Here is a 72089-nt window from a genome sequence, read left to right on the forward strand (position 1 = left end):
GTCGGAAGGTCAACAGATTGAGCCACCCAGGCGCTCTGCCACTTAGGTTTTAAAATACTCCATTTTCTCCTGCAAAACTTCTCATTCACATATTAATTGCATGTCCCCATCAGCTGAGAGGCTTGGAAAGAATGAGGAAATTGGGCTGACCGTCTAGTGTCAGGACTGAGACATTAGGCTCTGGAGTCCAAAAGGCTTGGTGCCACATATATGATTTTATGCCAGGTACTTAGAAAAGTACCTAGACAGAGGAAGTGCTCAATACTTTTAACTGTGTGATTAAATATTCTCTTTAGCATCATTTTAATAAAGTTAAAATTAATAGTGCTGCCATATTTGTATTCGGAAAAAATAAGATGAAATGTTGAGCGGTGTGTATGTGTTAGTGCATGCACACGTAAGAGAAGTCCTCTCTCCAAACAAATCTTCTAATCTTGTTAAATTTTACTGGATTTTGGGGCGCCTGGGTGGCTTAGTCGGTTAAGCGTCCGACTTTCGCTTAGGTCATGATCTCGCGGTTCATGGGTTCGAGCCCCGCGTCGGGCTCTGTGCTGACTGCCGGCTCAGAGCCTGGAGCCTATTTCAGAGTCTGTGTCTCCCTCTCTCTCTGACCCTCCCCTGTTCATGCTGTCTCTCTCTCTCTCTCTCCTAGAAATAAATAAAAATATTTTTTAAAAAAATTATAAAAAAATTTTTACTGGATTTTTTACTACACATTGAAATCACCTGGGTAGATTCAAATATCCTGATGCCAAGGCCACATTGCAGGCCAATTCAATCAAAGTCTCTGAGTGTACGGTCTGAAGCCGCAGAGTCTTTTAAAATTCCCACATGATCCCAATGTGTAGCCGAGATTCAAAACTGATCTAAAGTGGCCTTTCTCCTGGGAAGTTAGGGAGGATGTTGACATTACAGTATGGCTCCTAGCCGAGATACAAAAGAGAACCCAATGTCACTATCTTCCCACAAATCCCCCAAAAAACAGATTTTATTTTACTTCTGGATTGTCTATCATTGAATCCCACCATCAGTCTCATTCTACATTTCTTCTTCTTCTTCCGCACTCCTTATTTCTCACACCCACTGAGGCTTCAAATTCCATCAGCTGGTATCCATCTTGGTATCTTGTAACCACCCCTCCTTCTCTATTACTTCAGCCTCATCTAAAGTTCAGATCATTATCTTCTCCATCTCAGATGGACACAATTATCTCACAGATGGTCTCTATATCCCTGATATGTTCCTATTCAATTTCTCTTAGCTTCAGTTCCCCAGAAGCAGATCCAAAGACAAGGATTCAAGGGCAGTAGTTTGTTTGGGAGGTGAACCCAGAAAACATTGCTAGGGTAGTAGTTTTAGCCCATAGTGGGTAATAATTTATGCCCCCAGGGACGTTTGGCAATATCCGGAGATATTTTTTATTGTTACAATTGGGGGAGGGTGCTACTGGACTGTAGTGGGTAGAGATCAGGAATGTTGCTAAACTTCCTACAATGCACAGGACATTTGCCCCTACAACCACCAAAAAAGTATTAGCCAACCTCAAACGTCAATAGTGCCCATGTTGAGACACCCTACAGTTGAGAAGTGGGGAAGTGAAATAAGGAAGAGAAAGAGACCACATAAAGGTGTATTATCCAACTAGTTAGCACTGTGGGCAACCATAGCTCAGTCCTGCTACTCTAGGAGACAGTACAGACCACATGCCTCAAAGTTATCCCACACAAGAGATGTGATAGCAAGGGTATTTTTACACTAACCCTGTAAGTTGTCAGTGAGTACTGCAGCAGTGGAAGTATGAGTTATCAAATTCTCTCATATTTCTAGTTTGCTGAGCACAGGAGCAGAGAAAGATAGGGTTTCATCAGTCAGAGAAGCCCATCACTCTGTTGGTTACAAGTCTACAGTGGTAAATTCCAAGGGATATGAATGGGACAGCATCTGCTTAACATCCTTCACATAAATGCCAGAAGAGTCATTCTAGAGCTTAATCACAGCATTCTTTCATTGATTTTACATTGTCCTGAAGATAAAAGCCAAGTTCTATAAGGTGGTATACCAGGCACTCCATGATTGAGCACTATCCATTCCACTGGTCTTGAATCCTCTGTATCAAAGAGAATTGGACATTACAGCTCTAGGTTTCATATACACACTTACCTCTAGAACAGTGATTATCAACTTGGACGCACACTGGAATTACCTAGGGTGCTTGAAAGAAATACTCTTCCTGGAGACTTCCGGGGAATAAGGTAGAGTAGGAAGATCCTAAGTTCACCTTATACCATGGATACAATATTTAGAATAAATGGATATTTGGGATAAGTAACCCCCCAAATGGCCCAAAGATTGGCAGAACAGACTCTCCACAGCTGAAAGTAGAGAAGAAGCTACATCGAAGAGGGTAGGAAGAAGGGAGACATGATTGGGACTAGCTTACTGTCCGAGGGAGGAACACTGTGGGCACAAAAAGGGGAAAGAAAACAGACCTTCGCACAAAGCACCACAAGGCACAGGGAATCCCCATGGGGACAATGAATCCCCATAACATTTGGCTTTGAAAAACCAGAGTGGCTGAATTTCACAAGGTCTTACAATCAGTGGTGCTTAACACCTGGAACTTTGTAAATCAGTGACCGTGGCTATGGGAGAGCCAGGAGGGTGAGAGGAAACTGAGTCCCCACCCTTTGAAAGTAGTTTGAAAAACACCTGGGGTATATGGGCAGGAGATTTCTTTACTGACTTCAGAGCACGTGCTGGAGGGGCAGAGATCTTTAAGGGACTTCTCCAGGAACAAAAGAACTGGTAGGTGACAATGCCCTCTCCACCAGCCTAGATATTTGCACATCTGCTGGAGCCAACACAGCACGACACTCTCCACCTCGCTTGCTAACAGCGTGGCCCACCCCCTGCATGCTTCTGTGGATGCATCTTCTTCTTCTTTTTTTTTTTTTAATTTTTAGTTTATTTTTGAGAGAGAGAGAGAAAGAGAGAGAGAGAACATGAGTGGGGGAAGAGCAGAGAAAGAGGGAGACATAGAATCTGAAGCAGGCTCCAGGCTCTGTCTGAGCTGTCAGCACAGAGCCCGATGCGGGGCTCGAACCCATGAACTGTGAGATCATGACCTGAACCGAAGGCAGACACTTAACCGACTGAGCCACCCAGGTGTCCCTGTGGATGCATCTTCTGCAGCCTGGGCCCCAGTTCTCCTCCTACAGCAGATCATTGAAAACCTTGCCAACACCACACGCCCCAACCCCATGGCCTTCTGCAACTCTACCTCCTCCAAGCCCAGAGGAGCTGCAGATCCGCTCCTGCAGCAAACTTATGCAGGCTTGCTAGCACCAGGCGCTCTGCCCCCATGCCCTCCTGTGGATTCACCCCCTCCGGCCTGGTGGCAGGGGTTTTCTAAAGCAGCTTCAGGCCCCCTCTACAACGGACCTGTGCAAACCTTGCTAACACCAAGTGCCCCGCCCCTACATTCTCCTGCAGTCCTGTCCCCTGCAATACGACCTTGGCCAGAATCCACTGAAAGCAGTGCCACAAGCTTGGCAGTGTGCAAGCAGCCCTGATGTGGGAGCGCCACTCCAAAGTGACTTCTGCCCTGAAGAGACTGGAAGAGAACCACAGACACCGGTCTGACCAGGCCCCCAGAGGTAGACTGGGAGCCGACATCTGGTCTGACTGTAGGTCCCGCCCAACAACTAAAGCTTCTTACGGGACGATACAGGGAAGGCACGTTGCAGTTCTATTCTACGGCATCTCTGGAAAACACCTGGGTTGACTCAACTCAAGCCCAAAGTGGCCCCAGATTGGCCCACTAACAACACAGGGGCCAAACCCTGTCCACACAGGCAGAGAGCCATTGCAAATGACTGGACTAAAGGCAAAAATGGTTCAGTCACAACAGTGCAATCCCTGTGTAAATACCAGCCACATTTTTCACAGCACTAGAACAAATAATATTAGATTTGTACAGAACCACAAAAGACCCCAAATAGTCAAAGTAATCTTGAAAAAGAAGAACAAACGTGAAAGTATCACAATCCCAGATTGCAAGATACCCTACAAAGGTGGAGTAATCAAAACAATAAGGTACTGGCACAAGAAGAGACATATAGATCAATAATACAGAAGAGAGAGCCCAGAAATAAAGCCATGATTATATGGTCAATTAACCTATGACGAAAGAATATACAATGGGGAAAAAAGACGGTCTCTTCAACAAATGGTATTGGGAAAAGTGAACAGCTACATGCAAAACCAATGAAACTGGATCACTTCCTTACACCATACACAAAATAAACTCAAAATGAATTAAGTGCCTGAATGTAAGGTCTGAAGCCACAAAAACCCTAGAAGGGAGCACAGGCAGTAATTTCTCTGACATTGCCCGTAGCAACATTCTTCTAGACATGTCTCCTGAGACAAGGGAAAGAAAAGTAAAAATAAACTATTGGGACTACAGCAAAATAAAACTTCTGCACAGCAAAGGAAGCAATCAACAAAACTGAAAGACAGTCTACTGATAAGAGAAGATATCTGCAAATGACATATCCAATAAAGAGTTAATACCTGGGGCACCTGGGTGGTTCAGTCGGTTAAGCATCCGACTTCAGCTCAGGTCACAATCTCGCAGTCAGTGAGTTCCAGCCTCACATCAGGCTCTGTGCTGACAGCTCAGAGCCTGGACCCTGCTTCAGATTCTGTGTCTCCCTCTCTCTGCTCCTCCCCCCACACCCCACTCACGCTCTGTCTCTGTCTCTCAAAAATGAATAAATGTTTAAAAATTTTTTTAATAGTTAATACCTAAAATAGAGAACTTACACATCTCAACACCAAAAACCACAAACAATCCAATTAAAAGTGGGCAGAAGACACGAACAGACATTTCTCCCAAGAAGACATACAGATGGCCAACAGATACATGAAAAGATGCTCACCATCACTCATCATCAGAGAAATATGTAGGAATCAAAACCACAATGAAATATCTCCTCCAACCCATCAGAATGTCTAAAATCAACAACGCAAGAAACAACAAATGTTGGAGAGGATGTGGAGGAAAAGGAAGCCTTATGAACTGTTGGTGGGAATGCAAATTGCAGCCACTGTGAAAAAGTGTGGAGGTTCTTCAAAAAATTAAAAATAGAATTACCATACAACCCATAGCTCTACTATTGGGTATTTACCCAAAGAAAATGAAAACACTAATTTGAAAAGATATATGTGTCTTTATGTTACGGTAGCATTATTTACAATACCCAAATTACGGAAGCAACCCAAATGTCCATCCACAGATGGATAAAAAAGAAGTGATATAGATAGGTAGGTAGGTAGGTGGGTAGATATACAGATTTAGAGAGAGAGAGAGAGAGGGAGAGAGAGAGAATGTAATATTACTCAGCCATAGAAGAGAATGAATTCTTGCCATTTGTAATAACAGGGATGGATCTAGAGAGTATTATGCTACGTGAACTAAGTCAGTCAGAGAAAGACAAATACCATATGATTTCACTCATATGTGGAATTTAAGAAACAAAATGAATGAATAAAGAAAAGAAAGACTAACCAAAGGCCAGACCCTGAAGTATAGAGAACAAACTGATGGGTACCAAGGGGAGGAGGTGGGGAATGGGTAAAACAGGTGAAGGAGATTAAGAGAGCACTTACCATGATGAGCACTGAGTAATATATAGAATTGTTGAATCACTGTATTGTACAGCTGAAACTGATATAACACTCTGTTATCTACATTGGAATTAAAATAAAAAAATAGGGGCACCTGGGTGACTGAGTCGGTTAAGCGTCCGACTTCAGCTCAGGTCATGATCTCGCGGTTCGTGGGTTCAAGCCCCACATCCAGCTCTGTGCTCACAGCCAGCTCAGAGCCTGGAGCCTGTTTCAGATTCTGTGTCTCCCTCTCTCTCTGACCCTCCCCTGCTCATGCTCTCTCTCGCTCGCTCGCTCTCTCTCGCTCTCTCAGAAATAAGTAAAACATTAAAAAATTTTTAAATAAAAAAGAAATTAAAAAATAAGATTAAAAAATAAACTAAAGTGGGCAAGGAGGTTCGTGCCCTATATGACTAGCCTGTTAACAAAATAAACTACTTTTCTTGGTCACACCCCAGATTTTGATTTAATTGACCTGAGACATGATCTGGACATTGGCATTCCTTATAGCTCCTCTAGGTAGCCAAGATTGAGAAGTAACGTGCTAGAATTTTGTTTCTTGGGGACAGGACAGTCTTATTCATCTGGGTATTCTCCCTATGACATTCCCCAGAGTGATCCCATAATAGTTACTCAACTGGTATTTGTTGAATTAATGCAATAAAATGAGTGAGAGAAGCAAAGCTTGAGTGAAGATGGTAAAGCTTAGAACCACACCAGTTGAGCAGGTACTGGGATTCTTAGTACTTTACATGTTTTAGTATTTGGGGTCATTTGCAGCAGCCGTGCATAGGTAGATGTTTTTCTGCTTTGTTTTTTTCTGAGGAAGATGTTGATATTCAGAAATGCTAGACTGACTCATTCAAGATCAAGGGAGAGGAGCCATGACTCAAATTTTAACGGAGTCTAAAGACAACGTCCTTTTCAATACATGATTGTGTCTCAAACAGATAATGGCAAGTAGGGATTCCATAAGAGTATGATTCCTGTCCTCTTACAAGGACCTGAAAGGGGTGCCCAGGAGACTCCTAGAAGCAGAAGAGAAGCCGCAGTAGGCCCTCACAGCCCTGGTGCCCTAGGGCAGTCCTAATGATACTCTATATATTCAGTGGTGGAGATTATACACCAAACATTAGTGCCATGGCGGGCAATGGAAAATCAGAAACCACCATCTCCAACAGGAGCTAATTCAGCGGTGCTGAGATGTGACCCTAGGACCTTCTTTAATGAAATCCAAGTCTTTGTGCGCAAGCTGTTTTATGGTTGGAGCCATGGCAAATGCTGGGATGGCCCAGTAAGCAAGAGGGAGGGCAAATAACTCTATGGCTTTAATCCTATGAATCAGAGGTAATACAAATATAAGCATCACTAACCAGAAACAAGTTTGCAATGACTGATAGGTAGGCTGTAGAGAGTGAGGTTTCCTTGTCTGAACATCAACTGTTTATAAAAAACAAAACATGACAGAGACTGTTAGGCCTCTAGCTCTTCTCATTCTAGAAAAGATGGGGGCAAAAGGCTACCAGTCCATATACATGCAATTAAACCACAGAAGGTTGCCATCCATCGTGGCATCAACTTCTCCCCCACCACATCCACCAAAGAATTTATATAGTGGGTATGGCTTGAGTAGAATGGTGCACGTCATTGGGTTAGAAACTTCTAGCTACTGTTCCATACACTTCACGACAGGGCAAACAGTAACAACAAGCTGCCTTTGGTTTCATAGACTTAAATATTGTGATGTACAAATGGAGACACTTTGTACAATATAAACACAACCTGACTATTAACGGTAATACCAGAAAACACTGCTATACTTTTTAAATACAGAGATTTCTCCCCATCATGCTGTGAGGTTTTCTTCCTACAAAGTCTGGGAAACAAAAAGTCGACAAGTCTGACAGGGACTCAGAAATTCAATACTCCATCTCTCACTTGCTGTGTCTCCTGACATGCTGACAACCTTTCGATGATGTGTGAAGTATCAAATCTGAAATGCACAGTGGATTTCACAAATGCAATGATGCTCTCAATTTGGCCCATTTTCAGTAGACTATATCTATGCCTGAGAGCAGCAAGAGCAAGTTGATTTGTATGGGTAATTCAATAATGTTGGGCTTCAGAACGAAGACAAATTTAAAGCTCTGTGTTACGACACTGCCATTATCTCAATGAAATGAGAAGTGGCATGTTGAAAGAAAGTTAACATAGGGCCGAGAAAATGGTAACTTTCAGGTCAAAGCATAATCATGTCTTCCATTGCAGCATTAATTCGTCCATCAGAAAATCCTCACGTCTAAGGTTAATTGCCCTGTGCTTGCTGGCCCCTATGCATCCTCAAATCCAAAGCCTTTCAGTCACAGTAATCAATAAATGTTGGCCTCCCTAATAAGGTTTTCAGTGGAGACCGAACTCTACTCATGTCTCCAGTTATGTCTATTTATGGTGCCAAAATCAAAAGACAAAAATGGTGTAAACAAGCTGTTGAGTCCCTCCGAGCACAAATGGAACACAGAGGACATTTATCATAGCAGAGATGAATAAATCACTCTCCCAACTGTCTCAGAAAGGCAAGCCAAAAATTGTTTGACTTTCCAGCACTAAAATATCTGTCAGTAACATTTTTTAAATTTTCCCAATCTGTATTTTTAATTCTTTCACTGAGAGAAAATATATATTTGAGGTAATAATAGCAATCAGCCATAAAGTTTAAAGGAATAATGATGCCAGAAAATCCTCGGCGTTAGAATCCTTAGTAGGATTTTGAGCCAAAGTTTTGAAAATTAAATTTCATAAGGAGAAAGTAAGTACGAATATTAAAGCCGTTTTGTTCATTTGTGATACTGTTTAAGTAAACTTCTATTTCTGGCCCAGTGGATTCTAGAGAAAGGAATACAGAAGACTCAAGATTGAGCATTTGAGAACACTCATGACCTATAAGAAAGGAAGCTTTGGATGTCTGGCCACAGCTTCACCCAGGCCACATGCTAAATCTGGGAGCGTCACAATATACCTGTGATCTTTCTCCAGATATGTGCTTGGTAGGAAGAGAAAGGGCTTCCCTTGCAAGGTTTCATTTCTGGACTTATTTATTTAGTGCTTTTTACTGAGGTCTAACACCCACACAGTAAGCTGTGTAAAGTACCCAAAAATGTACTGTGCGAAGGAGTTTCACCAGCGTGTACACCAAGTGACCACCATCCAGATCAAAAACACTTCCAACACCCAAGAGGCTCCTTCAGGCCCTTCCTCTGCCAACAGCCCCCTCACTCTCCACACTCCACAGCAGGAAACACCATTGTGACTTCCATCGCCATTGCTTACTTTGGCCTCTTCCTGAACATCATGTACAGCGCACACCCTCTTTGTCTGGCTTCTTTCATTCACCACAGTGTGTGGGAGGGTTCTCCATACTGCTACATATATCAGCAATTCTTTCTTTTTCCTTGCTGTGGAGTATTCCATTGCACGACTGCGCCACAATTTATTTTTCACTCTACTCTTGATGGACACGTGTGTTGTTTCCCAGTTGGTGCTATTATGAATGAAGCTGCTATGAACTTCCTTGGCCATGTTTTTTGAATGGGCCTAAGCACTCATTTCTCTTAGGTGTATATCTAGGAGTATAGAATTGCTGGGTCATAAGATGGACAATTGTTTAGGGTTCGTGGACACCAAAGGGCTCCTTGTTGAGAAGTTCAGAGCCCTCTTCAGCAGCAAGTTAAATCTCTTTATAAACCTCCGAGTCCTTTGCCTTCATAATGCTGTTGCCAACAGTAGAGACAGATTTGGAGAAAGCTACTGAACAGAAGCCAGGCAAGAGTGTCACGCATGTTTTTATTTTCCACCAATGGTCTGCGTCTATAGGTTTATTCCCAAGGAGAGAAATTAGAATCTTCAGCATTGGAGATTTTATCTTCCCCAAATCGCCATCTCATTATGCAGGATACCAAGTTTGTAAACAAGCTTCAGCTACTTGCCATTTCACCAAGACATTTAATTAGTTGCTTCTGTCCTCACTGCCCTATTCCCTCTAGAGATACACAGATAATAAAATAAATGGATTGAGCATTCTTTAATATTCACTTGGCAAAATATGCCATTTTAGCCTGCAATTAAGAGAGCGGTTATATGTGAGACTGGTTAGTTTATACATGTTTACAAATTTCCCCAAATCAATTGTGTTGTTGCACTATGGAGTATGGATTTCTCAGGAAACTTCCACTGGTCTCATGTTTACCTTTTGAGGTCTCTGTAATTAATTCTATGCGGGATTGTGGAAGGAAGGGAGGGAGGGAGGGAGGATCCATCTTTCATGTAGCAATTTTATTTATTTATTTTTCATGTAGCAATTTTATACTCACATTCCCTTCCAGGTTGCCTTCGCCCCCTCCTCACCGCATCAGTGTAATGACCTACACTATGACAAAAGTTGAAAGGACCGAGTTTGTCATCATAAATTTTTTCCTCAGAAATCGCAGTGCCTTTTGACAAGCTGAGAGCAGAAACTGCCGCCCCATGAATTCTAAAAATATCTCTAGATGGATATTGGCTATCTCAAAATATGGAAGCAAAAGATCAATAGATTAGACAAACACCCAACTGACTTTAATTCTACATGTTCACTCAGGGAGAAGTAAAGCATTTCTGGGGAGTGGAGGTATAGATTTTTGCTGGCTCACGGTCTTCAAGAGGTGCAGAAATTTAGGAAGTTGATAGAGTTGCAAATCATAGAAAAGAGATGTCCTAGAAGGTGTGTCAATTTCATAAGCCAAACAACAAGAAATATTATAAGCCAGGTTATTAGAGTTGGAGTTCCATAAGGTAGGATTACAGGAAAAATCCTGTCAAATCACAGAGTTGAGAGAAACTTCAGACATCACCAAAAATGAGGAAATTGTTGGTCAAAAGGTGAAGTCATTTGCCTCAGAAAACAGAGTAGAAAGTTAATAGAATTATCAATAAGGTCAATAAGAATAAGTTCCTGGCCATTATATATTACGCATAATACATTATGTGTTAAATATTTCTGCAAATAAGTGCTGTGTGTATGTGTGCATTTTGCTATATAGGTATATGATTATTCCTAATTTACAAAGTAGGAAGCGGTTAACAATAGTTACTCCTGAGGACAGGGGATAGGAGAGGGAAGTAATTTTTTAGTAAAGTAATTTTTTACTTTATAAATCTATTTAGTTTTTGAATTGGCTTTTCCAATTGGTTGCTCGAGGATAACAATAATGCATTATTTCTAATTTAAAAACTTAATGAGTCTGAAAGAAAGATGTAAAATCCAGATGCCACAAAGGTCATTAAATTTGATTAGTAAAAAAAAAAAAAATTTCTGCATGGGGAAAATTCCCAACAAAAGAATTTTAAAATACATGCGCATCATTTACCTTTTGGCATTACTTTCAAAGGGTTCATTCTAATTCAAAAGAAAAAGCAGAACAGATCATAGAAAAATAGAAAAAGAATATAAACAGGCAGTTTCCAGAAAATAAAGTATAAAAAGCCAATAAACATGTGAAAACATGCTGAAATTCCTCTGTAATTTAAAAATGCAAGTCAAGAGATAATACTTTTTCATGCATTAAGTCCACACAAATTTCATAGGTTTGTTAATACCCAGTATTTGTGAGAGTGTAGGGGAAACACATCTTCACACGTTGTTAGTGGGAGTGTGAAGAGTTTTGGGGGAGCAACTAGGTAGTATCTATCTAATACAGAATTATGCAGGCTCTTTAACCTAGCAATTTTCTCTCAGAATTTGTCCTAGGCACCTACTTCATCATGCATAGGTAGAAGGATGTTTATGATACCATTTCTTTGAGTGACAAAGATCTTGAAGCACTTCAAAGTCCATCAGTAGGGTGCTGATTAAAGAAAGTATAAAGCAACAACCCTGTGGAACTTTATGGAGCTTTAAAAGAATGAGGTAGATTTGGGTGCTTATGTGAAAGGTGCAGAAAATATATTATGAAGTGAAAAAGTAAGGTACAGAACAGCTTATGTAATGAATTCCTCTGGTATCATGGAAGAAAAGTGTGTGTCTATATCTCCCAATATTGCTATAAAGATATACGCACAGACATATAAACTATATATTCTAAATACAGATAGATGATAGAAAGATAGAAAAAAAACCTGTTTGTGCAGGGCTGGGATTAGGTGGAGGGAAGTGCGGCACTTCAAAAGGACACCAAAAAGCATAGTCATCAAAATATATAATATTTTCACCTAATATTTTAAAAATCAGAATGCAAAAACTTCATGATGAAAAAATATCAAAAGTTTAAATAAAGACAGGCTGCAGTTTATTTGTTTTACAACCTATGGTATCAGGCCGGGCTGTTTTCACAGCCCTGGAAGACAGAGAAAAGTGTCTCTCTCCAGGACAGGAGGTAGGTTTGTTTGCTGTCCAATATAATTAAGATAATATCTCTCTCCGGGGCAAAATTTAGGCAGGTTTGTTTGCAGCCTATTATAGAATATGTTAGTTTCCTAAGATTGGGGCTCCTCGGGCGTGACGTGAACCCACTCTGTACGCAGCATTCTCCTGGGCCACTCCATGTTGCCTTTGTGGGACCCGGTGGGCAAGGGAAACCAGCACAAACATCAAGTTCATGCTTCTTGTTGTACTATAAGTAATAAAGGGTTTGTCTCTGACCCAGGGATTTCATGTCTCCTCACTGCATCCATGAAATCCATGCCAACTTGTATGGCTGCTAGTAGGGCAAAAATCACAGAACCTTCACAGTTCTTGACAAGAAGGTATCTTTTCTCCAATTTTGGGAAAAGGGAATAGTTTATGTAAAGACTTGGGGTTCCAAGAGAAGTAAGGCTTGGGTAGACTTAAAAGGTAGAGTGAACAAAGGGAAACAGCTGGAGATCAAGAGGAGAATGGGACTGAAGCTGGACCTTGAACAGTCTTTTGGGCCACGCAAATGATCTGAACTTTGGTTCAAAGGCTTCATGCAGCCAATCAGCATTTTAAGCCAAAACAGAGGTTTCTAATTTGTCTATTAGAAAGATCACTCTGTGGCAAAGTGACATGTTGACGGGAATCAGGAAGAACCATTAGGAGGCTGGTGAAATAATAAAATAAGATAATAAGATAATAATCAAAATTGTTAACACGTATTGGTTCCCAGGTGCCAGACACTGTGCTAGACTCCTCAGCTAGGATTATGTTCGTTATTCCTGTGAGAAAAGAAATTATTATACATATTTTATACATGCGGGAAATGAAGTATAAAGTAAATTAACTTGTTCAAGTCAATGGCAGAAATGAGATCGAGACTCAAACTGACTGCAGATTCCAAGTTCTTACCCACTATCTGAGAAGCGTTTCGATTAAACGCATTAAATTTCTGTCATTTTAAGTCCTATATTGTGATCTTCTCTCCAACATGAAGTACAGGCTCTTTATGTTACACTGACTATTTACTTCTACTTATATCTATTCTGTAATTCTAGCTATCTTTGGTCATACTACTTCCAAATATATTACTATCACAGTTATTTTATCTCCTCCAAACACATTACTTTGTCATCGAACAGCTTAAATCCCCATAGCTTGATTCTTACCCACATCAACTCAACTCTCTACATCTATTTTTATAACTTTATTGGCCTCCCCAGTGTGGGAAAGCTTTCTAATTGGGTATCAGTGGAAAATTTAACGAGCCTGCTATTTATTCTCGCTTCCAGACCAGTAATGAAGACTTAAAGTTTCCTTTCTTTTTCTGCCATCATGTGTTACAAATGAATGCAATCCTCAGAATGTTAGGAGATTCTATTTTTATTGGGAAGTGGAAGTAGAAAATGCTAATTAGGCATGCCTGGAAAAGATTACCAAACCTCATACATATTGACCGTTTATATGGATTATTCTATTAATAAATGACAGCAAGCACCATTACATAATCTGTAATTCCTAACATAATATAGGTGTAAACAGAGAAATAATTCCCAAATCAGTCCATTTTTTTTGTCAATTTGTTGTGACTCATTATGATTTATTATAATTTTTCATTCAAGGAGAATTTTTCATGATACAGAACAACATACTTTAGTAAGAAATAAACTGGGGAGGGAGAAAATTAGATGGAGATACTCAAATCTTTATGAAGGAAAGTATCAAATAAACTATCTTATAAATACATAACTCCATTTGCTACTTCACAGTTGGGGTCAAAACCTGTTAGTTTGAAGAAACTGGACTATTTCACTGACAGATATTTATTCTTCCTCTGTAACAGATTCATTTAGGTATGACTCGCATACCATAAAATTATACAGTTCAGTGGATTTTAGGCCATTCACAGAGTTGTGTGATCATTGGCCAATTTGAAAACATTTTCATCACTTGAAAGAGAAACTCCATGCCTTTTAATTATCACCTCCCAATTCTCAAATACCCTGCAGCCCTCGGTAACCACCAAACTACCTCTGCCTCTATAAATTTGTCTGTGCGTGGAATTTTATATCCTTGGGATCATATAATCTGTGATCTTTTGTGACCGGCTACCATCACTTAGCACAACTGTAGCATGTACCACTGTTTCATTTCTTTTTTGTGGTCAAATACCATTCCATCGTATGCATGGGCCGTATTTTGTTTATCCATTCATTAGTTGATAGACACCTGGAGAGATTCCACTTCTTGGTTATTATGAACATACCGCTATCAACAATTGCATACAAATTTTTGTGTGGACTTTCATTTTGTGTGCATTTTCATTTCTCTGGGGTGTATATGTATGAGTGAGGAATCACCACGTTATTTTCCATAGTGGCCACACCACTTTACATTCCCACCAGCAGTGTGTAAAGGCTCCAATTTCCCACACGCTTGCCAACACTTACTGCCTTGCTTTTTTTTATTATTATATCCATGCTACTGGGTGTGAAGTGATATATAATTGTGCATTTGGTTTCCACTTCTCTCATGACTACTGATGTTGAGCTTCTTTTCTTGTGCTTATGAGCCATTTGTGTATCTTTTTTTGAAAGAGAGAGAGAGAGAGAGAGAGAGAGAAAACACAAGCAGGAAGGGGCAGAGTGGGAAGGAGAGAGGGAGAGAGAGAGAGAGAGGGAGAAGGAGAGGGAAAGGGAGAGGGAGAGGGAGAGGGAGAGGGAGAGGGAGAGGGAGGGAGAGAGAGAGAGAGAGAGAGAGAGAGAGAGAGAGAATCATAAGCAGGCTCCATGGGCACCACAGAGCCTGAGTCAGGGATCAATCTCACAGTTGAGATCATGACCTGAGTGACCTGAGGTGAAATCAAGAGTCAGACACGGGGCACCTGGGTGGCTCAGTCAGTTAAGCATTGGACTCCTGGGGCGCCTGGGAGGCTTAGTCGGTTAAGGGTCCGACTTTTGCTTAGGTCATGATCTCGCAGTTCGTGGGTTCGAACCCCGCGTCGGGCTCTGTGCTGACTGCCAGCTCGGAGCCTGGAGCCTATTTCAGAGTCTGTGTCTCCTTCTCTCTGACCCTCCCCTGCTCACGCTGTCTCTCTCTCCCTCTCTCTCCTAGAAATAAATAAAAATATTAAAAAAAAAAAAAAAAAGCAATGGACTCCTGATTTCGACTCAGGCCATGATCTCATGGTTTGTGAGTTTGAGCCTCACGTCGGGCTCCTTGCTGAGCGTGAAGCCTGCTTGGGATTTAGGATTCTCTCTCCCCACCCCTCTCCCACTTGCTCTCTCTAAATAAATAAAATGTAATATGTGTGTTTATGTATACATACACATACACACACACACACTTGTGTGTGTGTGTGTATGTGTATATATGTATGTACATATATATACATAAGTCAGATGCTTAACCAACTGAACTAACACCCAGGCGCCTCTAGTGTATCTTCTTTGGAGAAATGTCTATTCAGACTCATAGCCTATTTTTAATGGGGTTATGTCTTTTTATTACTGAGTTGCAAGAGTTCTTTATATATTCTAAATATAAGTCCTTTATCAGACATGTGATCAGATTTGAAAATCTTTTCTCCCATTCTGTGGGTTGACTTTTGACTTTCTTGACACACTTCTTTGAAGTGCAGAAAATTTTTTAACTTTATTGAAGTCTAATTTATCTAGTTTTTCTTTTGTTGCTTGCACTTTTGGTGTCATATCTAAGAATCCACTATCAAATTCAAGACCACAAAGATTTAGTCCCATGTATTTCTCTAAGAGGGTTAAAGTTTTTGCTCTTACATTTACATTTCATGTTAATTTTTGTATATGCTATGAGGTAAGGGTCCAACTTCATTCTTTTATATGTAGCATCCTTGTCAAAAATCAACTTACCAGTATATTTACTTTTAAAAGTAACCTACCTGTACTTACTTTTCTTTTTTATCCATAAAATTTTTTTACCTTCTTTCTTTCTTTTTTTTTAATGTTTTATTTATTTCTAGGAGAGAGAGAGAGAGAGAGACAGTGTGAGCAGGGGAGGGTGAGAGAGAGAGGAAGTCACAGACTGAAACAGGCTCCAGGCTCTGAGCTGGCAGTCAGCACAGAGCCCGACGCGGGGCCCAAACCCACGAACCGCGAGATCATGACCTAAGCGAAAGTCGGACGCTTAACCGACTAAGCCACCCAGGCGCCCCTCTTTTACCTTATTTCTGCTAACATCACTCCCATTTTCTCTTTTCCTTCTTTGCCTGTGACCCTTTAAGGGAGAAATCCACACTCATGATACATAACTCATCCCTAGCCAATCAGGACATTTCATTCCCTCAACCACAACTATTGGTTTAGGGACATGCTTATGATTCAAGCGAAGCCAATAGTTCCAATAAGAGTCAATCCCTGGTCGGTGAGAACTACAGGGAAAAAAATCTTTCCCTTTGGATTTGAATCTGGGATGATGAAAATCTGGAGTTTCTGGCCACCATCTCTTTGCCACAAGGACTATGGGAAGAAAGCCAATACAGAAAACAGTAGAGCCAAGGGATAGAGAGAAAACTAATCCTAATGATGTAACTTGAATGAACCCCTGGGTCCATCTTTTCTTGATGCCAGTTCTCTGGACTTTTCAGTTAGGGGGCTAGTAGGTTTCTTCTTAGGCTTAACCCACCTTGAGTTGGGTTTCCATCCCTTGCAGCAAAGAAGGTTCTAACTGATGCATAAGCCAAGTGGCTTTTTAAACAAAGAAAGGAAAAGAGTTTCTCTCCAACCCCTCCTCTCTAAAAATATGCCAGTAGGAAATTTCAAGGGGTTCCTATTTCCCTCAACGGAGAGAATGCAGGCAGGGACCACATATATTCAGAATAACTGTGGCCCAAGCTTCTTATATGAAATCAGAGCACTGGTCCTTTGAATTCAAAGGATTTGGGATTTGGGTTTTCAATGTCATGTTATATTTGTGCACCTAGCAGAGTATCCAACACATGACAGGCTCTCAATAAAGATAATGGATGGGTGATTAATTGAAAAATTGTTCCATCTGCCTGTAACCTCTTGATACAAAGGTATTGATCTCATCCAATTCTTACCAGGACCGTTACTCACTGTACAGCCTTGAAGAATTTAGTTTTAAGGTCTACTTCTGGTTGTATTAGTCAGTTATTGCTACATAACAACTATACATATACATCTGAGAGTTGGCTAAGTCCAGATGTTCTAGGTTGGCCTCTAACAGGCTGTTCTACTTCAAGCTATGGGCCTAGCCAGGACTCAGGTCTGTTCTGTTCAAATATATTTCATTCTTTCGCCCAGGCTGAAGATGTACCAACTCCCCGGGGGGAAGTTCTTGGTGACAGCAGAGACACAGTGTACACCCCCAACCTTCACATATGCTTAAAAACTTTGTGTCATGCCTAATAACACCTCATTGACCAAAGTAAGTAACATAACTAAGCCCAGCATCAATGGAGTTGCAAAATGCATGCCTTTGGTGGAGGTGGAAAAAAAGAAGAGTATGTTATGAATGATAATTCTATCACAGTGTCGTAGAACTCTTTTCACATCAAGGGTTAAATCTTTTTCGTGGAAAAAAAAAACCCATCTTTGATTGCTCTGAGTCAAATCATTCCATTCATTTATTCGTTCATTCATTTACTAAAAAACAATTTATTGAACGTCTGCTAATGCCGTGTGTGTGTGTGTGTGCACGCACGCGTGTGTGTGTGTAGGAGGGGAATGGGAAGGCTGAAAGTACTTCTCAGAATAAATCTATAACTATTCAGAGGTTGACCTTTTTCCTCAAGGATAGCTCTAACACATCCTGTACCATCATCTCCGGGACGATGATTTAACATCCTGATCACCCTCAAGGAAGAATACAAGGAAAGCGGGGGAAAACATGGATAGGATAACAACATGCTTTGTTTTCCTGTCATTATACATTTGAATTATCCCAGTGTTGACAAAGCACTACCCAAATTCCCAAACCAAGCCCTCATTGTGTTCAGTTGTGCTGCCAATATAATCTAGCATGTCTCCTTTGTGTTCTACAATAAAGAGAGGCTTCCACAAACCCGCCCTCTTTCAAGGGGAAACTGCAAGAGCAGATGTGTGGTCTGGGATGGTTTCCAGAAGTTGATAGTGCTGAGTTGGCAACAGTTCTTGCTTCTACTAGGAGAGGTCCACCTGTGAAGATGCAGTCACCTACACCCCACATTTTAACCAATGTTCATGGCCACTGGAGCACTGAGGTTTGGCCCTTCCACATAGCAACTCACCCAACAGACCTCTTCTTTGCCATAGACTTCAGCCTCCAAACTACATGCCGTTCAGTACAGCCATGCTGAATTTGCCTTACACCTGCTTGTGAGGGCCAATTGTTAAGGTATCGGGACTTGAGAGTCGATTGTTAAACAAAGCCTAGAGTAAAAATTAAATTACTTAAAATTAAATTATTTAAAAAATTTTTTAACATTTATTGATTTTTGAGAGACTGAGAGAGACAGAGCATGAGCAGGGGAGGGGCAGAGAGAGAGGGAGACACAGAATTCGAAGTAGGCTCCAGGTTCCAGGCTCGGAGCTGTCAGCACAGAGACCAACACGGGGTTTGAACCCACGAACCATGAGATCATAACCTGAGACAAAGTCGGACGCTTAACCTACTGAGCCACCCAGGTGCCCCATAAACTTACAATTAAGTTGTTTTAAGAACAAGGTTAATACTCAACACTCATCACTTTCTAATTATTTTACTACCTTATAGAATCATGCTCCTGAGATCGAGTATATCCATTATATCCGTATGTTGTACATACGACATAATGGTGTTACTGTACTTCTCTCCTCCCAATTTTTCAGTCAATGCTGCTATGTCAGTAGCTTCGTACCTGCTACTGTGGGGGTATTTATACCATGGGAATCAACAAATGCTACAAAGCAGACATTTTTAACAATTTTTTTGAGAACTGGCTGGTCAATGTTTACAAGCACATGACTAATGCTCTCCATTATCTCCTTTATATAATAAAGGCATATTTACATTTTCTAAGTATTAACCCCTTTTAACCTTCATAGCAGCCCTATGGGACAGGTAGTACTGTTGGCCTCGCTTTACTGAGGCATGGAGGAGTTCAGTGACGTCCCCAAGGTCACAGAGCTACTAAGTGGGGAGTCTGATTCCAGCCTCCATGCCCTTATTCACCATCTTCGCAGCCTCTCCTTTCCTGAAATCACAGCAAATTCTAGGGAACATTCTACCTTTGCTCATAATTAGAGCCTGAACTGTTTCCATCATCTCCAACCTCCTTAATATGCTCACCCTGGTCCTGGGCCCACTCTGGTAACTAACGGGTCTCAGTCTATAGAGTTCAAAGCCCAACTCCAGGGCTGGCCACGTGGGTCCCTAGGTGCAGAATTCCCTCACCACCTTCCTCTTCCCCTTCACACGCTAGTTGGCCAACACTGCTATTTTCAGCTAATTTCTCTTACTGGCATTGTGATCCTGCCAAAAGTATTTAAAACCTGTTGGAGTCTTAGTTTTTCCATCCATAAATTGGGGCTCATAACGGATGGCTAACATATGCAAAAACGTCGCTCTACATCAAGCAAGTGTGAGTTGAACGTGAATGGGCTCCCACTCACCTTCACACATTCTCCCGTTTAGCTTAGTTTGCAGGGATCCATCCTGTTGACTTCACCCCGTCTAGAAAGCTTCATCAAGTCATCAGGAAAGGGGTGGAGGATCCTGCTTCTAGACAGGATTTCTTAGAGAGTAAGGATTTCTGCAGAGATGCAGGATTGGTGGATGGGGCCTTCAGGATCAATAGCCAGCCTTGTCCTCAACAGAAATTCAATCCATTTTGGCTGCTTCCGTGAGGCTCCTGGGGCTTTGACACTATGTGAACGCCATTCCTGATGTTCACTTAGCTCTGTGAGTTCCCTCCTGGCCGTCGCCATTATCCACATCTCTTCTGCTGCAGGTCAGCCTCTTTGTTCCTCTCAGTGACCAAGGCTGCCTGTGTGTGGGTCTCCTCTCAAGGCTGCCTCTGACTCTGCTCCCTCTCCACCGGCCAAATGCACTACTCCCTTGTGCTCTGCTCAAACTTGTTAGAAAGAAAACATCTAACAGCTGGAATTAGCTATTCAGAGCAAACTTTGTCAAACGGAGCAGGACTCAATTCCTCTACAGCCCAAGTCAGCAAACTTCCTCTATAAAAGCAGACAGTAAATATTTTAGGCGCCACTGGCCATACAGGCTCTGCCTCACCTACTCCATTCTGCTGCAGAAGTGGTAAAGCAGCCACAGAAAATCAGTAAGCGAATGGGTGTGGCTGGGAGACAGTAAAACTGTATTTGCAGACACTGCCATTGCAATTGCATATAATTTCACGCCCCACAAAATACTAGAATTCTTTTGATCTCGAGGGGAGCATTTAAAAACATAAAACTATACTTAGCTTATGGGTTATACAAGAATGGGCTGTGTTCCAGATTTGCTCCATCGGGTCATAGTTTGCTGCCCCGTGCTCCGGAAGAAATCTCCCGTGGAAGAACAGTCTAGGGGTTTAATGTAATCTTCCCAGGGTACCAGGCTTTGAGATCTAACACCTGTCTGTGCCTGAGCCCAGCCGTCCAGGTGTCCTTATTCATTAGGTAACGTCCCAAGCACCTCTTAATGGCCCTTTGAAGTGTTTGAAAGGCAGAAAGGGTTTTTTGTTGTTGTTTTTTTTTTTTTACCAGACTTCTGTTAATCAGTGCATTATTCTTAAAAGAAATTTTAACGGTTTGGCCACTGCCAACCCTGTCTGAGAGTCAGTTCCCTAGAAGCCAAACCCGAGATAGTTTGGAAAGGACGTGGTTTATTGCAAGGAGAGCCCTCAAGAGAAAGGGAGGGACAGAAGCAGGGTAGGCGGGATCGGGGGAGGGGCCTTGGCTGGAGACCGACTTCCGTCTAATCCCATGGGAAGCTCTAGAGCACCAACAGCACTGCGGGAGTTGTGCCTTCTTTCAGGCCCCCATGCCAAGAAGTCATTGGCTGTGGACTCTGGGAGTGACAATGGTGGCCTTCATTTCCAGGTGAGCCAGCCGCCATCCAACTGAAGACCAATCTTCAGAGAAAGGGGCGGCTATAAGCTATCAGGGGCCAACATTCACAGCAGCTGGGGGGGATGGGGCCCCCAGCCCAGTAAAGGGGATCCGGCTGGGCCACCTCCAGAGTTTGAGTCAGCTTGCAGCAACAAGAACGCATGGGTTGCCTTTCCATTCTGGCTCCTTCCTCACCACAGACTCCCCTCCGGAAGACTTCCGCCCTAGCCTTCCAGGAGTGAGAATGGATGGAAGTGCTCTACTTCCCAAATGCCTCAGAGTCGCTGGCCACCTCAGGTGTGGGAGAGCTCCTCTTATCCTGAAATAGGTGGCTCATAAACCAAGGGGAGGGAAAGTATTCATTTTCCATTCCAGCTGCCACCTTCCCACAGCCAACCTTCAGAGGATGCCATCTTACCTAACCTCGGGCTCCAATTGTTCCCTCCTGCGCTTCCTGGGGACTACTTCTAGCCACTCAGTCTGATGTCTCTGTCAGGCCCTTCATAATGCCTTTTCTTTTTTGGATGAGTGCCTCTTCTATTTATTCACTTAGTGGGGACATACTCAGTTATTCTCTTGGGGGTAGTACATGGTTCAGCCACAATGCATGACAGATGCTTAAACTTTCATTCTAGAAGATTAGTTGAGACGCCACCGAGGGTTCCAAAACCTTGAGGACATAATAACTGACCTAGAATCACAGATGAATCTAATTTTTCTAACTTTGGCTAAATGAGCAATCACAACCCTAATAGGTTTATCTTAAGAAAATCTTGTCGCGCGCGTAAAAGCAAATTACAAGTATAGAACACAGTCACTAACCCACCCCTGGGGGAAAGCCAATGTGCGTCCTTTCCTCAAGTCTAAGGGCACAGTTTGAATATCCCCAGAATGTGAACACTGCAAATCTGTATCCCTGAGTTCAGAGCAAGAGTTACCAAAAATACGTTTACAGATGTTTGCCATACAATGTCTCTAACCACGCACTCAGGGATGTTTACAGAACTTAGAAGAAATGAGAATAAAAGCATTTTGATCGGTTTTCCCTTCTTCCCTCTCATGCCCTCACCTCTGCACTGTAGCCACAAAGAACGTCTCAATACACAAAACTGATCTTGTCACCCCTTTATTTAGCATCATTGAGTAGCTTCCTATGCCTTCTCAAATGAAGCCTTGAATCTGCCCCATGAACCCTGAGGCGCTACTTAGCCCAGCCCTCCTTTTTGGTTTTACCTCACAATTCTCTTCTCACGATCCACACTCTAGCCACAGTGACTGTAAATGAGCCACAGATCTCTGCACACACTTCGTAGAGCCTGAGACACAGTTGCCATCATGCTTCTCCTGACTAATGCTCACTCATCTTTCAGACATCAGCTCAATGTCACATCTGTTGGGAAACCTTCTGACACCAACTTCACTCTCTCACACAAGCTCAAATCTCTATTTAGAAAATTTTTTTAAATGTCTTTATTTTATTTTGAGACAGAGAGAGACAGAGAGTGAGTGGGGGAGGGGCAGAGAGAGAGGGAGACAGAATCTGAAGCAGGTTCCAGTCTCTGAGCTGTCAGCACAGAGCCCGAAGGGGGGCTTGAACTCACAAACTATGAGAACATGACCTGAGCTGAGCCAAAGTCGGCCGCTGAACCAACTGAGCCACCCAGGCGCCCCTCAAATCTCCATTTTACATGCACTTAGAGTCTTGTATATCTTTCTTTCAGACACTACTTACTACAGCATGTATTTATGTTTTGTTTCTGAGATAATTTGATTCTCTGCCTCCCTCATTGGATGGTTGGGATTTTGTCTACATTGATCACCATTATTCCCAGCACCCAGCACGAAGAAATCATTTGGGGCAACACAGAGTTAAAGAGGAGGATGTGAGTCACATGGAAGAGAAGCAAATCATCTTAGCCACGACTGCCCTAGATCAGCAAAGCCCCATCCACTCAACTAAATGTTTATTTTTTATGCCATTGAGATTCTGTGGATGTCTGTAACCCAGGATGATCATGGTCATGTATGACTAATATGCAGAACTTTTCAGAGCTTTTATTATTATACTCATAAGCAGAGTAAAGCTCCAGGAGGGAATTTAAAATATACAACATCCTAGGGGTGCCTGGGTGGCTTAGTCGGTTAAGCATCCGACTTCAACTCAGGTCACGATCTCACGGTTCGTGGGTTTGAGCCCCACGTCGAACTCTGTGCTGACAGCTCAGAGCCTGGAGCCTGCTTTGGATTCTGTGTCTCCCTTTCTCACTGAACCTCCCTGGCTTGTGCTCTGTCTCTCTCAAAAATAAACATTTTCTAAAAATAACAAAAAATAAAATATATAGCATCCTACACTTATTTGACCATAAAATCACTTTTTTTTTTTTCATGGACTATGTTATGGGAGTACTTTTCTGAGAACATGATGTGTGAAATGCTGTTCTGAGAGCTTTATCAGCTCTAACATTAATTCTGTGATTCCAAACACCACGTAGCTTAGTTCTTAGGCTTAACCTATAGTCTTTTTTTATAGAGATAATTATAGGTATTCATATGAAATTAGAAGAAATAACACAGAGAGATCCCATGCACGCTTTATCGATTTTCCCCAATAGCAATATTTTGCAAAACTATAATGTAATATGACAACCAGAATATTTACAGTGATATAATCAACTGATCTTATTCAGAGTTCCTTAGTTATACTTGTGTGGGTAATAATTCCATACAATTTATCACAAGTGTAAATCTGTATATCTACCACCATAGTCAAGATGCAGAATACTTCCAATACCACAAGTTCAAGGACCCCTCATGTTTTATAACTACATCAAAATTAACTGAAAGTGAATCACAGACCCGAATATAAACCACAACACTACAAAACGCTTAGAAGATAACTTAGGAGAAAACCTTTGGTTTGGTATTGAGGGAGGTCATTGAGAGGACATGATCACCAGTTGAGATGTGAGCCGGACCCCAGTAATCAGAGGCTCCTTACCTCTTCCCCTATCCTTGAAATGTAGGTTCCACTTGCCTTCCCTTCTCCCAGAGGCTGTTCCAAGAACGCAGCTTTGATTTAGTGATGTGGTGTCAAGACCATCCAGACAGAATACATGACTGAACCCAGTTAATTCCTCTGTGTAAACTTTTTAGAGTTGATGGGCAGGTGTGGAGATCTACTTGTCTCGCTGTTGATCAAGACAAGCCTCACAGGTAAGCTCCCTCGCTTATTAAACCTATCAGTTACCAACTTGGAGCAGCCTGCCTCTTTCTTTGGTCTCTCCTTGCCCTGCGTGTATGGGAGCCAGTTTCAGATTACACCTGGGATGCCCCTACAGAGCTTGAGCACCAACGGTTGGCAATGACTTTTTAAATAGAACACCGAAGACATGATGCATGAAAGAAATAACTGGCAAGCTGGATTGCACTAAAATTAAACTTTTCTGCTATGCAAATGACACGGTCAAGAGAATGAGAAGATAGGCCACAGAATGCGAGAAAAGAGTTGCAAAGGACACATCTGATAAAGGACTATTATCCACAATATACACAGAACACTTAAAACTCTACAATAAGCCTTTGACAGAAACCTCACCAAAGAAGCATACAGATGTCAATAAGCATACGGAAAGATGCTCCACATAATATGTCATCAGGGCAATATAAGTTAAAACAATGAGGTGCCACTACATACCTATTAGAATGCCCCAAATCTGGAGCACTGACACTACCAAGTGCTGACAAGGATGTGGTACAATAGGACCTCTCACTGCTGGTGGGAAAACAAAATGGTTCAGCCACTTTGGAAGACAGTTTGGCAGTTTCTTTTTTTTTTTTTAATTTTTTTTTTTTTTTGGTTATTTACTTCTGAGAGAGAGAGAGAGAGAGAGAGAGAGAGAGGCAGTGTGAGCAGAGGAGGGCCAGAGAGAGAGGGAGATACAGAATGTGAAGCAGGCTCCAGGCTCTGAGCTAGCTGTCCGCACAGAGCCCGATGCGGGGCTGGAACCCACGAACCGTGAGGTCATGACCTGAGCTAAAGTCGGACTCTTAACTGACTGAGCCACCCAGGCGCCCCTGGCAGTTTCTTACAAAACTCATCATACTCTTATCATACAGTCCATCAATCGTACTTCTTCCCAAAGGAGTTGAAAACTTATGTCCCCACAAAAGCCTGCACACGGAAGCAGGCAAGATGTCCTCCAATAGGTGAATGGATAAACTGTGATACATCCCGACAATGGGATAGTATGCAGTACTAAAATGGAATGAGCTATCGAGCCATGAGGAGACATGGCAGAAGCTTGAATGCATATTAACTAGTGAAAGAAACCAATCTAAAAAGGCTATCTACTGTTTGATTCCAACTATATGACATTCTGGAAAATGCACAGCTATGGAGACTGTAAGAAGATCAACGGTTAGCAGTAGTTGAGCAGAGGCAAGGATGAGTAGGTAAAGCACAAGAGATGTTTAGGGCAGTGAAACTCTTCTCCGTGATACTATAATGGTGGACACGCATCATTATATATTTGTCCAAATCCATAGAAAGGCAATCTCTCCCTCGTTCCTGCCATATTATACCACGTGGTTTCTCAGCACTGCTTTTCCCTGCTCGTGTATTTTATTCTTTTCTTTATTTCCTCGGTTATCTTTGTTTCTCTGTGCTCAGGGCCATCCCTCCACAGACCCTAAATTACCATGTCCTCAGTACAAGAATTCCTACCTTCTCTGAATCCTGATTCTTAATTCTTAGGACAGAGAATCTGGTTGCCCTACCTCGGAACATATATTATTCTCTAATCGTTAGCAGTGGCTAGTAGCTGGGAATGACAAAGAGGCACCTGTCACAGAGAACTGATATAACTGTCACCCTTGTGGGGTGGGTCTTCACAGGCAGGTCAAATCTATCATAAACAGTCTACTCAAAGCCCTACTCTAATTTGGTGGTTATATGGCGGGTGTTAAAATATGATACTGTCTCCTCTAGTGGATTTAGACGTTGAATTTCAGGCTGAAATAAAGACATGTTTGTGTTACATCTTAAAATCATGAAATCCACATAGATAAAATCTACGTACATTACTCTCAAAATCTACCTATACCCAATTTGGGCCTTTGGGAAGGTGGCAACAAAAGAAAACAAAAGAAAATAAGGTTAAGAGAGTCCCGTATTCAATCCCACGCCTGTACTGGATAACTGCCAATCCTCCTTTGGCTCACATCTTATAGGACATCTGTGGATGAGTAGGAGGTACTTTAGGAGGTTTTTATTGTTTGTTTATTTTTGAAAGAGCACAAACAGAGGAGGGGCAGAGAGAGGGGGCCTGAGAATCTGAAGCAGGCTCTTCGCTGACATAAGTGAGCCTGATGTGGGGCTTGAACTCACAAACCACGAGATCGTGACCATGAGCCGAAGACTGACCCTCAACCGACTGAGCTACCCAGGTGCCCTGGTACTTTAGAGTACCCGTTTCTTACAATTTGTAAGGAAAAGAAATAGAGCGGAGGGGCGCCTGGGTGGCTCAGTCGGTTGAGCGTCCGACTTCGGCTCAGGTCATGATCTCACGGTTCGTGGGTTCAAGCCCCGCGTCGGGCTCTGTGCTGACAGCTCAGAGCCTGCTTCTTCAGATTCTGTGTCTCCCTCTCTCTCTGAACCTCCCCTGCTCACGCTGTCTCTCTCCCAGAAATAAATAAGACATTAAAAAAATTTTTTTTAAAAAAGAAAAGAAATAGAGCTGGAGAAGGGCATCTACAAAGATCTGCTTCCTACTGACTAAGCTTTTATCCACATATGAATACTCCAAATAGATAGAATACTAATAACTAATAATAGCACATGGCTATAGCACTGTCCTGAAGACTAAATGAGAGGACACATGTAAAACACTTAGACTGATGCACGGCACTGAGTAAGAGCTTGATAAATATTAATTATCACGTGGCAACTCAGTACCATCAACCACCCGTCACCGACCAAGTGGAACAGTTGAGGTTCTCAAGGATCAAACTGGACTGACCCCTGAACTGGTGGTAGTGAACCACACTGATGAGTATTGTTAAGCAGTGTGGTTTGGTCATAGGCAGAAATGGCCTCACTGAAGAAGTGATGGGTTTCTCTTCTTATGGGTATGGTAAGCAGATGTACTTAAGGAGACTGGTCATTAGCATCCTTTGTATCATTCAAAATAAGACATAGACATTTAAAAGCCGACCATGAATTCAAATTCCAAAATAAAATGAATTTCAACAAAAATTCCTTTTGTTTCTTGGGCCTTTCCATTTTCTTTCATAATATATGGATGAAAACACTTTTAGAGAGAGCTGCCAAGTTTTAGAACTTGGTCTACTGGCATGTGGGCCAGAGTGTTCTTTACTATTTGCACTAATTTTCAGATTGTATTTTTGGCCCTAATTTATGTGTTCTGACAAGAGAAATTTGTGTGTGCGCTGGGGGAGGTGAGTAATTTTAATTTGATGGAACCCTGGGGAATAAGACACTCCATGTGGATGGTATTTTTTCAGGGTGTAGTTATCAGTGTTTATTAGGGAATAAATGAGAAAATTAATCTTTTCTCCACAAGTAAATGGAAATAGATTTTAGTTGTATTAATGAGGGTCAGGCAAAAGGCTTCTGTGTACAGATGTGTTGTTAGTTAAAATTGAGTCTTTCTTTTCAGTATTTGCTATTGGGGGAGCTCAGTAACAGCCCAGTTATATTTTAAAGGTAGAGTCACAGTAAATTCTATTCCCATTGGATATTCTAAGTTCATTGCTGGCTTGTAAAAATAAAGGCTATTACTTCCTTAAATTCTTACTTGGTGCTGACCTTGCACCCTATAGCTCCTGTCCAAAAATACAAAACAGGATGACACATAAATCCCCCTCCCATAGGATCAAAAAATAAGTAAATAAAGGCTCTGGATTGCTTTCTTGTCTGTTTCAGTTATTCAAAATAATTATATAATTTCCTGATTGTTATGGTTATGCTATAGTTCCTGGGATAATAAACAAACACCAAAACAAACAAAATAAAAACTAGAGTCCAAAAGTAGTGAGAAAAGTCTACTAAGGTCCTAAGTTCACGGGAGTTCAAAAGGAAGACTTCTCTGAGAAAGGGAATGAATCCCTACCCTCTTTCAAGGCATCTGGGAATCTGGAAAACTGTTAAGAGTCTAAGGTTAGGGTTATGCATCCCTGGAATAATATCCCAGAGCAGTAGATAAAGTATGGCAGATGGTGTCAATTGGTACACAAGAGGCATCCAAACCCTCTTCTCCCTTGCCACTTTCTATTAAAGAGTTTAATCAAAAAAAAAAAAAAAAAAAAAAGCTTACATTCCTGGCCTCTCCTATAGATACAGATGCTCATGTGACACGGATCTGGTCAGCTAGATCAAAGAAGAAGCCTGTTGGGAAATTCTGGAAAAGATCTTTTATCCTTATAAAAGAAAAAATGTGCCAACAGTACTCTCTGGTACAGCTCCTTCACTTTTTCCTGCCTTGAATGTGGACACGGGATGCCCTGAGGCATAGAACTGCAGTAGCCCCCTTGACTTAAGTCACTACCTTAAAGAAAAATGCATCCTTCGTCTTTATTCTTCTATAATTTTTATTTACCACATAGTATTCACTTGATGCATATGGCACTTAGCTCACCCACCTATTGGCTATCTAGGGTTGCTGCGATTCTAGATATAATTTTTAAAACCCTATAGAGAACACTTTGAGCATCGGATAGCTAAATCTTTGTGCATATTAAGAATTATTTTCTTAGGCTTTTCCTCTAAGATCAGGAACAGGACAAGGATGTCCATTCTCACCACTTTTTAAATTTTTAATTTTTTTAATTTTTATTTATTTCTAGGAGAGAGAGAGAGAGACAGCGTGAGCAGGGGAGGGTCAGACAGAGAGGGAGACACAGACTCCGAAACAGGCTCCAGGCTCTGAGCTGGCAGTCAGCACAGAGCCCGACGCGGGGCCCGAACCCACGAACCGGGAGATCATGACCTAAGCAAAAGTCGGACGCTCAACCGACTAAGCCACCCGGGCGCTCCCATTCTCACCGCTTTTATTCAACACAGTACTGGAAGTCATAGCCACATCGGTCAGATAAGAAAAAGAAATAAAATGTCCATCGATAGATGAATGGATAAAGAAGACGTGGTATGTATATACAATGGAGTATTACTTGGCAATCAAAAAGGATGAAATCTTGTCATTTGCAACTACGTGGCTGGAACTGGAGGGAATTATGCTAAGCAAAATTAGTCAGTCAGAGAAAGACAAGTATCATATGACTTCACTCATATGAGGACTTTAAGATACAAAACAGATGAACATCAGGGAACAGGAGCAAAAATAATATAAAAACAGGGAGGGGGACAAAACATAAAAGAGTCTTAAATCTGGAGAACAGAGGGTTACTGGAGGGGGTGTGGGGGGGGGGAAGGGCTTAATGGGGAAGGGGCATTAAGGGATCTACTCCTAAAATCATTGTTGCACTATATGCTAACAGATGTAAGTTTAAAAAAATAATAAATCAAATAAAAATACCAAAAAAAAAAAGAAATAAAAGCATCCAAATTGGTAAGGAAAAAGTAAAACTTTCATTATTTGCAGATGGCATAATACTATATATAGAAAATCCAAAAATGCCTGGGTGGCTCAGCCGGTTGAGCATTGGACTTCAGCTCAGGTCATGATCTCATGGTTTGTGAGTCTGAGCTCTGTGTCAGGCTCTGCGCTAACAGCTCAGAGCCTGGAGCCTGCTTCAAATTCTATGCCTCCCTGTCTCTCTGCCCTTCCCCTGCTTGTGCTCACTTTCTCTCTTTATCTCTCTCTCAAAAATAAACAAACATTAAGAAATTTTTAAAGAAAATCCTAAAGACTCCACCAAAAAAACCTACTAGAGCTGATAAATGAATTCTGTAAGGTCACAGGATACAAAATCAATATACAGAAATCTGTTGCATGTCTATAACTAATAATGAAGTAACAGAAAGAGAAATTAAGAAAGCAATCCTATACCTAGGAATAAACTTAACCAAGGAAGTGAAAGACCTGTACTCTAAAAACCATAAAACACTGATGAAAGAAACTGAAGATGACACAAACACACTGAAAGCTAGTCCATGCTCATGATTGAGAGAACAAATATTGTTAAGAGGTCCATATTACCCAAAGCAATCTACAAATTTAATGCAATACTTATGTAAATACTAAGAGATTTTTTCACAGAAATAGGACAAATGATCCTAAAATTTATATGGAACCACAAAAATACCCAAATAGCCAAAGCAATCTTGAGAAAGAAGAACAAAGCTGAAGGTATCACAATCCCAGATTTCAAGATATACTATAAAGCTACAGTAATCAAAACAATATGGTACTGGCATAAAAACAGATACATAGACCAATGGAACAGAATAGAGAGCCCAGAAAAAAATGCACAATTATATGGTCAATTAGTCTTTGACAAAGGAGGCAAGAGTAAGCAATAGGAAAAAAGTCTCTTCAACAACGGGTGCTGGCAAAACTGGATTGTAACATGCAAAGAAATGAAACTGGACCACTTTCTTACACCATCCACAAAAATAATCTCAGATTGGATTAAAGACCTAAGTATGAGACTTGAAACCATAAAATTCCTAGACGAAACACAGGCAATAATCTCTTTGACAACAGACAGAGGCATTTTTCTAGATAAGTCTCCTGATGAAGGAACAAAAGTAAAAATAAACTTTAGGACTGCACCAAAATTAAAAGCTTTTGCACATCAAAGGAAACTATCAACAAACCAAAAGACAGTCCACCAAATGGTTGAAGATATTTACAAACGATATATCTGAGAAGGAGTTAATATCCCATATATATAAAGAACTTATGTAACTCAACACACACACACACACACACACACACACACACACACACACATACACATACACAAAGTTCCCAAATAATCCAATTAAAAATGGGCAGAAGACATTAACAGGTATTTTTCCAAAGAAGACACATAGTTGGCCAACAGGCACATGAAAAGACACTCCACATCACTAATAATCAGGGAAATACAAATCAAAGCCACAATGAGGTATAACCTCACACCTGTCAGAATGGCTAAAATAAAAAGCAGAAGAAACAAGTGTTGGGGGGGCGGGTGGAAAGAAAGGAATTCTCACATACTGCTGGGAATGCAAATTGGCACAATCACTGTGGACAACAGTGTGGGGATTCCTCAAAAAAATTAAAAATAGAATTACCATATGATCCAGTAATTCCACCGAGTTTTCGCCCAAAGATAATTAAAACACTAAGTCAAAAAGATATATGGATCCCTATGTTAATAGCAGCATTATTTACAATAGCTGAATTATGGGAGCAGCTCAAGTGTCCGTCCATAAATGAATGGATAAAGAAGTGGTATGTATACACACACACACACACACACACACACACACACACAGAGGGAGAGAGAGAGACAGGGAGAGGAATATTACTCAGCCATAAGAAAGAATGAAATCTTCCCATTTGCAACAACCTAGATGGATCTAGAGGATATAATGTTAAGTGAAATAAGACACTCAAAGAAAGAAAAATACCATGAATTCAATCATATGTGGAATTTAAGAAACAAAGAATAAAAGAGACAAACAAAAAAACCCCAGGCTCTTAAATATAGAGAACAGACTGGTGATTGCCCAAGGGGAGGTGGGGAAGAAAGGAGGGGTGAAATAGGTGAAGGGGATTAAGAGTATACTTATCATTATGAGCACTGAGTGATGCTTAGGATTGTTGAATCACTATACTGTATGCCTAAAACTAGCATAGCACTGTACGTTAATTATAATGGAATTTTTAAATTTTTTTAATAAAATTAAATAGTAAGAAATAACAATTTCCTTAGGAAAAGGTCTTAGAAATTGAATTGCGAGGTCAACAGATATGAATGTGCTTAACAAATTCCCCGTACACAAAGGTTCTGTTAATTTTCAATCTCACCAGCAGCTGTATGAGTGCGTCTGTTTTTCCACAGTGTCCTTATCATGGAAAATTACTTACCCTTCCAATCTTTTACAATCTCGTGGGTGAAAAATAGTATCCTCCTGTAGATGCAATTTGCATTTTGAAAAGCGTGGCAAGGGTGAACTTTAAAAATATGTTTATAGGGACATCTTTTTGGTGAACTTATTTATATTTTTTGTTCTAATGTTCATTGAAGTCGTTGTTTCGTTAGTATTCTTTATATATTAATACTCTTAATTTCTCTATTACGTATGTTGCAAATATGTTCCCTAATCAAATGCCTTAAAAAATCTGCTTTTTGGTGTTTCTTGACAGAAGTTTTTTTGTTTTACTTTATAAAGTCACACTAATCCATTTCTAAAAAATTTATAGCCTCTGTCGTTGCTGTCATACAGAAATGCAACAGAACCTGTAATTTTTATGTCTTTTGTAGATTCGCAGGGTAGAACTTTTCATTCAATGTAAACAAGTCAAAAAAGGGAGAAACAGGATGCGTTACATGTATCTTTTTAAAAAAATTTTTTTTTTAATATTTCTTTATTTTTGAGAGAGATGGTGTGTGAGCAGGGGAAGGGCAGAGAGAGAGGGAGACACAGAACGTTAAGCAGCCTCCAGGCTCTGAGCTAGCTGTCGGCACAGAGCCCGATGTGGGGCTCGAACCCACAGACTGCGAGATCATGACCCGAGCTGAAGTTGGACACTTAACCAACTGAGCCACTCAGGCGCCCCTGCATTACATGTATCTTAATTGTTGTGCACAATTCTAGATACTTTCTTCTTTTTTTTAAACATATTTAGCTCTTACACTTTAGAGTGTGCCATGATTGGGCCTATTTTTACAGATGACAAAACTGAGGCTCAGGAAAAATATTATATTCATTTACAGGATTTGGAAATGAATTTGCTATTTTATATTATCCTGGAAATGTAACTTTGTTTCTGAATTTTGATGGCTATGACTTCTCTAGTCATAGTTACGTGATACTCTGGATCTGACCACAGATCTGACCCAACTTTAGTTATCTCTCAGAACAAAACCGGACTCCCGGACTTCTAACAGCAAAACAACGCAAATTACAGAACTTTCTCAGCCCTGGAGAGGTTACCTCAGTGCCTAACTCAAATGCACATGCTTAGGGATGGGTAGCAAAACTCTGGGTGTCGATTTCTACGGCTGGGATGGAAACAACGGAGTTTAAATGTTTCTTTTATGAAATCAGAACAAGACAACATTCTAAGGAAAGCCCAGAAGGAAACAGCTGGTACTTCCAAGTTTTAAGAGATTTCTCTTCTGTTGATTTCATCCGTTAAGAACAACCTGGAAGCAAAGTGTTCCTCTACCCTCTACCCTCACTGTTCCTAGGATGCCAGGGTCTTCATTAACAGCAAAACAATCAGCAGGTGTCATCGAAGCCACTCAGGGCGGAAGGTCGCGCTAATGAGGAAAGCGGCGAAAGGTCAAAATGGCAAGTGCACAGAAGGTGTGTGTTCTCAGAGAAGCAAATGCCTTTGGAATTCCCCGGAGTGAGCTCGCATTTTGTTCAGGGTAACTGCGCCCACAACTCCGAATTCTGGTTTCATCGACTCTTAGGGTTGACAGATTCCTTGAAAGTAATCCAAGCAGATGAACAGTCACTTGGCACTCGGGCTGGGTAACTGGGGTTGACTGCAAATGGGCGTGGGGGATGTTTTAAGGGTGATGAAAATGTTCTCAAACCGAATTGCGGTGAGAGTTGCTCAACTCTACAAATTTACTAAAAATCATTGAATTGTACATTTTATTTTTTTTTAATTTTTAATGTTTATTTTTGAAAGATAGACACAATGTGAGTGGGGGAGGGGCAGGGAGAGAAGGAGACACAGAATCCAAAGAAGGCTCCAGGCTTGAGCTGTCAGCACAGAGCCCAACACAGGGCTTGAACCCACAAACCGCAAGATCATGACCTGAGCGAAAGTCGGATGCTTAACCGACTGAGCCACCCACACACCTCAAGATTTTTTTTCTAGCAAAATAACACATTACATAGAATTCCATTGCAATCCCTCAATATGCTATACTCCCCAGTCCCATCCTTTATTATCGTGACTGTGACGTGACACGTAGCCGGGCCACGTTTATGTGCCTGTACAAGGTGTGTAATATGGGTTTTTGGACGTGTAAAATCTGTCCTATGTGGGAGTCTCTGTGAAATAGCTGTTTGAAATTTGCTTTTTTGATTCGAAAGACAGACAGAAAGACAGACAGACAGACAGACAGAAAGAAAGAAAGAAAGAAAGGAAGGAAGAAGGAAAGAAGGAAAGAAGGAAAGAAAGAATTGTACATTTTAAGTGGTGGAAATTAATTCTATTTCAAATATGCCTCAATAAAGCGATTTTTTAAAAGTAATTTGGTCCAGCCCTTTCCCCAGAGCGTCCACCCTCTTTCATCCGATGCCTCACCGTATCTCCTCTGGCTTTCTCTAATAGAGCTGGCTTTGCCCACAGGAGGGAAAGTCAGGTAATTAGCTCTATGTATAGCCTCTGATAATGAGGGATGGGAGTTTGTGTACAACGGTGTTTCCAAATTCTTCACCATTTGAAACAATACATTGAAATGCTTGGGAATTCTCAGGGGTTCCCCAAATTATAAATTATTCTTTAAATATGTCAATGTTCTTCACACTCTGTACTCTTAATAATACTTAGATATCTGTATGATTACAGATATCTAAAAACCTTTAATGAATGACAAATATTAAGTAGTATTTCTAAAGAACAGTAGCCTACAGTGAATATTTGAAAACCAGAAATATGAAAATTATTGCATATTTCTTCAACATTATCTGAATATTCCCATTGCTTAACAAAGTTAAGAGCACTACCCAGAATCACATATTTTATTGACAATTTAAGGACTCACTTTGCTTCTAAAACATGCTATTCTAACGCACAAATCCATGCGCTCCTGTATTTTGTTCCTGGAAATGTTGACCTTAAACTTGCACTCCATGAGGAAGCTTTTGCTCTTGCTTTTGATTTAACATCAGTCGATTCCTTTGAAGTCATAAAGTCTCTGGATTGAAAGTTAACTTTTAATTCTTATGGGAGAATTTGATTACTTACCCACTTTTGCCCAATGGGTTTATCTTAGAATTTGAAATTCAGAAAAATACACCTGTGTCCCAGGGAAATTCTGGGGAAGAAACTCCACATGGAAACAGAAGTGACAGAGGTTCTCAAAGTGTGCTCCCTGGACCAGCACCATCGCTGTCACCTGGAAATCTGTTAGACATGCAAACACTAGGGGCACCTGGGGGGCTCAGTCAGTTAAGTGTCCAGCTTCGGCTCAGGTCATGATCACACGGTTCGTGGGTTCGAGCCCCGCGTCAGGCTCTGTGCTGATGGCTAGCGCAGAGCCTTGAGCCTATTTCAGATTCTGTGTCTCCCTCTCTCTCTGACCCTCCCCTGCTCATGCTGTCTCTCTCTCTCTCTCTCAGAAAGAAATAAAACATTAAAAAATTTTAAAAAAGAAGAAATGCAAATACTCAAGTTCCACCTCAGACGCAATGAATCAGAAAGCTAGGAGTAGGATCCAGTAGTCTGTTTTCACAAGCCCTTGGTGATTCTGGTCTAAAGTTTAAGGAATAGTGTTATAGAAATACCCTACCCCACTCACCTCTAAGGAGAAAGGATCAGAGGAACGAGTTCTACGCTTACTCCTAGAGCTTCCTTCTCTTTCCTTTTACTTCTCTACAGATACTTCCTTGGGTCACCTCCCAAATAAGCTACTTGTACCAGAGGCCTTGTCTCAGAGGAAACCCAAACAAAGATACTTTTTAAAAGGCCAAAAAGGCAGGTGAAGAAGCAAGAAAAAGGGGTTCTGGTGACGGAAAAACCCTGGCTCAGATTTTAGCCTGCCACTTGGGTACAGACTTTCTCTGAGCCGGAGTTTCCCCATGTTACCTGATGATCTTGCAGAGTTGTTAGGAAGACAGATGATAAGAAAGGCCTGGAGGTGCTCAGCAAGTGGTAACGATTATAAACAGACACAGTCAAAGGCAATCTAGGCACAGTTTGAATACTTCCAGGTATTGGACAGCTCGAAGTTAGGAAATTTCTCTATAGCCTCTCTTACTGCCTACAATTATAATCATACTAGGTTAAGCTATACAACAGTAACAAAATACCCCTAAAATCTCAGTGGTCTGTTGCAACAGTGGTTTATCTTTTGCCGTCATCATGGTTGAGAGGGACTCTCTTTATCGGCTCTTGTCAGAGGAAATGAGACTGAGTGGAAGATTACACATCAAGTTTTATATCCAAGTCAGTAAGGAATACACACTCTTAGGCCTACAGCCAATTGGCCGAACCCAGACGTATGGCCTCAGATAGCTGTAAGGGAGGCTGGGAAATACTGTTTCCCTGTGTGCCTAGAGAATGTTCTTTGAATCACTATGCATCTATCCCTATAAGCTTAGTGTGTGGTCTCCATTCTTTCCATCCTGGAAGGGATAATCTACTCCATTCAGTCCAGTCTTTACTGACGGATTCTTCAGGTACTGGTACGGAGTGTACAACTACCCACATTGTCTGCCTAGCTGCAGACATGCTGTTGAATGTCCCAGTTTTCTCTCACCCTGAGTCATTTTACTGCTGTTCGTACTGATTGGTCATTCTCGGAATTCAAAATCTGATTCCAGTTCTATGTATATTTCCAACAGAAATGTGTACACAGAATCCCTAAAGAATGTCTTCTGGCATGTTCATAGAACAATATCTATAATCAGCACAAGCTGAGAACTATGCAATTGCCCATCAGTAGGATGGATAAATTGTGGAACATTTACATAATGGAATTATTATATGGCAATGAGAATAAATGATCTACAAATATGTGCAATACAGATGAATCTTACCAACACAGTGTTGAACCAAAGAAACCAGACAAAAAAGAGAGCCTGTTGTGTGATTCCACTTATACAAAGTTCAAAACATACAAAACTAGTCTATGGTATGAGAAATCAAACAAAGGATTGAGGTTGGGTAATCACTTGATCGAGGAATAAGGTAGGACTGTCAGATGCTGGTAATGTTATGTTTTCTTCATCCGGGTGCCACTTACATGGAAGCTTATTCAAATTTGTTTTCAGCTGTGGGGCACCTGGGTGGTTCAGTCAGTAGACGGTCTGACTCTTGATTTCAGCTCAGGTCATGATCTCGTGGTTTGTGCATTTGAGGTCCCACATGGGCCTCTGCAATGTCAGTGCCGAGCCTACTTGGGATTCTCTCTCTCTCTCTCTCTCTCTCTCTCTCTCTACCCCTCCCTTGCTTGTGTGCTCTCTCTCTCTCCCTCTCTCTCTCTCAAAATAAATAAATAAGCTTAAAAATTTTTTTCAGCTGTATGCTTAGGATCTGTGCAGTTTCAAGCATGTATGCTATATTTCTATAAGTGATGAAAAGCTACCCTGCCTAACGCTTTTCCTCAATAAATCCTTACCATATTTTTCTTAAGTATAAGGATTTAGTTTTACTCATTTTCCTCTCCCAAGCACCTAGTAGATGCCAAATTAATTTCCATAAAACTGAACATAAAATTATTCTGTTCTGCTTGGGTCAGCCTGTTACAGCTTACTACTGAAAAAAAATTATATTCCATTTCATTTAATCCAATATCGAACTGTTGAACTGTCAGATAACCTACAACCTAGCAAGAAATTAGATAATAAAATAATGTCATCATAACATCATAATAATAACTTAGTTGAGTGCTGGCTTAATGCCAGGCACTGAATTTAATACTTACAAAAAGTATAAGTTGTAGATTTATTCTCATTTTATAGATGAGGAGACTAAGACAAATTCTCAGCCCAAGGCCCTTGATTAAAACAAAGGGGGTCAGGGGCGCCTGGGTGGCCTAGTCGGTTAAGTGTCCGACTTTCGCTTAGGTCATGATCTCACGGTTCGTGGGTTCGAGCCCCGCGTCGGGTTCTGTGTTGACTGCCAGCTCAGAGCCTGGAGCCTGTTTCAGAGTCTGTGACTCCCTCTCTCTCTGACCCTCCCCTGCTCACGCCGTCTCTCTCTCTCCTAGAAATAAATTAAAAAAAAAACCAACATTAAAAAAAAATAAAACAAAGGGGGTCAAATTCTAGAACTCCTTCTTTTAATTATTAACTATATTAGTTTTTTATTGTTATATAATAATCATCACAAACTCAATGGCTTAAAACAACATACACTTATTATCTCATAGTTTCCATGGGTCAGGAGGCCAGGCACAGCTTAGCTAGGTCCTCTGCCTGGAGTCTTAAAGGACACAATCAAGGTCTTAACCAGCCTACACATTTTTATTTTTTATTTTTTTCAGAAGTCATTTTATTTATTTTTTTTATTTATTTATTTTGAGAAAGAGAGAGCAGGTGAGGGGAAGAGGAAGAGGGAGAGAGAGAATCTTAAGTAAGCTCCATGCTAGGTGTGGAGCCTGACATGGAGCTCGATCTCATGACCATGAGATCATGACCGGGGCTGAAATTAAGAGTCAAACATTTAACCGACTGAGACACCCACCCAGATGGCCCTAAAGTATTCGTATTTTTAAGTTTTAAAATTTTTTTAAAGTAGGTTTCATGCCCAGTGTGGAGCCCAACGTGGGGCTTAACCTCACAACCCTGAGAGCAAGACCTGAAAGACCTGAGCTGAGATCAAGAGTCAGATGCTCAACCAACTGAGCCACCCAGGCGCCCCAAGCTCTTATACATTTTTAGAAGAATTCATTGTCTTGCCATTAAATGACTGAGACCCCCACTTTCTTGCTGCCAAGTGGGGCCCACTCTCAGCTCCTCAAGGCTGCCTAATGTCCTTGCCACAAAGGCTACCTCCAAGAGGCCCTTTCCCAACATGGCAGTTTACATCTTCATGGCAAACAGTGGAAGCCTCACTGGTAAGTTCAGGCCCATCCAAGGTCATCTGAATTTTAATTTCAATTAATTCCAAGTTAACTGATTAGGGGTCTTTACCTCTGCAAAATCTCTTTGCCTTTGCCATATAATGTAAGCTAATCGTGGGAGTGATATTCCATCATATTGACAGGTCCCGCCCACACTCAAAAGGTGGGGGGGATTATACAGGACGTGACGCCAGGAGGTGGGAATCTCAGGGACCGTTTTAGAATTCTATGTACCATATCTTCCTTTCTAAATACAAGCATGCTGGATGTTAGGAAAGATGATGTGGGAATATCCAATACTAATTCATCCTGAAACCACCTGCCATAGGGAGAGTTTGGGTGATGGGGCCAGAAGGGGCCGTTGCCCACCTGGCCCTGCTATGTCCATTGTGACGCAGGGGAGACATGGGAAAAAATGCACTTGAAGTGGGGCGTGCACCTGCTCGTAAGTTCTCCCCATCTTCTTTAATATCTCCCCCATCTCAGGAATAGTACGCCATTCCAGAATCCTGAAAGTATATCGAGAACCGTCTGGGACAGACACAGGCAGTGTCCTGCCCTGTATCCCTCAGTGCTGTCACAGGAGATGGTTCTGCTGGCTGACAATTTCCCTCCTCGAACACTCGCATCTTGTCTGTCTGAGCGCTTTCTCTCACAGTAGAGGAGCTCGCTCAGCCACTAGCACCTAACACAGATGCTCTGGGGAACTCACAGCCTCAGGGAAAACCGTCCATAAGAGATGAAAGTGAGTAAATGCCCCCTGCTTCTCATCACCTAATCATGAGGTATGTTCCACACACGTCCTCGGAAGGTCCGAGTGGCACTGATCCCAGCTGCCCCCAGCACCAGCCTCATCATTAGGTCAGCCTTTATTGGCTCTTCTGTCTTCTCAGTCTCAAGTCTCCCTTTCATCACTCGAACTTTCTGGAGCCACCCCCCACATAACTGCTAGCACTTAAGCCTGTGTTTGCTCTAGGGTGTGGGGAGATAAACAGAGACTCCCTTCGCCCCCCTTATGCCTCATCTTTAATTAATACCCAAGTTCCTAAGTGTTTCTTGCACCTCCAGTAACGTTTCCATAATTTACATCTGCGCCATTTATTGCTAGGATGAACGCACGATCTTCTGATCTCCTTTCTCAGCCACTTGCATCCAGGCTTCCCTTGGCTGTCGGCATGCTCTTTCTTTTTTTTTTTTTTTTTTAATGTTTTTATTTATTTCTAGGAGAGAGAGAGAGAGAGACAGCGTGAGCAGGGGAGGGTCAGAGAGACAGGGAGTCACAGACTGAAGCAGGCTCCAGGCTCTGAGCTGGCAGTCAGCACAGAGCCCGACGCGGGGCTCGAACCCACGAACCGCGAGATCATGACCTAAGCGAAAGTCGGACGCTTAACCGACTAAGCCACCCAGGCGCCCCAGCATGCTCTTTCTAAAATGCAAAACTTATCTCGTCAGCCTCCTTGCTCACAGCCTTGAAAGGGCTCTTCTCTAATAATTAGAATCTAAAATTCCTTAGAGCGATATACAAAATGATTCACTCACTGATTCAATGAGTAGTGATCAAGTGTCTCTTTTGTGCCAGGCACTCCGCTAAATGCCAGTGATGAAAGAGGTAAACACGATCCTCCCTTCATGGGGTTTAGAGTTTAAAGAGACAGATATTTAAGCAACTACCCACAGAGGTGAACATGCAAGTGGCACAGAAAAGCAGTTTGAAGGAAAAGCACAAGACTGCAGAGCTCCATTGTCCAATATAGTAGCCACTAGCCACACGCGTGTATTTAAATTTAAATCCGTTGATATCAAGGGGCCCGTGGGTGGCTTAGTCAGTTAAGCGGCCTACTTTGGCTCAGGTCAGGATCTCATGGCTCGTGGGTTCAAGCCCTGTGTTGGGCTCTGTGCTGACAGCTCAGAGCCCAGAGCCTGCTTCGAATCCTGTGTCTCCAGCTCCCTCTGCCCCACCCCCGCTCATGTTCTGTCTCTCTCCCTCTTTCTTTTTCTCAAAAGTAAATAAGCATTCAAAAAATTTAAATCAATTGGCATCAAACATTCAATTCTTCGGTCCCAGCAGCTACATTTCAAGTGCTCATGAGTCACACGTGATGTATTGGACAGTGCATATATAGAATTTTCCATTGTCACAGGAAGTTTCATTGGACAGAGCTGCTAAAGGCCTATCTAAAAGGGAGACTGCGTCAAGCCTTGGAAGTGGGGACATCTGCGGGTCAGAGGGGACCTCTGCAAGGAAAAGACATTAGAGGTCAGACTAGAAGGATTGTAGGAAGTGGCCAGATTTGGGGGGCTGGGAGGGGAAGGAGACAGTGAGAAGCCTGGAGAATCCAGAACAGGTGGAACCTGATGACTGAGAGACAAGGTAGAAACAGATATTAAAAACTGGAAAACAAGGCAAAGCCAAGTAGGCAGGGGTCTGTGCAACTCAGGCCAAGGATTTTGAAATTTTTCCTAAGAGCAACATAAGGACATTTCGCCAATTTTAAAGCACAGCCACGTTCCTGGTGTTTTTTTTTTTTTTTAAATGTTTTTTATTTATTTCTAGGAGAGCGAGCGAGAGAGACAGCGTGAGCAGGGGAGGGTCAGAGAGAGAGGGAGTCACAGACTCTGAAACAGGCTCCAGGCCCGAGCTGGCAGTCAGCACAGAGCCCGACGCGGGGCTCGAACCCACGAACCGCGAGGACATGACCTAAGCGAAAGTCGGACGCTTAACCGACTAAGCCGCCCAGGCGCCCCATCCACGTTCCTGGTTTTAAAGAGCTCCTGTTTCCATGTGCATGTATGCGGGGATGAGAAAAGACTAGAAATGTTCTCTTTTAACATATTTTCTTTCTGTAATATTGTTTTTCAAATATATGTCAAAGAAATATTAAATTTATTCATTTTAACTACAATAAAGGACTTCATGTATAAATAAACCACAGTGTATGTTTTAAAACATTCAAAGCAATGCATTATGTTAAGGATCTATACATAGAAGTCAAAGCATCATTTATAGGAATCAAATATACCATCTTCAGGGAAAAGACGGCGGCTAAATGGATGGGAGAGAGGGGAAGAGATTTAATTCTTTTTGTAAGTTTGTTGATTTTGAGAGAGAGTGAGAGAGCACAACCAGGGCAGGGAGAGAGGGAGAGAGGGAGAGAATTCCAAGCAGGCTCCGCACTGTCAGCACAGAGGCCGATGCGGGGCTCGAACCCATGAACCGTGAGATCATGACCTGAGCCTCGAATCCATGAACCATGAGATCCTGACCTGAGCCAAAACCAAGAGTCGGATGCCCAACCGACTGAGACACCCAGGCACCCCTAAAGAGATTTAATTCTATTTTTCCTGTTTTCTTTTAAAAGAGATCCAAATCAACAAAAGGAAAATGTTTATTTCTGTAAAAAAAAAAAAAAAAACATAATATTCATCACTGTAAAAGAGTGGTGATATTTTTCTGAATTATTTACATAAATGGACGTTTTCTCTCTAGTGAATATTAAAATATCTTCTATTGAGAGTTCTCATTATTAGTTTCTAAATCCTAGAAGCAACCTGTAGAAAAACATTCTCAAATATTTAAATCAGCCATTTAAAACAGGTAAGGGCTTCTTTTTTTGGGGGGGAGGGGGGCGGGGGATTTAAATATTGGCTCTCCCAGCACTGCTGCATGACTTATGATGGATTATTTCACTACTGTGATGCTCAGTGTCTCTGGTCTATAAAATGATTAGGACAACGGTACCCTCCTCGTAGCATTTGGATTATGTGAGCTAACGCGGTAATAATGTTACTTTCGTTGCATTGCAGACTTGCATTAGTAAAAATTATCTTCTGTTCCTACATACAAGAGGTATTTCCAGATGGGCTTTCAAGTGCAATAATAGAAATATTACTTCCATAGGGTTAAAACTAATCAGGTTTTGGCCATTTCATAGTTAAACGTCAAACTATCGACATTTTGCAGCTCAAGTACTCTAACCCCGAGATAATCAACGGGCCTCCTTCTGAAATGTTAAGAAAACAGGAAAAATCCTTCGTCACCACAGCAGTTCTACTGCTAAGAGCAAAGTTGCCAAGTGATTTTGCTGATAAGATAAAGTAGTTGAGAGAATGGTGGCTAAGGGTGCTTTTTCTAAGTGATGCTGGAAGGTTCCTCGGCCCGTGCTCCGTAGCATTAGCAGTCCTGGGTCATCATGGGTGTTAAAGGACTCGCACAATAGGGATTGTACTTTTGAATGGAGTGCCAATAGGGATTGTACTTTTGAATGGAGTGCCTGGGTTACCGGAGAGATGGAAATGGCCGTAAACCCTCCGTCATTATTAACAGGCCAGCTGAACCTCTCCATTTCACTCCCTTGCGAAGTGATTTTCACAAAAGCCAGAACATTACAGTTATGTTGCCTATTTATTTCACTTAGCTTGGAATTATCTTCTGTTCTCCCGTTGACCTATGAAGAAAACAATACCTAGACGTGGTGGTTGGATTTTTAAAGGCCCAGAGAACATCTTACGGGATAAGTTACCGTCATAAGATGAATGGGCACATTTTAAAATAAGTTAAATTTTCAAGTGCTCCAATTAATCTTCTATTATCGTTCTAGGGCTGCCTATTTATTGACATTTTTACAGATAGAAACTTGCTTTTTCCCAGCCACGCTTTCCTCCCCACCCCAGTGACTCTGCAGGCACGTGTGTGGGTGTCTTAGGCGGCACCCGTAGGGGAGTGGAGAGATGAGACAGAAAAGGGGAGAAAGCCGATGTGGTCACTGGGGACATGACTGCTATGGGCACAGTGGTGTCACTGCAGCTTGAGACTGCTGGAGAAGATCTAGAACACGTCTGAGAATTGTCCTGCCTGAGGCGCAAGGAAGCTAGCACGCGTCAATGGTTGAGGGTGTTCTTAGAGGCTCAACTGCTTGGTACACATGGCTGGCCCAGTGCACCAACCAATCTGCTTCCAGAGCAGAAAGAAAAAGTCCTCGGCCTTCTAGAGAATTTAGTATCTGAGGAGAATGCCTTTTTTTTGGGGGGGGGGGGTATATTAGTTTCCTCTTGTCACAAACTTAGTAGCTTAAAACAACACAGATTTATCATCTTATAATTTTGGAGATTGGATGGCTAACATTTGTCGGCAGGGCTGAAGTCTTCCAGGAAACTCCAGGGAAGAATCCATTTCTTTGCCTTTTCCAGCTTCTAGAAGCCACCTGCATCTCTCGGCTCATGGCCTGCTCGTCCATCTTCAAAACCAACAGCATAACATCTTCAGCCTGTGCTTCTGTCACCGTATCTTCCTGTCCTGGTTCTGACCCTCCCCACTCTCTCCAGTAAGGACCTCTGTGATCGCGTCAGGCCCGCGGAGATAATCTAGGATAATCAGCTCATCTGAAGGTGCTTAACCACGTCCACAACGTCCCCTTTTCTGCGTAAGGTAACACTTTCATAGGTTCTGGAAATCGGGACATGGACACACCCAGGGGATGTGACATATGGGGCGCTGACAGTGTTTCCTCTCAGACAGAGTCAAGACTCCGCAAGATAAATGCGGTTCATTCGTCTCTGAATACTGTATGGAAAGAAAAAGTAGGTGCTGCACAATAACTGTTACTTGCATTTGACTGGCACCCTTTGTTGCAGAACCTTAATACATGTAATATCAAGAGGGACATTAGTCGTTATTTTGGCGTTGGAGTTAACACGCTTTGAGGCCTGGGATCACAGAGGAAAACAGAATGGCTGAATCTCAATCTCTTGTCAGTTTCATGGGGGAGCGGAAAGCCTCAAGATGATCACATCTTAGTTTAGGGGCCCATCTAATTTTCGGAAGTTTCATCAGAAGCTAAAAATGTGTTTTCCTGGGGAACACTGCCGCTCTGTTTATGGAAACAAAAACAGCAAGTGTCCACACAGGTGTTGGGAAATACGGGGAGATGAAATTCACAGGAAGGACTTTGCCTGCCTTGATGAGCTTTTGCAAGAGGAACTAATAGCCTCAAACCCAAGAAAGCTTAACATTTGCCAAAAAGCATAAGGATGGATAGAGGACAGAGGGGAAAAGCCCTGTAAGAGTCACCAACAAAAAGGGAGAGCTATTTCTGGCTGTTCTTTCTCTTTCTCTCATTTTAAAATGGAGCTTTGAGAGAATTAGTTGCACTCTTTTGATTTTTTTTTTTGCTCCAGAATAATTTATTGAGCACTTTATCTCCAGAATAATTTATTCAGTACTTCAGAGAAATGCAAGTCTTATGTTAGAGGCAGAAGTTAAGAGGTGAGCAAGAATTGGGCTCTGTCTTCAAGTTCATCAGTCCACGTTAAACAGATAGAGGCCACCTAACAATTTCAGTATGCTCTAATACTTCCCGTTTGTAGAAGATCCAATTCTTTACCCCTGGTTATTCACTCAGCTAATGGGACATTGTGTATCCACTTTCTCACCAAATCTTCTTGAAGGACAGAGCTACTTCTCTGCCCCCCACCCCCACCCCCGGGTTTGGGTTTTGCTATGCAACTTGCTTTGGACAGTAGGATGTGAGCGGACATGATATGACCAGAGACTTGATGTGTGTGTGTTCTATCAAGCTGTCCTTTTTCAGTCTGGTGCCCTGTCATGAAAAGTACCTGCCCCACATAGATACTGCCTCTTCATCTTTGGGTCCCTGAATGAGATGCATTGAGCTCATCCCATGCCCTGGGTAACCACTAGTCCATGGAAGATGAGAGGCATGCCAGACAGGACTGGATTCAACCTGGAGCCTACAACCTGAAGTCTGGAACCTAGAGCTCAGAAGTGGGAGCCCAGACACCAGCCTAGCCCAGTCTAGATGCACTCAAACCAAAGACCTGTGAGCACTAGGATGATTATTACTTAAAGTCACTGAGTTTGGGGGTGGCTTGTTATTAAGCATTATCATGGCAATATCTGACTGATACACTGTAATAGAAGCTGGAGATAAAGGATCCCAGAAGGTGGAGGAAGGAAAACTAATGCTCAATACTTAGAGAGTCAAAGAAGCAGCCGAGAAACAAAAAGAAGGCCTCCACAGAAAGAGAACAGAAAGAAGTAACCTTCCCATGGTAATGCCCTCCCTTCTTTAATTAACAGAGTCCCAAATGAGGAAGGCTTCCAAGCGCCAGGTCATTCTGGGCTGTGCTGATGTGAAAGTCAAGATATGGTCATGACTTCGGCTGCTCGGGGCCTCTCAGTGTGACCTCCTCCCTCCCACCTGTGCTCTGGGTCCACCGGTCTTATACAGAAATGAATTGGAAAGAACTACAGTCTACAAAGCTACATTTAAAGCCAAAAGATGTAGCTTTTTTTCTTTAATCCTTTAGCATCTTATGTGATAACCTTCTCCTGAAATTTGAAAAAAAACATCACTCTAAAGGGGAAAACCAGTTTGCTATTGCAATGTGACTCCCACAGTTAGTCACAGATAGGGGCTCATATATTTTTGCTGCAACGAAAGATTCTCAGTCTCTCTGGACTCACTAAGCTTTATTTTAAAACGCGGAAACTAAGAGGGCAACCGGTAACCGAAAATGTTATAGTCCTAGAGCTGGATATAATTTCAAAAACGAAACATTGGAAATCTTTTTCAAAGGCTCCTCAAAACAGTATATAGGGACCTATCAGCCTTTTATAGGTTTTCTGTCGATCAGATTTGTAAAACATTCTTCTCAGATTATATAAACATTCTTCTCAGGTAATACTTCTGAAATACTCACAATTCATCAAGCCCACATTGCAAATCCATTAAAAACTAAGTAGAGGGGCACCTGGGTGGCTCAGTCGGTTGAGCGTCTGACCTCGGCTCAGGTCACGATCTCAGTTCGCGAGCTTGAGCCCTGCATCGGGCTCTGTGCCGACAGCTTGAAGGCTGGGAGCCTGCTTCGGATTCTGTGTCTCCCTCTCTCTCTGCCCCTCCCCTGCTCGTGCTCTCTCTTAAAAGTAAATAAACTTTTTAAAAATTAAAAACAAAAACTAGGTAGAGATGTCCACACTAAGGTCTGCATACGGACGTGCAGATGAGACCATACGTGTACAGTAAAGGAAATCTACGTGCTACGGTCCCTGAGACCTCTTCCTATCTTAAGAGCTGAGTCCTTTTAAGCTGAAATTATAGTTTGTGTGTCTGATATCTCTGGAGCACCACCTCTTATCACTTGGTAAGGTAGTGATTAAGAAGGGCTCCTCTCTGCACCGCAAGCACATACACACGCAGAGCCCAGCGAGTCCTCAGGATTTTTGTTGTTGTTATGATTTCTCCTCTCCTCCGTGCCTTCCAAGCCCTGCAGCTCAGGGTGGGGGGGGGGTGCTCTGCATGCTTCTCCAGTTAATCACTCTCCAAAAGAGCTGTCAAGGCTTGCCAGTTCTTAGCAAGCTTTCTCACTCAGGTTCTGAAAGCTGCCCAGCACGTGGGAATGGAGAAAAGGTCGTTCTGGAAAGGGTTTTCACCAAATATGCCGCACGATTCACCTAAGAGTCACGCTGTTTCGTGTGGGTGGGTTACACAACCCCGTCTCAGTTCTTTCTATTCCTTCTTCCCACAACCCCTCTGGAGCCATGAGATCTTCACGATGACCTAGCATCCGCCCGTATCAACGGGCGGGGGAAGAAACAAAGCAGCAGCAGGATGGATTGGACCTGAAATTAGCTACATTTTGACTAAAACTCTGGGAGGAAAGGGGTTTTGGTTTTGTGGTTTTGTCTTTCGGGAAAAATACAACTCGAAAACCAAAAGCTGTTCTCTGAGGTGAAGGCAGCCCCAGGAAAATTCAGGAGCCCAGCCAAACTTGTTTTGGACAATTCAATACAAAGGGGGACTCCTTTCTGCCCTTTCTCGCTTGGATTCTTTGCTTCTGAATACAAGCGTTTCTATTATGAGAGGGGAGGCCGGAGCCCCTGGGCTCTGAAAATGGCTTGTGTGACTTCAGACAATTGTCTTTGCAAATATGACACCATATTTTCTGCCCTGGAATCCAAAGAGACGCTTGTCAACGTAGGGAAATGGGACCCAGTATGCAGGGAGCACGTCGGCACAGAGTCAGTCCGAGATCGGACGGGGGGGGGGGGGGGGGGGGGGGGGGGGGGAGAGGCACGTGCAGCGCCAGCCCCTGTGAGCGTCTGTCCTGCGGGGAGTGGCGGGGGGGGCTGGTGAGAGGCACGTGCAGGACCAAGGTGACACTCGCAGCAGCCCAGCTGGAAGACACGATGTCCCAAGTGCCACACTCAGAGCGACAGCTGGTTTTAACCTCGGCTCTACAGTAAGGAATACAGTTCTTGCCAGAATTGCAGCGGCTCGGAAAGTTTANGCTGGCCCTGTGGGAACATTCTCCCCTGCGAGCACCATCTCCCTTCCCTCCAAGAGCCATCCCTCTCCGGAAAGCCAGAGCCCCACGGCGATCTCCCTGCTCTGCTCTCAGGGGTTTCTCTTCAGCTGTTTTTTTTACCCAGTTCTGTAAAAGTTGTCCTTAATTGAAATGTGCCGGCGTCTTCCCCTCTCCCTCCGCTATTATTCTGCATTTACTGCTCATCCCTTCCCACTTCAGCCCTAACTCAAAACGACCCTGGGAGTGGCAGATCCAGGCCTCCATCTGAATCCCACTACGCCACCCAGTGGCCCTGTGGTCACCAGCAACCGTCTTCGGAACTGCACTTTTTCAGTTGAAATCTTGGGATCTCCCAAGTTTGCCTGAGAGGAATAGTTGAGGGGAAAGTGAAATGATACGTGTGATATTGTTTTGTCAAGTGTTGACTATCAATTTCAAGGTATGATAACTAGCAAATCTCCTTTCTCTGCCGGTGTGGGTTGGAATTTTCTCTGGTTTGAAAACGTAAGCGCCTCAAACACAGCTTCTAAGCGATTCTCTGATCTTCAACCGTTTCCACCCACCCTTCTCATCTTCTGCGGTCCGTGGCTAAGCTCAGACCGAGATTCGGGATCAGAGCAAAGTCTCTAAGTGGCAAAGAGAAGCCTGCAAACCGACCAGCACTGGGAATGGAAGAAGCCCCCGGTGACGATGAATTTAGCAGTAAATCCAAAGAAAAGGCAAGTTTGAAAGATGCGAGACTTGAGGACCCAGGAGACAAGGCTGCCCACTGAAACAATGGGCCTGGGAAAGACAGTCTCCAATAGATGCTTGTGCTACGTCTCAAATCAGCCCCAGAGCCCTTGTTTTCTTAAGGACACCAGACTGGAAACTTATTTAGACTCAGCTATCGATGTTCTGTGAAAGTAAGGAAATGGATGAATTTTTACTGAGGAGGAGGCACAATTCTGTAATTTTGTTCTGACTATGTTTTCTACCCTGAGACTCCGTACCCATCAGGGAAATAGATTCTTGTACTTTGAACAGCTGGCTGAGAGTGTGATGGAAAATTTATATAAAGCTGGGGCTCTGAGGAGGCCTCAGAGATAAAGTTATATCCCCCAAGGCTGTAGTTTTATCAATTTTTATCTCTCGTCTGGTGGTTATGGATGCAACTAGCCATGAATACAAAAAGGCTTCTGTGTGGAGGTGCTTCTGGCATTTTCTCACGGAACAATTTTCTTTTTTAGAAAACGACCGTTGCACTGACCGCTCACAAAGTTAGCATCTATCCAGCCATGGCCCTAGCCATTCAACGTCAAGTCAAAGGAACATGCTTCTGAAAATCTCTCCACATTCTGCGGGCAGTAGTTTTTGCTGGTTTGACACACGATCATTTTGACCAAGTGAATAGGATTGTTTTTACGGACACCAGCATCACCATCCATTTCCATAGCCATGTGCAGTGTGGCCCTGGTCTTGATTCTTCCAGGGAAAAGCCACTGTAGGTATTTTTAAATAATCTCCAAACTTCTCCACAGGTGGGCTGGCAGTCAATAAATAATAATTTGCTCTCTGGGAACATGCCAGTTAAGAGGGGTGTTTTGATCAGGGTATCATATCAAGTCACTTGCAAGTGAACTGAATAGTCTTTCTTAAAGAGAAGTAGACATGTTTTCAGATAAAATTACTAGTATTGTCTATCAGGATAGAAATTCCATTTTCTTTTTCTCTAACCAAGATATCTTGTTTAGAGTTCTAGCAGTAAATTTTGTATTTAAGCCCTGTCGAAACATGTGAGCTGGCAGTGCCTGGGTGGCTCAGTCAGTTAAGCGTCCGACTGAGGCTCAGGTCATGATCTCACAGTTTGTGGGTTTGAGCCCCACGTCAGGCTCTGTGCTGACAGCTTAGAGCCTGGAGCCTGCCTCAGATTGTCTCTCCCTCTGTCTCTTTGCCTCTCCCCCGCTTGCGCTCTGTATCTCTCTCTCAAAAATAAATAAACATTAAAAATTTTTTTTAAAAGAAACATGTGAGCTGATGGACTCTAAATGTCTCAGAAACATAAATTCATTGACCTTTAAACGTCCATGTTATGCTCACCTTAATTGCTGGCAATTTCAAATTATTTCTCAATTTACACATACGTAATGGAGAGAAAGGATAGGCAATACAGAGATCAACTGGAAGAGAACAAAACCACCTTGTATTTTGCAGATAACTTCTCTTAAGGATGTTATTTTCGGGCTAAGTTATAGCAAAATCAAGTAGATATGAGAAGTGTCACTATCCCATTAATCTCTTCTTCTCCTTTACATAGTAAAGTGTGCCCTTGGGCCAACCAAGCATTTATGCAATAGATGATATGTTCCTGGCACTGGAAAGGGGGGAAAAAAGCAACAACCAGTTGATATCCTCAAGGAGTGAACAGCCAAGCAGGTAAGCAGGTAGCCTTAACCATGCCTCATCTTTGAAGTAGGGATAATAAACCTGCTTTAAAGTTGCCGTATAAAGATAAAATGAAAATTAAAAATTAAATGGAAATTGGGGCGCCTGGGTGGCTTAGTCGGTTAAGCGTCCGACTTTCGCTTGGGTCGTGATCTCGCGGTTCGTGGGTTCGAGCCCCGCGTCGGGCTCTGTGCTGACTGCCAGCTCGGAGCCCGGAGCCTGTTTCAGTCTGTGACTCCCTCTCTCTCTGACCCTCCCCTGCTCACGCTGTCTCTCCCTCTCTCTCCTAGAAATAAATAAAAATATAAAAAAAAAATTAAATGGAAATTAAAATTAAATTAATATGACATACAAACTTCCGGTTATAGAATGGGTAACCCACGGGGATGGAAAGTACAGCATAGGGAATATAATATTACAGTAACTCTGTATGGTGACTTCCGGGGGTAAGCATTTCATAATGTATATAACTGTCTAATCGCTATGTGGTACACCTGAAGCTAATATATGTATCAGCTCTACTTCAATCAAAAATTACGGGGCTCCTGGGTGGTTCAGTCGGTTGAGCATCCGACTTCAGCTCATGATCATGATCTCACGGTTCGTGGGTTCGAGCCCCACGTCAGGCTCTGTGCTGACAGCTCGGACCCTGGAGCCTGCTTCCGATTCTATGTCTCCCTCTCTCTCTCTGCCCCTCCTCCATTCAGAATCTGCCTCTCTGTCTCTCTCAAAAATAAATAAACGTTAAAAAAGTTAAACAGAAATATGAAATGTTAACTAAACAAAATAGCATGAATAAATAAAATCATATGAACTATAAAACGAACATGAACTCTCGTAAGTTCTTTAGCTTAATAAGCTTAACACCTAACAGGGTCAGGTATCCTTATTCCTGCCTGTGGGCAAGGTTATGAAGAAACTTGGCTGGGATTCCGGAATGGATTACAGATGGCAAGGTTAGGAGTTTACTCTCTGCAAAGAAGATCTCCACTTGGCTTATTCCTGTGAAGTCGTGATGACTGTTTAGGAGACTCAGTGGGTTAACATTTACCCTGAAGTAAGTTCCAGCTAGATGTAAAGGAGTAAATGGAAAATGAACTGACAAACGGACCCCAAAGGAACTGGAAGAGGAGTAGAAGGAAACGTAGGTGTATATTTTCACATTCTTTGGGTGGGGAAAGCGTTTCTACACATGACAAATTCCCAGAGGAAATATTTGAATAAGGATAAACTGGCCTTTATAAAACTGTTACACGTTCAGCTATCCCAAAATTATTCATGTTAGAAGACAAATGAAAAACTAGGAAAAATATTTGTGATACATATAAGGGACAACGCTTTTCAAATCAAAAAAGATTTTAGAGCAAACTCAATAGAAAAATCATTAAGGATGTGAACAGATGATTCACAGAGGAAGAAAACTCAAAGCCTAACTGCATTTGAAAAGATGGTGAAGTCACTAACAATAAATTTGAACTAACAATAAAGAGGTAGAAAGCTATGTGTCAAAGGTTTGGCAGAACTTTGACAGGTGGATAATGCCCACTGGGCGGGGGGTGGGGGGGGCCCGCACAACTTCACATACTCTTGGAAGAAACACAAAGTCATACACCCTTTACTGGTTCAAGTGAGCGGCACAATCCGTGACTAAGAAATTACCCGTCCAGGTATTTATCCAGAAGTAATACTTGGAAATGATGCACAAACATAGAAAATCTTGACTATTCACTGCTACTGTAGTAGATAAAATTGGGAACGCTCCCAGTGGCCACCCATAGACAGCATGTTAAATGAATTGTGGTACGTCTACTTTCAGGGCTGCTCAGCCTCAGCGCTGTTGACATCTGAGGCGGATCATTCTTGGTTGTAGGAGCTGCTCCGTGCCTCGTAGGATGCTGAGCGGTGTCCCTGGTCTCCGCCCCTTAGGTGTCACTGGCACCTTGTGCCCAATTATGACAAGCCAAAATGTCTTCACACATTGTCAACTGTCACCTGGGGAGCAAAATCAGCCCCCTGCTTTAGGAATCACTGATGTAAGTGAACATGATGTAGTCTTCGAAAGGAATGGATCAGAGCCACATACACTGACATGGGAAGACGAGCATGGCATATTGTGAAATTAGGTAAGGGATTGCTGAATATGATGTGCTACGAAATCTGATTTTCATAACTAAAGATAACTTTGCCTCATTATCCATGCATGCCACTAATATGTTCCGGGGGAAAAATGAGGGAGAGTCCTGGAAGACTGACGGTCAACAATGACGATCCTGAGCCTCTAAACCTAGACATGGAAGAACGTCCATGTTTAAGATGAACAAGTCACATGACCTCTCTGAGTCTCAGGACCTCTCTGCTCTATACCGTGTCATTCAGATGATAAAGGATTCGTGAGGAAGACGTTCAAGAAGTGCCAGGCATAACACATAGAGTTGTCACATCACCACATTGGACAACTGAAACCGGTAACATATGTCTGTCAACTGACTTCAATTCTCTAAAATGACAGTCATTTTAGTGAAAATATTCTGTCTCTGAGAGGGATCTAACTTTGGCTTCGAGGCCATTGTTTTTAAACTTTCGCAAAATAGATTCGTAATGATTTCTAGAAGAATTTGGGGGGGGGGTGAAATTCCTATTTCAGAACCGATCAGTAGATATTCAGCTCACCCCCTGTCTGCTGCCTTTTCCGTCAATCCCTGCACCCCTCGCCCTTCTGCTGTATTTAGTTGGTATTTCTCTTTGCTGCAATTCATTTCTGCACTGAACTTTTTTTTTTTAAACAAAGAAAACATGACCTTGGAACTTTGGACAGACAAGCCATTTAAAACATGAAGCTCTCTAGTTGTTGTTGTTGTTGTTTTAATCTGCGTTGATATCTATCTTATGGACTGTAAAGAAGAATTTTCTTGGCTTTTGTGGTTTAAAGACAGGCAACGATGCTCATAGGTCTTGGAATTCAAAATGTCCAAAGCTCAGAAAATGATGGAAGTTGGGCAGCAAATACAACCTGTCCTTGCTGATCTATCTCTAAATGAAAATGGAGAGGGTGACCACGTTAGCCGTCTAATGCTCTGCGCCTTCTGTGGCAAATAAAGGAATCTATTTGATGGAGAGGTTTCCTTACCAGGAGACCCCATCTGTGATAGAAAGAACCAAATTAACTGTTATGCTTCATTTGTTTTCATTATCCACAAAACAGCACGTCTCAGATCAAACAGATTTCACTCTTTTCCTCTTAATGCAGCGATGGTAAGTGTCAGAGGGGAGAGAAAAACCTGCTTTCTCTCCCAGGCTAGAGAGCCTGTAGGAAATAAGGTAGGGAGTGCATCAGATTCGGGATTTTAACACAAATCAGATCATATTTAAAGGCCTTAAAGGAGAAATTGTTCAATAGACATCACCCAATGTTGCACGCGGAAGAGGCACTCCGGGAACTGACGAGAGATTAGGTTATTGGATGAAGGGAGATTAGACAAAAACTCCAATTATGTTCAGACCAGGAGAGCTATCTTCTGCTGAATTACATGCTCTCTGTATAAGCAATTGGGGATTAATTTCACAGTGCCTTCCTTCAGTACGTTCTGCTATTTAACACCCGAAGCCACTCTGAATCATTCATAAGTGAGTTATAAAATAACTGGCACATAGTAGATTTTTACCTAGAGTAGCTTCCTTGAAAACAACGGGCACAGAGGGTCTCCTTTGGTACCGTGGCTGAAAGGCTACCTGGATCGTGACGGACTCCAAATCTTTACTTCCGTTCCAGTTCTGCCACCGGTCACCTGTTCTCTTCTCCGACTCCCCAGAGGGCAGCACGGAACCTTCCTGTGAAATCCCATCTGCTCACTTCCCTGCAGTCTCCTCATCTGCCTGGTGGGCTTCACGGGTTTTCACTTCCGCTCTATCGGCCCAACTGTATTTTTAAAATTTTCAGACAGTCCTCAAGATGTCTTGAGGTGGCAGCCAAGTCTCTTTCCAGAGCTGCCATGGGTTTATCCTAATTTTTTTTTAATGTTTTATTTATTTTTAGGAGAGAGAGAGACAGACAGCGTGAGCAGGGGAGGGTCAGAGAGAGAGGGAGTCACAGACTCTGAAACAGGCTCCAGGCTCTGAGCTGGCAGTCAGCACAGAGCCCGACGCGGGGCTCGAACCCACGAACCGCGAGATCATGACCTAAGCGAAAGTCGGACGCCCAACCGACTAAGCCACCCAGGCGCCCCAGGGTTTATCCTAATTTTAAAAATTCTGACACGTACAGCAACAGTGGAGTTTACTCTCCTTGATACAGAAGCAACAAATGACTCTTTTGCATCGTGCTCTCTTGTCCATTGTTCTTTCTTACTCCTAGAGAACTATGGGAAACATGCTCCGTATGCATTTAAATATTTAGTATGTCCTCCTTGTTCATTTATTTCTTATCCGGTTTTGCTTTCTCCTGTATGAGAATTTCAAAATCTGCCCTCATACTTTAAATCTGAAGTTCTTTTGGCTAGGAAGAGATGTCACCTCTTTAGATTAATAAATAATGTATGTAACTCTAATGGTATTTTTCTGTTAATAGTTAGCAAAGCACTAAATTGAGTCCTTGTGTGATAAACTTAATGGAATTGATTAGTTCTAATGCGGGGGCCACACGACAAGGCATATGCCTCTATAGACATTTCCCTGTGCGGAGGGTTTCATATTAATTTCTGAAGTACTTGGGTTAATTATATTTCATTAAGGAGCCCTTAACAAATGCAAAGTGTTCACTTTTATGGAGGGATTTAATGGGAACTTAATGGATTTATTCTATTACTTTGCTCATTTAAAAATATTCTTTAATTAGATATTACTATTAATGGACCTATTATGCACATTTCAAGGAGTCTCTCCAATTATTTGAATTTAATCATTAAAATTTATCAAATCAGATGGAGAAAGCATAGATGAAAACCGTTACGTAATTAGATAAGTACCCTGAATTTAAGACATGTAACAAATGAACAGCTGAGATCTAATAAGGAGGGGAGACCTTCAATATATTTGAAAAACTTCTCATTCATCCAAATTTTTCGTTTTTACGTACCAGGGTTGAGTTATTCAGTCATTTATTAAACATATATATTTGTCTACTACTAATAATGAGTGAGCTACAGTGATTTAAAAGGCAGAAGAATTTCAGAATCAAATGAAAGCAGAAATAGACAAACCAGAAACTACATTAGAACATGGCGTGTGCTAAAATAAAGTCACGAAAAGTGTGCCAACGAGCAAAAAATGGGAAACTCACTTGACTTTAATGCAAAGGGAGAAGAAGACATTAGAGACAAAGTGCCATTTGAGTCAAGTCTTAAAAGTTAGCTGAACACTAACCAGGTACAAGAGAGGGGAGGGACACTGTAGGCAAAGAAAATACTGCGGAACAGTGTGGGTTTCAGGAGGTCACGGTGCACGAGAGGATATTGTGAAAGCTTGAGCTGATGTAGTAGCCATGAGGATAAAGAGAAGTAGATGAATTAGAGAACTAGTTCAGACAGCCTGACCTGCCTTGGGTAACTGATCACACGCAGAATGGGTTCACAGAGAGGCCTAAGGCATTCACCAGATTTCGGAGTCGGGTGGCAGTCTGTATGGCGGTGCCTTCCACCCATGCGGGGAACACAGGGGTGAGAGTGCATTTGTGGAGGATGCAGTGTCAGGAACTGTGATGAGCGCCATCTCGGACAGGCTTGTAGAGAAGCCTATAGGAAATCCAGATGGGCCAAGCAGCCAGATACTTGACATGTATCTTCTGGACTGAAGAGTGGCGATTGTTATTATTTTACCTCAGGATACCTTCTGATTACATCCTGAAACCAAGTTGTCAGGAGTGGTACAAATTTATTTTTGTTGGAGAAAAGAAACCAACGGTTATTTTTAAAATTAGCGTCCGCTACCATCACCTGCCACAAAACACGCAGACTAGTGTTATGACTGAAGCTTGACCACCTGCATACACCCTTAAATGAGGGCCTCTGGCATTCTGAACACCGGGCACTCCCGGGACATGGGGTAAGGAATGCAAAAGAGGTCAACAGGTGACCAGAAAAGTGGGGGTAAAAAAGTACATGATATACACAAATGCTCACAGAAGCAATATTCAGTAATAGCCAAAAAAGTGGAAACAATCCAAATATCCATCAACGGATGAATGGATAAAAACATCCATACAGTATATCCGTACAATGTAATATTATTCCACAAGAAAAAGGAACAAAGTCCTGATACATGCTAGAGTGTGGAAGAACCTTGCAAACATGCCAAATTGAGGAAGCCAGCTAAAAAAGAACGCATATTAGATGACCCAATGCATAGGATATGTGTAGAACGGGCAAGAACCAAGAGACAAAAAGTAGATTCGTGGTTGCCCGGGGCTGGTGGGGATAGAGGGGTGGCGGAGAGGAATGGAGGGCACTTGCAAAAGGTATGGTGTTGCTTTGGGGAGTGATAAAACGTTCCAAAATTGACTGTGGTGATGGCCGTATAACTCTGTGAAAGTATTAAAAGCCACTGAATTCTAAACACACTAAGTGGGTCAGTTGTATAGTATGTGAATTATATTTCATTAAAGTTGTTACAACAAAAGAATTTTATAGTCTTATTTAACAAATGAATATTTCAGTAACTATGTGTTGAGTGCCTAGAAAAAAGCAAATACTGTCCATATGATGAATTATTCAGTGAGAAAAACAAGTTGCAGAGTAATACATTTCTTAGGGACCCATTTTATAAAAGTAAGTATCAAGGAAAGTCTGATTACATGCATTGAGGTTTGTGCAGCATGTATAAGTTACAGAAGGATAAACATATTGCTTTTAACAAAACAATATGAATGGCAGGGAGGAAGTGGATAATTAGCTTTTTAAAATACATGACTGTACACAAGAAACAACAGGTGTTGGTGAGGAGGAAGAGGAAGGCAGACCCTCTTGCACTGTTGGTGGGAATGCAAACTGGCACAACCACTCTAGAGAACAGTAGGGAGCTTCCTCCAAAAATTGAAAATAGAACTACCGTATGATCCAGCAAGTTTACTATTAGCCATTTACCCAAATGATACAAAGATACAGATTCAAAAGGGTATGCGCACCCCAATGCTTATAACAGCACTATCAACAATAGCCAAACTCTGGAGACAGCCCAAATGTCCACTGACTGATGAATGGATAAAGAAGATGTGGTATGTATGTATAATGTATATATGTGTGTGTGTGTGTGTGTGTGTGTGTATAACATATAATATATATATATAATTGAATATTACTCAGCCATGAAAAAGAATGAAACCTTGCCATTTGCGATGATGTGGATAGAGCTAGAATGTATTATGCTAAGGAAAATAAGTGAATCAAAAAAGACAACTACAAGATGATTTCACTCATGTGTGGAATTTAAGAAGCAAAACAGTTGAACATATGTTGGGGCGGGGGGGGGGGAGAAAAGAAGTAAATAAACCATAAGAGACTCTTAATGATAGAGAACAAACTATGGGTTGATGGAGGGAGGTGGGTGGGAGATGGGCTAGATGGGCGATGGGTAGTAAGGATGACACTTCTTGGGATGAGCACTGGGTGTTGTATGTAAGTGATGAATCACTGAATTCTATTCCTGAAACCAATATTGCACTGTATATTAACTAAAAGTTAAATTTAAAAAATGAGAAAAAAATACATGACTGGACATTTTTCTATTAAGATGAACAGGTTATACTTCTTTATTTCTAAAAATTAATACAAAAATTATTTAAAAAACAACAGTAAATGTGGTACCAGGCCTTGAACCTCCTTACAAGGACAATGACTCTCTCCTGCTTGTGTGCTTCACTGAGTGCCCACTCTGACCCTCAGCCCAAGATAGGTCAACTCAGCCCCACGCAATGCAACCCCAACCCTGTATCCACATATTAAGATTCATTCATGCCTAAAGATGGAGAGTGGGAGAGAAAAAACGTGTATGTAACCAATAAAAGCAATAATGGGGGATTTGTGGAGATATTTTTGTTAAGCACCTACTCTGCGTCTGGAACTTTATAGCTACCCTCTAATTTATAACCCCGTAACAAATCTAGGAAGTAGGTATTCTTATCTCCACTAAACAGACAGACATGCTCAGACTCAGGAAGGTCAAGTGATTGACCCAAGGTCACATTTCAACGGAATCAGAGGGCACATCCACCTGGATCTTTCCAAAATCTCTACTGCCTTTGTGTGTCAAGAAGTTTTGAGTCCGTGATTATATTCAGAGTAAAGGGGGGAAAACTAAGTCTCAGGAAAAGAAACTGGATCAGTTTATATGGGGTAGTAGTGTCCTTTAACAGTAAAACGGGGCCCTAGCTAGAATCAAGGAAGAAGAACCTTGGTAGAAACTCAGTCGTTCAGGCCGGGCCAACATTAGGGAATACAGAATGGAAAGATCAAAGACCCAGAGGAACAGCCCAAGTCTGTGAAATAGCCTGGAGTCCATGAGGATCTCGAGAAACAGGATCTTCAATGGGCTATAACTTTAGGGATCTCTTTGAGTACTTCAGACTTTTCTCTGAGGATACTGAGGTCTAGTCCCAGTTTGTCGCCGAAGCAACTTCCGTGAAAGAAATGCACAGGAGTCTCATAGTCATGGCCAGAGTACCAGTAAAGTGGTTTAATCCCAGGCCTTACCAGATGGAGGTGAATATCAGTGTGGAGGATGTAGCGAGGTTGCAGCTAGTCCAGGCTCAGATTCATATCATGGCTGCGTCTTCGGGGCTACTGACCCTCCGAACACTAGTATGCTAGAGCCAGCTTACGTTGGCTTGCAGAGAGCTGACTGCGCACGTATCCTTCCAACTCCACGTTCACTGATGTCACACCGGTGATTTGCAACCATCCATGGCGGGAGCATTTATACCATGGAAATTGGCAAATGCTCCAAATCAGGACATTTTTCCCTAAAGAGCCAGTCGCTAAATATTAATAACTGCCTTTAGGTATTAACACAGATGGGAAATGGTGAGGGAACCTATGAGGAAGTTTTGAGCATCTGGCAGTGGATATGAGAGAGATCAAAAGGCAGTGAGGATGCTGTTATACCCATTTCGCAAACTGACCTGAACGAGGGGGTTGACCAAATGCAGGGGCTCTACACACCAGGAACACTGGGAAATAAGCAGCACCATTTGGGCATCTAAGTTGTGACTAAGGCAGGCGGGGAGTATTTTGTCGAGTATTTGTCTTGTAGATGGCTTTGAGAGTGCAATGAGGACCGAAAGAAACTCCATCTCTGGGAATGCTCCTGCGAGAGAGTACTGGTAATAATGTCAGGGCCTGGCTGCAGTTCTTAAAAGCTGTAGCCAAAGACCAGGGTGGGCTGAGTCATGAGACTATACGAGATACTTTTGTGGACTTTTAGAAGTAAACAAAACTGGAGCACATGGGTTCAGTTGGTTAAGTGTCCAACTCTTGATTTCGGCTCAGGTCACAATCTCATGGATCCTGAGACGGAGCCCCGGGCTGGGCTCTGCGGTGACAGGTGACAGCCTGGAGCCTGCTTGGAATTCTCTCTTTCCGTCTCTCTCTGCCTCTCCCCCATGCGTTCATGCTCATGCATGCTTGCTCTCTCTCTCTCTCTCTCTCTCTCTCTCTCCCTCTCTCCTTCAAAACAAATAAATAAACTTTAAAAAGTGCTCTTTTTAAAAAGGAATAAACAAAGTTGACCTTGAGGGAAAGGTTGAAGACATGGTGGTAGCAGGTGGAGACTATGATCCAGCGCTATTTGGCCACTATAATAATCTTACCTCATTTGTACCTCTGCTTATGAAGTGTAGGGAGTTTGGGGTTATGGTTATTTTGTCTGCCCCATCAGATCACATTTGTCTGTGTGACTTCTGAGATGGCTCCTGATAGTTCCCATCCTTCCCTAGTATTCAAGCCCCTGCATAATCCCTTCCTGTTGAGTGTGAACAGGACTCAGCAGTGACTTGATCCTAATGAACAGAACGTGGTAAAGTCATGAGATATCACTTCCGTGAGTAAGTAATAAAAGACTGTGACTCTATCTCGCTAGTAGACTGCCTTTATTGCCTTCTTAGCTTATACACTTTGGTGAAACAAAAGTAGAGAGGCCCATATTGCAAGGAGCTGAGGCCGATAACCATCAAGGAACTGACCCCTCAGTCCAACAGCCCTTGAGGTACTGAATCCTGCCAACCAGCATGTGAGTGGTCTTTCCCCAGTGCTGAGTCTGATATGAGACCTTAGCCATGTTTAATACCTCGATCATAGTGTTGGAAGACTCTCAGAGCCGGAAGATGCACACATCTAAGCTATGCCTCACTGCGTGGCCCACATAAACTTTGAGATAATAAACGTGTGTTGTTTTAAGCTGCCAAGTTTTGGGGTAGTGTGCTTTGCAGTAGACACTAGCTAATATGGGCTGGGAAAATATGGGCTGGGAGGCCATAGATGTTTGTGTATTCAGTTTCAGGTTGTCATTAGCACTCAGTCATAAAGCCTGCTGCAGAGAATATTGAAAAGTATAGTCAAGAGATGGCGGGCTATTAACCAAAATGATACCCAATGGTATAAAGAGCTAGAGGGACAAGCAGATAGACTTTGGAAAGTCAGACAAGGCCTGAGAGATTCGACCAGTAAAGAAACACGAACCCCTTGTACACTCAATTTATTACATAGACACCGAAAGGAAGAACAGTCAAGATGTCAGCTCCCCAAGGTCCTTACACAGGAAAACACTGAAATAAAAGAAACTAGACAACTGTAGCATTGATGACAGGACATTTCCACGTGTGTGGACCAGAGATGTTTATGTTACTCTCAGTTATCTGCAAGTGAGGGCTGTCAAATAGCTCCCGTGGAGTCAGAAACAAATAAAGGGGGAAAGGCATGTAAATCTGCGCCAACACACAGAGGCCGTGTTCCAAGTGCCGTGAGCCTATCAACTCATCTAAGATTCACAATAAAGATTTGAGGGTGGTAATATTATTAACAGCGTTTCGTAAAGAAAAAATCTAAGGCACCCAGAAGTTGAACTGAATCATTCAAAGTCGTACAAAGTGAGTGGTAGAGCCAGGTTTGAACTGGGTCCACTCTCATAGCCACCATGCCCTCATGACTCTCTGCAGTGAGCCAATTAATTAGCTTGGTCGGACAAAGGTCCTAAGGAAGGAACTATTGAATAAGGGAAGTTTCTGACTTTTACGGTCAGGAGCCCTCAAGAACTAAGAAACCAGAGAATTCAGATGATCAGGTTGTTCTTTACCTTGAAGAAGCCGCTATGCTTGATGGCCTCTATGAAGGAAAAAGGAACCTAAAAGCAAAACAAAGTGAAGCTTCTGGGAAGGGCAGTGTTTTCTTCCTTCTTCAGACAGGAAAGCCAAGGCACCAAGGTTACGGTGTTCCTGGGAGGCCGGCAACTCGAGGGCAGCCCAACAAACTACTGAGAGAACCTTTGTTGTGTGGGAGCCATGTTTCTTCTTAGGACAATCAGGTGGCCACCCTTAGTGGCAGGTACCAATGCGTTTCTGTGGCTAGGCCTGGGGGCTCAGAGACAGGAGACACTAGAAACCCCCGCTTGGCACAGAATGTACTTTCTCTCTCTAAAGAAGCGCTTCTCAGTGGGGTCAATCCTCCTTTCCCCCCCCCACCATATGCTCTTCACCCCAGGGGACATTTGACAATGTCTGGAGAGTTTTGGTTTGGTTGTTACAACTGGAGGGGTACAGAGTTACTGGCATCTAGTGGGTAGAGGCCAAGGATGCTGCTTCACACCCAACCATGCACAGCACAGCCTCTACCGCGCACACACACACACACACACACACAGATACACACAGACACACACTATGTTTGGGAAATCTTGCCCTAGAAGAAGTAGGCTGAGTCACGAACTCAGACACCACTCTGAACATCTGCAGGAAGAGAAGAGCAGAGGAGGAGGAGGAAACAGATTAATGAGCATACAATCAAGCATTACCTACATCATTCTTTGGTGAAATGGGTTCCTCAAAACAGCCAACAAGATGGATCAATGGAGCCCTACACTGCTTTCTGTCTTAAATTATGGGTGTTATGTATCTCCTAGAAAACTCAGTATCTGGTTCATAGCTGGAGCCAATAACCGAGAATCATGTCATGAAATGTAGTCTAAGTAATCTTTCTTCCCATGACTGCAACATTCTCAACCAACAATTACCTTATAAAATAAGGTCCCTTATATAATACTCGGATGTCCATTTTTCTGGTTTCTAAGTAGACAGAGAAATAATGGAAAACCTGGGGTGCTTCATTATTTGGCAGCAAACTTGATTCACTGACTACCCACAAGCATGGCCACTTTAACTTAATAGGTGCATTAGAATAATTTGAACGGCGTACTAGCAAAGCCAAAAAGCCACTTGGTAATTGACAGATATAAACAAGCCCAAGAAACTTAGAAAGAACAGCCTTCCCCAAATAAAACCCAAACATACGTCGGAGAAACGAAATTAACCCTACCCCTCTGTATCAATATAGAAGAGAGAAGGAGTAAGCACTACCATATTTACATGCATGGAAGGAGGCTCAAAAGTATCTACCAAGTTCAGACAGAATTTTCTACAAGTTTCAACAGTGAAGTATACGAAAAACTCATTCAATCTTCTCGTAACTCCTTGAGAGATAAATGGATTCACTCAGTGATAGTCTTCTATAGATCCCGTGAGAAATTTAATTGTGGAGGTATGCATGTACAGAGATCAAGGATCAGAAGACTTTTCATTGTCAAATAAAAAGGTCGGGCCTCTTATTAGCCCTATTAAACTTTTAAGGAAACACTCTAGGGAAGGGAGGTTAAAACAGCAGGTACTTCTTCCCCTCAAAGAAAATTCGTCATCTTACTCTTTCTTACGCATAGGAGAGAAGTCAAAGGAAGAAGTATATGTTTAGCTCCAACTAAGTACCAGGCATTTAGAGTATGGCCAATTCTTGCTATTCGTGGTAGCTACATTCTCTAAAATCACCGTAAACACTGAATTTAAACCCCTGCCCTTAGGAGAGGTATAGGGTTAAGGTCCTGTGATTGTCTGGTCACAACATTTCCATCAACTGATCAATACATAAACTATTTGTGTGTGTTTCTGGTTAAAGACACTTTATTCAGTATACATTGCTGATTCATTAACATGGAATTCACAGGCAACAGCACTCTAACTCAAGACTCAACAAAGCTTACCCAGCACACATATTTTCTCCATAAGGCACATCCCAGCCTTCTTGCACGTAGAAGCAATAGATAGTGTGTTAACCCTATGCTTGCAGGCCATTTTAAACAGTGAAGTCACCCAGAAAAGAACAAAGATGTAAAACATGTGCAGTAAATAGATAGTTTTAAAAAACACATATTTAGTCTGAGAGCTGAAACTAGAAGGCAGGGGACTGTCTTAGTTGACCTCGGTTGGGAATATGTGCTTTAAGGGCCTCAAACTTTTTGCCACTCTGCATTTCTGTGTAATTTCTGTGCAAAAGAAATGTAAGTATTGCTTATGGGTGACAAATAAATTTTACCAGTTAGGCAAACTCACAAATACAGAACTGCGAATAATGAGGATCAACTGTATACTAGCCTGCTGAAACTTTACAACGACCTTGCAAAGTAGGCATCGTCATCTCTAGCATACATTAAAAGAGTGAATTCAGAAAGGTTGTACAACTTATCTCGTACCAAACTGGTAAGTGATCAATTTGGTAAATAATTCCAAGGTTTCCATTGCAGCACGCTGGGACCCAAAAGCCCCCTGAAGTCATCCAACAGTGGCAGTCAGGCAAAGTACAAAGGACCAGTCGGCTTAGAAGTCAAGAGACACATTGGGGGCTGTTTCTCAGCCCCTATTCCCACCCTTCTTAAGTAATACAGTCAGACACGCCTTCCAGCCACCATATTTTTGTGCTCTTCTCTACCAAAAGGAGCAGCTCAGTGGACACTGTCCTTCTGGAAAAGCAGGAAAACCACCTAAACAAGAAAGTTGAGGCCCAGCCAGAAGAGGACTGTGTTAATCAAAACTGTATCGGGTGGGGGGGGGGGGCAGAAATGTGTTCCTCCTTAGCCAAACCTCCAAGTTACCCAATACAGTAACTTGGAAGATTTCACTGTTACCGGCAAGATCAACTGGCACAAAGGTGAGAAATGTTCTCCAACCTAATGCTTCCCTTACCTCATACAAATGCTTCAGTTCTCAGCCCGGAAATGGCATATTGGCTGACTCTGACTTTGGAAACTTCCACCGGGCTTTCAGCGATCCCAGGGACCTCGAGTTTTCTGGCCCATTGGATCAAGCAATCTGGTGCAGTGGCTTTACCTGGTATGCGGGGTCACAGGCTGTCTTGTTGTGAAGGTCAATCTCTTGGTCCTCTCTCTTCTGTAAGCTTCCTATCATCTCTTCTTTCACTGAACTAACTCTCAGGCATGTAAAGCACCCGGCAAGTTCCCCCGGAATCCTAAGTGAAAAAAATAAGAGAGCCACATCACTGAGGCTGCTCTCAGTGAGGTGGCCGCTGGTGCTCCTGGTCCCCAGCCCAAGAAGACTCCACAGTTTCTTGAGGCCAGACCCTCCCAGGGGAACAGGGGCCTTTAGGACACAGTAACGTCCTGCCGGTAATGGGCTCCCCAGAGCTCACACAAAGGTGTCGTGATATAAAAGTCTAAATATGGCACCATTTCTGGAGAGGGCTGTGGCTGTACACATCAGCGCAGAGTTCTAGGAGTGATGTATTCCCATAGGCACTGAGTGGGGACATCTTAAGATTATAATGCCTGGCCTTAGTGTAGGAGAATGGAAAATATTTCGTTTCGCCCATATTTGATGCCTACATTTCATAGGAGACTTCTTACAACTTACAAAAGCACTGGTAGCTTAAAGAAAACAGTCTAATGGAGATGACAGATGAAAGGGAATAAACCCAAAATAACTCTCAGTATTCTTCAGATATTCATGCTTGCCACCTGCCGAGAAGTTATACTTTACTTTTATAAACATGACTTAGAGAGTAAGAAGTTTCCACAAATGCCAAATGCAGATCTTTAAAAATGCTTTGAAGCAACCGCTGTGAAAAAGAACATTCAGAAGGAACTGAATAAACCTTATTTTTTCAAATGTTGATGTTTCCAACTAGTTCATTATCTAGAAATTCTAAGCTTAAAAAGTCGATTTAAGAAGAAAGGCGTATTCTTCATTCTTTAAAGATACCAACTTTTTTTCTTCCAGGAGTGGGAATAAAATGAGATGGTTAAACAGTGTGTAGGGTTAAGGAGCACATAATGGTTTTACTATAATACATGGTGGCTCCTCTTAGATGCCATCCTTTGAGGAAGTACTATAATTGAGATCACAATAAGGTTTTTTTCCTTGAGAAAAAGGCAACGAAGCCAGCTTTGATGGCTCCCAAGGACGTTTCATGCCTTTGTTTAAATAAGCTGCCTGTTAGTTACTTAGTTCCACTGAAAAAATTGTAATCAATAGAAAGAGACACGTTCCCTTTTGTCGGAGCCACGTAGTAAAAGCTCAAGGAACACGGACTGGTTGGTCAGGAGACAAATTGCATGAAGCTCTAACTCAAGCTTATCCGGGTCACGTCTTCGTTCTGAATCAACCTCAACCACGGTGCCTAGAGCAACATGCCCATCCTAATTGGTGATTTGTAACTGGTGTCTCGCTGAATGAATTAATGAATGGGTGATTGCAGTGGCGATGCACTAGTAGGGGTGGGGGATCAGAGGAGGCAATGAATGACAAGCCCACAAATGAAAACCCATGGGAACATGTTCCTCAATAAATTTACTACTTCCGGGGGCACCTGGGTGGCTCAGTTGGTTAGGGACCTGACTTCGGCTCAGGTCATGATCTCACGGTCTGTGGGTTCGAGCCCTGCGTGGGGCTCTGTGCTGACAGCTCAGAGCCTGGAGCCTGCTTCAGATTCTGTGTCTCCCTCTCTCCCCCGCTCATGCTCTGTCTCTCTCTTGCTCTCTCAAAAATAAACACATATTTAAAAAAATTTACTGCCTCCTCCTTTGAATCTGGCCTTTTCAGAAAAATTCAACATCACCCCTTTGTTTTCTAGTTATTGTCTCCTTTCTTAAGTAAACATACCAATAAGCCAACTTCATTTTCACCTGGGTGAAGGGTAAACTGTGCAAGTTGTGAGAATAGGGCTTGGAAATATGTTAAGCGCCCTTCCTGTCGTAGCCAGTCTCAATGTTGCCAAGTGATCTTGACGAAGTCAGTCATGTGTAAGTAACTATGGTATGTCATTATATGCTAGGATATTCTGCCACTGTACCAGTATTTCCCATACCTGAGGATAAGAACACCACTGCCTTGTCTCCGCAGGGGTGCAGGTATTCAGGAGAGGAGTTTAAGACAACACCTTGTATGATGCCCTTAATGTGCCATCAATCGAACTGTAAGACTTAAAGTTCATCTTGATGTTTTCCTGTTTCCAAAAGGCTTTTCAGCCATGGTGGATAAAGTACCTTGTGCTTTTTCAATTTGATGGCTAACCTTCGAAGGGGATTCTGAAAGCCAAGAGAATAGCACTGCTGCTTCTGCCCACTGATTCAGCAAACATTTGCTGGGCTCCTTGCAGGTGATTGGCTGTGAGCTGGGTGCTAAGGATACAGATGAATAAGCTACAGGCCTCACTCATGAGCACTTCCAGTCTAGGAATCATAACCAAACATCTGCATAAACAATGCTATAAAGAGAGGCATGAGCTGTGATTAATGCATGTGCAGTGAGACCCAAAGGAAACCACCATTAATTCTGCCTAGAAGATTGAAGAGGGGCTCCACAGAAGGGATGAAATTGAACCAAGCGCGGAGCCATGAGTTGGTACCAAAGTAGCTTAACCCCTTACAGTGAGGCATTAGTTTTCAAACTTGAGTGATAAAATGATAGCAAAAAAAAAAAAAAAAAAAAAAAGGGTTTGGCCTCTGAGAGTTGGCTTAGAGTATTTTTTATTCCAATGATATTTTAAAACATTCATACATAAAACTTGGTATAAAATTCTTATGCTTTTATTCTATTAAAAAATCAAAACAAATAAAATACATAGGATCAAAGCTATAGCATCAATGGACTCCAAATTAGCCACATTTCATTTAATGTAATGGATGATGCTGTTTCCCTGAAACCAAATCGCTGATGTTAATGTTGTATATTGTGTTTCTCTGGCTTATCAAACATGTACAAAGTAATACATTTAAACATAAAATAGTACAAAAGAGCTTATGAGTAACAGCATAGTTGCCTACCTTTGAAGAAACCACTATTTCTAATCTCTCTGATAGGGACTGAGGGATTCCTCAGTAATTTGCTTATCTTGATCGTTTTACTTACGTATCAGCCTTAAGCATTTTGTATCAATTTATCGCTTTTTAGATGTAGACTTAACACTCTTATCTGCTACTCACTTCCCCCCTATATTCCACCCAGCAGGTCACCTCTGAACATTAAACAGCATTTTACATCTCCATGTCTGGAGCTAATCAAACACAAGCTCTTTCTCCTTTCTCTCATTTTATTAGACAAGGACTGTACTACCCCACCCTTCTTTCAGTTTCTTCTCCTCGCATAAGATTTACATCCTGACTTGTAACCATAGTTACGTTTCCTGTGATTTGTCCATAGATTGATCCTAAAGGTTAAAAATCTATAAGCTTTGTTAACATCGGTAGGACCAAATATTGTTCAGCTTAGAGCCAAACGATGCTCTCCAGAGGCAGACTCCTGAAATCCCAGCTCTGGGTGTATTATCTATGTAACTTTGGGTGAGCAACCTCACTGTGCATTTGTTACTTTATCCAAAACATAAGGGATAATAATTTTACCTACTTCACAGGGTTGCTGTATTTCAGTCACTTAGGATATGTAAAGTATGTAGGACCTATACATAACTCTTCAATAAATATTATCTTTTATTCTATCTCCTTCCTATGGCTTTCAATGGAGAATGTCCCTAGGGTCAGGTTCAAGTTGATTATCTTTTTATATATTTGACTAATAACCTTTTCCTTATTCTAGGTCATCCCCAAACTGCTCATTTTGTTTCTTTTGCTGATTCCCTTTATATCTGGACACTTTCCTTTTTTTTTTTTTTTAATTTTTATTTATTTCTAGGAGAGAGAGAGAGAGAGAGAGACAGCATGAGCAGGGGAGGGTCAGAGAGAGAGAGAGAGATACAGACTCTGAAACAGGCTCCAGGCTCTGAGCTGGCAGTCAGCACAGAGCCCGACGCGGGGCTCGAACCCATGAACCGCGAGATCATGACCTAAGCGAAAGTCGGACGCTTCACCAACTAAGCCAACCCAGGCGCCCCTCTTTCCTCTTGAACTCGTGTATTCTCTTGTGTTCTTTCTTGTTTGGCTGAGCTGGATGGTAAGTGAGCTCACATCTTCGTGAACCTCAGATTTCCCTTCCCCATCACCGTAGAACTCTTTCTCCTATCTCTGTTTAGACTCCCTATTTCTCTTGCCTTCCTATCTCTTGGCTTATTTTATCATTTTTTTCCTCTAATACAGACCTCTCCACCCCTGGCATGTGATCTGGCGTGAAAGATCACACAAGCAATTTGGTTGATAGTCACAGCAGTGGCTCTATTAATTATTGATTTGATTGAAGTTTCTTAGTTCTGAGACTAACTTGGTTCTTAATTTTTTTTTAACTTTATATAGTCAGTTCTATTTCATCATCTTTAAAATAAAATATATTGTCAAGGTAACGTCCTAAGAAAGTCTATATCTAAAAATCGAGCATAGTGCCAAACTTTCTGAAAGTCTTTATTCTGTCCTCATACTATTTTGATATCTGCTCTATGGAATTTTAGGTTAAAATCATTCTCCTTCACAACTTGAAAATTCTTCTGTAGTAGGGTGACCGTGTGTCCCAGTGTACCTGTGATGGTCGTGGTTTACACCGGTTATCCCAGGGGCTGATGCAGGTGTCACAGGTGAGATATACTGGGTTAGACAATAAATTACATGCTCCTTGTACCATTTAGCATCTGCTGTTGCTGATGAATCAAAAGATAGTGGTTTAATTCTTGTCCCGTTCTAGATAACGTATTTTCTTCTTGGAAGTAGACTTTTCTCTTTATCCTCAATGTTCTAAAAAAGTCATAGAATGTGTAGGTATTTATTTTATTGCCATGGCTGCTTGGTTATTCCTTGTAATTGAAAGGTATTTTCTTATTCAGCTATAGAAAATTCTGTTTCCTAATTTCTTTGAAAACTTCCTGTTCTCCATTTTCTCTATCCTTGCTTTCTTTAATTCTTAAGTTTCTAGTTTAGGTGACTGAGAGGGTATTTGGGCTACTTACCAAAACAGTGAATATATACAGAAGGAGGAGCAGAGGTAGTGAAAGAGTCAATTTTGGAAGATGCTTTGCCCATGGGACATCTAGGTAGAGATCAAGGTTATTCTCTACACAGAATGTTTTCCTCTCCCTTTGTTTATAATTCTCTAAGAACGAGGAGTATATCTTATTTGTAGTACTGTTGGGGGAGGAACATTCACTTGGGAAACTTTTTGGAAAAGTAGATTTGCCAAAAATCCCATGAGTCGAAATATGATTTCTCAATTATAACAAAGGTCTCAGTGCAGGTTAACATTTTCCAGTCTCTGGAATAGCCGAACAATGATGTTCATTACAAGGGAAGAATTAATGCTGATTCCAAAGACACAAAACTGGCAGCCAGGGGAAGAGAACTGAACAAGAGGTTTAAAAGTCAGGTCTCGGGGCCCCTGGGTGGCTTAGTTGGTGAAGGGTCCGACTTTCGCTCAGGTCATGATCTCGCGGTTCGTGGGTTCGAGCCCCACGTCGGGCTCTGTGCTGACTGCCAGCTCAGAGCCTGGAGCCTGTTTCGGTCTGTGACTCCCTCTCTCTCTGACCCTCCCCTGCTCATGCTGTCTCTCTCTCTCTCTCTCTCTCTCTCCTAGAAATAAATAAATAAATAAATAAATAAATAAATAAATAAATAAAATAAAAGTCACGTCTCTTCCATCCTTTTCCTTTTCCTTATCTACTCTATTCCTTCTTAATCACACATTAACAAAACATGTCGGCTCTCATATTCCAGGGTAACTTGTAAGGCTTGGATTACGGTACACAAATACTCCAAGGTCATAAGACATTTCCAGTTGAGTATGCCACTTGAAAGAGAGAAGAGACTTGAGAAAATGAAATATTAAAACACCTCTCTTGAAATCTTCCTGGAACCCTATGGCTGTCACTGCACAAAATGTTCCCTTTTACTACAGGAAACTGAAGCCTTGGGGACCGCAGCAGTTGTTCAGTTCATTTAAGCATTTAGCCCACTGGCGTTTTAAGATAGTTCCTAAGGGATTCTCCTTAGTTCCTTCCCACTGTTATTTCCTTGACACAGTGTTGGCAGACATGTATGCTAGAGTGTTTAAGCAGGTTCCAATCTGGTCAAGGAATATAAGGGCAGTAGGAAGCTCTAAAGAATGAGCTGATTCACGAGACTGTCAAGACTTTGAAGTAGGCTACTGATAGCAGAACACCATCTATCTTGCACGAGACTAAACCACTAACCCACAGGAGAGATTTAGAAGTCAAAATGGTACCTGGAGAAGATGTGGTTTCCTTTGTGCTACGGAAAAACATGTTATTGCAGATCTACATAGGTCATAAATGTTGTGGTGAACACTATGATGGGCTTCCCAGATGTCCCCTCACGAATGAAGGACTTCTATTTCCAGATGCTGGGAGCCCTCCCTAGGGACTGCCTCGGCTGAATCTAATAGACTGGATCGAGCTCACACTCTCTTTTCACGGCAACTTCATCCAATGATGAAAAATGCAGGGAACATAAAGGCCTAGTCACTGGGACATCCCTGGACAAGTCTGGAAGGCCTTCCCAGCTCTCATGTCCCCATGGCATGGGTGGAGCCCTTTGTTTAGAGTGTATCACAGCTCAATTTCTCTCTAGCCCAGTCCTTCTTCCTTTCCCTCCCTTCTGTAGGTGCTGATCTCTAACGCTTCTCAATAAATGTCTCAGCCCTTAAGCCTAAGTACCATCCTATAATATCTCCAAGTCTACCTCCCAGGTAATCCAGCTTGTAACAAATTGAGCGTAAGTGCAAGTGCCTTGTTAAAAGGCATCCCGATACCTCCAAACCTGGGGGGGGAGGGGCACTCTCTAGATGTTTGGGTGGTGTTATACAG

Source organism: Hyaena hyaena, unplaced genomic scaffold (genome assembly GCF_003009895.1).
Source record: "Hyaena hyaena isolate Hyena2069 unplaced genomic scaffold, ASM300989v1 scaffold_80, whole genome shotgun sequence".
Taxonomy (NCBI): Eukaryota; Metazoa; Chordata; class Mammalia; order Carnivora; family Hyaenidae; genus Hyaena; species Hyaena hyaena.